Source organism: Erigeron canadensis, chromosome 1 (assembly GCF_010389155.1).
Source record: "Erigeron canadensis isolate Cc75 chromosome 1, C_canadensis_v1, whole genome shotgun sequence".
Lineage (NCBI taxonomy): Eukaryota > Viridiplantae > Streptophyta > Magnoliopsida > Asterales > Asteraceae > Erigeron > Erigeron canadensis.
In genome coordinates, this window is record NC_057761.1 from 37760447 (window position 1) to 37832535 (window position 72089).

At 34.4% G+C, this 72089-nt stretch overlaps 5 protein-coding genes across 5 annotated transcripts; all 5 read right to left on the reverse strand.

The window, feature by feature from the left end:
* Positions 1-16457: 16457 nt before the first annotated feature.
* LOC122591703 lies at positions 16458-19833 on the reverse strand. Its single transcript, XM_043763953.1, has 4 exons — positions 19549-19833; positions 19235-19472; positions 16533-18942; positions 16458-16464 (listed from the first exon to the last, which is right to left on the reverse strand). The coding sequence occupies exons 1-4, from the start codon at positions 19831-19833 to the stop codon at positions 16458-16460; spliced, it is 2940 nt and encodes a 979-aa protein (XP_043619888.1).
* A 348-nt stretch (positions 19834-20181) lies between these two features.
* On the reverse strand, positions 20182-26416 carry LOC122591713. Its single transcript, XM_043763964.1, has 10 exons — positions 26306-26416; positions 24983-25522; positions 23713-24891; positions 23425-23632; positions 22880-23135; positions 22560-22776; positions 22117-22469; positions 21230-21730; positions 20328-21150; positions 20182-20196 (listed from the first exon to the last, which is right to left on the reverse strand). The coding sequence occupies exons 1-10, from the start codon at positions 26414-26416 to the stop codon at positions 20182-20184; spliced, it is 4203 nt and encodes a 1400-aa protein (XP_043619899.1).
* Positions 26417-29788: 3372 nt separating this feature from the next.
* LOC122591722 lies at positions 29789-39183 on the reverse strand. The gene is made up of 12 exons (XM_043763973.1): positions 38404-39183; positions 37992-38319; positions 37397-37652; positions 37076-37292; positions 36635-36987; positions 35698-36207; positions 34443-35619; positions 33732-34085; positions 33424-33661; positions 30504-33121; positions 30314-30432; positions 29789-30215 (listed from the first exon to the last, which is right to left on the reverse strand). The coding sequence occupies exons 1-12, from the start codon at positions 39181-39183 to the stop codon at positions 29864-29866; spliced, it is 7302 nt and encodes a 2433-aa protein (XP_043619908.1). The 3' UTR covers positions 29789-29863.
* A 17106-nt stretch (positions 39184-56289) lies between these two features.
* On the reverse strand, positions 56290-58356 carry LOC122597537. The gene is made up of 3 exons (XM_043770122.1): positions 57072-58356; positions 56865-56995; positions 56290-56684 (listed from the first exon to the last, which is right to left on the reverse strand). The coding sequence occupies exons 1-3, from the start codon at positions 58317-58319 to the stop codon at positions 56486-56488; spliced, it is 1578 nt and encodes a 525-aa protein (XP_043626057.1). The 5' UTR covers positions 58320-58356; the 3' UTR covers positions 56290-56485.
* LOC122591730 lies at positions 58319-67069 on the reverse strand. The gene is made up of 13 exons (XM_043763979.1): positions 67037-67069; positions 65724-66263; positions 64459-65643; positions 64050-64377; positions 63657-63912; positions 63343-63559; positions 62904-63256; positions 62134-62634; positions 60873-62049; positions 60448-60801; positions 60134-60371; positions 58367-59836; positions 58319-58323 (listed from the first exon to the last, which is right to left on the reverse strand). Exons 1-13 carry the CDS (start codon positions 67067-67069, stop codon positions 58319-58321), a joined length of 6657 nt encoding a protein of 2218 aa, XP_043619914.1.
* Positions 67070-72089: the final 5020 nt, after the last annotated feature.

Consider the following 72089-nt stretch of genomic DNA (forward strand, 5'->3'; position numbering starts at 1 on the left):
AAGTACAACTTTTTTAAAGCATTTTAGTGTTTAAAATTTCTAGGCTTTTTCCTTCGCGAGACAACCACCACCAGCCACCATCATCTCCGACCACCCAGCGAAGGCGCCTGCGCCGGCAGCAAGGGCGGAGCCCGTATCGTAGCACACCGCCACCATCTCTTGGATCATTGTCCATCAAATCCATACGATTCCCATATGCGTCCCTTGACGGTTAAGTTTAGAACGGATAAGGGCCTCTGGCTCGTACCGTAAACACCCGAAAACGAACCTGATTCTCGTCGGAAAGTTAACTTACACATGTGTAAGTTTTGCCGGAGATGGTCGCCGTCGCCGGAGTATCATGATGGTGGTCGTAGATGATCATGGTGGTGGTCGGAGATGGAAGGAAAAAGGAAGAAGAAGTGTGTAAGTTAAGTTACACATGTTACACATGTACTATAAAAAGTACATGTACTACAAATAACCCACCCCTATATATATATATATATAGATGGGATAATATTCCGGTAAGAACACTTTTAAAATAAAAACGGTGAGAATACTTAAAAACATCATTTTGATGCATTAAAAGTCCATAAAACTAAGATAGTGCTTAACTAATTATCATTATATGCATCAAAATGTAGTTTTTAAGTGTTTTCATTTGTTCTCAATTTAATTTGGTTATCATTTGATAGCCACCCTATATATGTGTATATATATGGGACCCTTATTTTGAGAACCTATTTTTTTGTAAAAACTTCTAAATTTTATATTGGATCATATGTATTTTTGGTTTATTCACCTGTGAAACGCTATAAAAGTATATGTTGCATAATAATTTTTTTTTTATGAAAACCTTATATATAGCCGTTTGTCACATGTGAACAACAAACGTGAACAAATTCATTTACAAACTCACAAAAGGCTATTTTTAAGATTTCTTAAAAAAGTTTCTTTTACAACCTACATTTTTATATCATTTCATATGTGAATGAACAAAAAAAACATGTGAACAAATATATTATTTATGAGTTCTCATGGTTATTACAAAAAAGTTGTTATCAAAATAAGGAAACTAGTGCTCAATGATGAGGTGATTTACTTGACGGGCTTCTTTATAGACTAAGAGGTTTCGCATATATAGCTTATGGTTTACGTCATTTGAAAAGAAAATATGTTTTTAATATTATTTTTTTGAATTAATTAGTTAAAGAGGTAATGAAAAAAATAGAAAAAAAACAAAAAAAAAAAAAAACTAAAAGAAATTGAAAACGAAACTTCCTCTCATTTTTTTTTATCTCTATCTTATATATATAATATATATCATTAAGAGTAAATCTTATGAACATTGTTACTTATCATCAAGGGTGAAATATTATGAACACTGTCATTGTCACGTGGCATTGTTGAATTGATCCCGTTTAGGTTTTCTTTCCGGCTTATATTGGTTTCTTGCATAAAAGTTTTGCTTTTGTGTTTAAATCTATTGATTAATCTCATATTCCGCATCACTATTTAGATTTTGCCATATCGGATCTAATTTGGGGTTTTTCTTTCAGATTTTTTTTGGTTTTTTCATTATTTTTTTGCTTTTATGTTCTTAAATAATATATTGAAACTTTTACTCTACATTTGTTTGTCTTCCATTCTTATTTTCGGTTTTATTGCACAAATTAAATGTATGAATTCTATATTGCAAACTTTTTGATGCGGTTTCATATTTTTATCCCTCAAACATTTTCGGTTTTCTTCAATTTATTACTTGGTTTATCATGTTTTTTTTTCTTCTGAATTTTTAAGTAAATCCAACACAAGTAGACTATCATAACAAAACCGTATCAATACGACAATTGAAGCCCCACCTCACTAGCTAAATATGAAAATACAACCCTACAAACGGACCAAATACAAAAGTATTGTTATGATCACTTGCATCAAACTAAGACTAAGTTGCCCAGCAACACGTGCAACTAAGATAATACGGAGCGAGTATCATCCTGTGATACTTATTTAATATGAAGTGTTCCTTGTGCTAGTTATAATACTTATTTAATATGAAGTGTTCCTTGTGCTAGTTATAATAAGCGTCAAAAACTTTATTAAAGAAAGGTGTTGAGGCATAATAGTTGTGTGAAACCTAATGAATATAAAGTGATAAAAAAAAAAAAAAAAATTTTAAGGGCAAAGAAGTCAAAACAAAATATGAAGTAATTTGGGTAGTAGAAAAATCAGTTCCTTCTAGAAAGTTACATAGTCATAAAGCACGTTTTTTTAATTAGATAAGTTTTTAATTCATATATTTATTTATGTCTCGGGGATATAAAAACGAAGCCCACAAAGTGGTTGCTAATCAGCCTTATCTTGACGATATAATCAGGTGGAATTTATCTATGATTTAGCCTAGGTGAAATTTAGCTTTGATCTGCCTCTATAGTCATATGATTGGCTAATTTCTTTAACGTTTTTTAGTTAGATTGTTTGATATGCATGTTTTAGTACCCCATACTTCACAATTAGAGTCGAGTTCAATCTTAAGGGCCGCTGGACCTGGTCACTTGGTGACAGCAAAATGTTAACCATGTAACTTCAAATAAAAGTTTGAATCGAGATTGATATGAGACCCGTCATCATAAGGTTTACTGGATATTTTTATTACATATAACCATCCATCAGTACACGAAAACGTGGTATTCTTTCCTGCAAGACTCACACAAGAAAAACAAACCATACAAAACAGACACCACTGCATATACAAAACAAACCATCATTTCATTTTACCCTTCATTTCATCACATGTATCCTCATCATGATTCGTATCCTCATCTATTACAGTTTCCTTAACCTCAGTGGTCTAACATTGTATTTTCCCAGCAGCTGCTTCAGACCTTCTGGATTTTCCTCTGTTCCACTGAAAATGATAAGGCAACCAAAAAAAAATCTTTAAATAGTGTCTAAATGTACGTAGTTTAGGTAGATAAACAAATCGTATCACCAGAAGGAAATGGTTTCTCAATACGGATTTCAGTATAGATTTAAAACATAAAAAAGCCACTTCATGATATATAGCAAAGTCTAACCTCAATTTCACCATGAATTTCTTTACATTTTTAAGATACTGCGGTTGCAATGCCAGCGCCTTCGGGGTAATTGTTTCAACATCAACATTGTTTGAGGAAGTCTGGCCACTATGCATATTTCTTTTACCCTTCTTCCCATTTCTTTTACCATTCCCTTTCTTGTCTTTCACATCCAGAGCGTTACCACCACCATCGCCAATTTCCTTTACATATTTGTTCACCTGATGAGCCTCAGTTGTGTTGCTGCTCTCTGACACGGTATTCATCACATTCCGGTTAGCTTCTGAAGAAGCGTTAGAAGCCAGAGACAACGGATCCTCGGGAATTGGCCCACTAGGGGAAGTACTTTTGACACCAGGCATGGTTTTCTTACCGAGCAATAAGTTCATTATCTCCTCCTTAGATTCTCTAAGATCTACAAATATAGCACAAGGAGCATCAATTTTTGGCTTCTTGTCTCTTGAACTAACAACCACGAGAGGATCCTCTATGGTTAGAAAAGCTTCTGCAACCACATCTGAAGATGCGTTCCAATAACAATATCCTTTTTCCTCCCTGGCCTTTAGAAAACAATTCTTAAACTTTTGTGGAAGCAGTTGAAACATATCACTCTCCAGCAGCATATTACCAGGGATTTCCCAATCTGCTGCTTGCAGATGAAATAAAATTGTTATCATATTCAGCTTCAAAGCTAAGATGGGGTGGTAATAAGTGGGGTCAATCTCTGTTCTTTGCATCCAAAATGCTGTAATTTCACTTCTGAAAAGTTTTATGAGTATTGTATATAAATAAACAGTATAGTCGGCAATACCCTCAGGAATGCGATTGGACGCTGATAAATGTGCATATGGAGTAGCAGCCGAGGGAAATTGTTTAAGCCATCCAACAAGAGAAGACCTTGTCGTTAAAAAAACCCCTGGAGAGAGAAATGTGTGGAAAATAATATTGTCCAAGAAATACACAATACTGTGAATAGATATGTAGCCAGGAGCAGGACGCCTCCAGTCGCCTTTACGAGTATCATCCATAACATATGCGAGAATCTTCTCAACAAATGACTTCCATGCGGATAATGGTTGCCCCTTCACAACCATATGATCGCTTCCTAGCTGCTTTCCATAAGAGAGACATATCATCATTATCCTCCCAATTTTCCAATCGGTGATGTCACTCTTGGTGTTAAAACTTTGAAGAATAATCTCATCGAGCAATTTGAGTGATAGATCAGTCTCACTCAAGGAAACCATGTTCTCAGAGACTGATCTTCGCCAGTCTAACGGAAACACAAGATCAAAGTATTTTGCAGAGATATCAAGGAAACTTTGCAGCTTCTTTTTGTCAGGTGAAGTAAGGGTAAGACACTGGCAGTCTGAAAGAAACTTGGAAACCTCAAAAATGTGTACGAGGGACGTGCTTTGATGAAATGGTGAACCATTTGACTTTGACTTATCTACCTTCTAGCTTTAAAAGTACTTTCATACCCACAGAAAGTAATTCTGACTGCCAATAAGACCTAATAGCAAACGCCAACTGCTTTATATTCATACATAGAAGCTTCCCTCTCTTATGAAGACCCTTCTTACCCGCGGATTTTATCCACTCACTATCCTTGTTGATTAACAGGTAAAACATGTTTCCATTTACACACTGTTTTCTCACTCCAAAAAAACTTGTACTAAATTCAGCAAGTGCCTCGTGTTCATTTGGCTCTTCATTTTCAAGATATTCGATGCTCTGAAAGATGTTCATGACATTCTGCTTCCACTGGTTCCAATAAAAAACTAGAGTTCTAACAGAAACACAGCTTTCAAAGATTTTGTTTTCACAATACTGGGTAATATCAGAAGGTAATTCATCCTCCCAAAAGTACTTCGAGAAATTTATTAGAAAATGAGAATCCAAGATTTTCCTTATGGATAAGATTGCTCCTCTTAGACTCTTATGTTTCTGAGAAGTGAGTAAAACATTCTTGAGCTCGGGCAAACTACTGTGCTGGTCAGAGAGTACCTCAAGTTCGTTACAAACAAAATCATAGAAATGATCAGAGGTCATTTTTGCAAGCGACCTTGCTTTCTCACAAAGATCTTCCTTCTTACTAAACTGCTTCAATGGCCAACCTCTACCTCCATTTCCCCATAACGAGCTAAAAAACATATACCAAAGTAAGAGAACTGCAGCCTCCCTGCAATGTCCAGCTTTCTCCAAAAGATCAGCCTCTTTTTGAACATAACCCAAAGACCTAGCCAGCTCAACAGCATCAAGAAAATGGCCTGATTCTTCTTCTAAAAATAAGAGGTCATCAAGGCAGCCTAAAGACCTCAAGAATACACGCTTAGAGTCCATAGAGCAAAAAGCTCTGACAAATTTCATCATGGATTTAATATCTTTATGTTCATGGCAGTCAAGAGCACAACTCTCCAAAAATCTTTGCTCAGTTTCTTCTATTTCTTTAGTTCTAAAATTTAAGTGCTCTTTCCAGTACTCTATATACTGCAAACCCTTGTCATAAAGTTTCCCTTTTTTGCAAACTGACAAACAATTGGAGACCTGATCTCCTTTGGCATAAGCTTCGGCGGCATCGCTATAGCATCCTGCTAGAGTAAAACACTCTGCTGCTCTACTAATATTTCGGCACTTAAATAAGTAAGCTTTTCCTACACGTATAAAAGCATTCAAATGATATTTAAATTCAAATATTAATAAAACCAAGCCAAGCGGTTAACCTACAGGTGATCATTAAAAATCGATTGTTTGGGTCGAACTTATATTTGGGGTAGTCTTAGGAGTAGATATAGATATGGTGTAATAATTAACTGTTAAAAAAAAAATAATAATAAAAAAGTGTCAGCCAAAAGGTTTAGCTAAACCTCCAGGTGGTCTTTATAAATCGATTGTTTGGGCTGAACCTATATTTGGGGCAGTCTTAGGAGTAGATATAGATATGGTGTAATATTTAGCTGTTCAAAAAATAAAAAGTGTCAGCCAAAAGGTTTAGCTAAATTCGCAAACTCTATTTTAAATGCATACAACCTAGTAAATGTGCAAGATGCTTTTTCACAGATCAAGTGGTCATTTAAAAAAAAAAAAGAAGAAGAAGTTACCAGCTTTTTCATACTCCTCCAAATCACAATAACATGAAGCGGCAGACTCGAATTTCCCAATTGACTCGAACAGTTCCACTGATTCTCTGAGAGAGCCCAAATAAGCTTCGGGATTCTTTCCCCTCATTTGATCAGCAGATATTCTGAGACCAGAAGCCTTCATCAGAATCAGATCATCAAGTTGCTCTACCTCTTTCTTTGTACTTAAAACAGTCATATTCAAGCATTCATCAGAATCAGCATCAAACAAACAATGGCGATTTCTTGCATCAACAACTAGTTCTTTCCATACAGATTCACTGTTAGTCAGGGTTCTTTCGTTTCCCAAAATCCATAGACAATGTCTGGAAAAAATTGAAGACAAAGCATACACAATGTCAGAAATAATTTTTTAACAGAAAGCAATGTGTAGACACTGAGGATTTCTTGCATCATATATATATATATATTCCATACCTTGCTCTGGTGAGGGCAAAATTAGTCCTTTGTGGACTAGACATGAATTCAACAGACCCACGGCTATTAGATATGACTGTCGATAAAATAATAACATCTGCTTCTCCACCGTGAAACTCGTCAATCGATATTACCTTTACTGAAAAACCATCAAGTTTCTCATAGTTGTGAGCAAGTTTTTCTTGAATTGTAGCTACTTGGGCAGCATAAGGAGATACAACACCTATAGTAAGCTTCTTCTTCAAGTCTTTCCATGCTATAAATGTCAAAGAAGAGAGATTATATGTATACTGAGATACATCCAACTGAAAAAGGTATATCTAATTTTTAATGATATGAAAATGTAACTTATGCTTCTAGTGTTACAGCAATATCACTCTGCCTTTGTATGTTCTGGTATAAAAATATGACCGATATGCGTACCTTTAAAGAGATTTTTTACAATCTTAATCACAATAGCCACCTCAACCATATTTCTTTTGCTCTGCCCATCATCATCCTTTTCTTCCCTTCCTCCAACAATATTTATAAATGAATATGAACCAAACATTGGTCCCGAAAGATATTGCTTTTCAAAACTTTCACATAACACATTTTCTGCATCAAGGATCTGATTTTGATAGAACCTCCAATTAGGGAAGAAACTAATGGAAGGATGCATTCGATACTGAACGTTTAGTAGGTGCCGAGAATGGCCTACAGAACTCAGTCTGTCAAATAGGCTCCGTCCAAAGCCAGATTCAAAACATACCTGTCCACAACCATTCAATAAGATTACACGAAGAAGACAAACTATAACAATAGTTGGTAGAAAATCGTTAAAGACATACATTGCTTGTAACCATTGCAGGTAACTGCCACTCATCTCCAACGAGAATAGCATGCTTAATCCCAGGAAGCTGAAGAGGAATAGTGGACTCAGCCTCTTTTAACTGTGCAGCATCATCTATCACCAAAATGTTCAAAGGCTTCATTGGAACCATATGCAACTTGTAAGAACTTGATGTTGTGCAAAATATGAGAGAAGCTTTTTCGAAACAGAACTCCACTATTACATGTCTTTTTACAACATCTGGAAGACCTAGTACTTCAAGAGATATCTGCAAACCTCGTAAAGTTGATATTAACTTGGCTCTAACAGAATTAATCAACGACATATTCTCCAACTCATCAGGCAACGGTTTAGATGAGAAAAGGTGCTCAAGTTCTTTTGAAACCAATTTCTCCCCGAACAACAACGATTCAAATGAACTTAAGTTATCCAAAAGATGTATCAGACTATGAAAATTGTATTTTTTCATGAAACTTCTTGGGACATGAGTCAATAATGTAAATATGCATCTTCTTAGTGGCATTACAGAAGAACCAAATCGATCTTGCATAAACTCAAGGAATGATTTGACTTGCAACTTGTTCGTTTTACTTTCAAGTTCATTTGCAAGTTGGTTTTCCTTGAACAACTCAGTTTCTAGAAAGATGTAATACTGAGATACACAATTTTCAAGTAAATCATTCATAGACCTCATGCAATGCTTCCAACCAGTCAAAGACCCGAGGCACTCTGTAAGCCTTTCGACCCGATGCTCCAAATATATGTCTTCCATCTCTGCATCAACTTTTAACAGTTCCTTGTTGCCAAACAAAAGGATGTCTCCGAAAGAACAAAATGAATCACCATTAGCAGTTTTAGTTTTAGATGATTCCTTAACCAAACTTAGCATTCGTGAAGCTAGTTGTAACAGAGCAATGTTTGTTGGTGCACAAGTAAGAGTCCTATGGTTCATTTGCAAGAGAACATATAGCAAAACACTAAGTGTTGTTGTTTTTCCTGTACCGGGTGGTCCCCATATTTGTTCCACATATGAATTGTGACAACATTCCGTTTTAACAAGGGACGCCATAACTGCTGCTCTTTGTGACTCGTTCAGCTTATTCAACGGATTTCTATCTAGAGAACATACACTATCGAAATCAAAAGAACATGTATCGCAATTCTCCTTAACCTGTAGACAACATATAAATATATAAATAATGATATTATCACTTTACGAAGCAAATATTTGCACTGAACAACTTACCATAGAATTAGGATCAAGAACCGCTTTAATGATATTCAGATTTCCATTCATGTGCAATGAATCCCAAATCCTTGTCTGGATTTTAATATTTTTTAAGAAAACGACAAACATCCCATCTTGGAACTTAACAGGTTGTGAGGCTTTAACTGTAAATCGTGCTGGTGTAGCTTCAAAATCGTTTTCATTATCATTTTCTTTGATTTTGCTAACTAACGAAAAAGCCCATGTTCTTCCCATGCGTTGCAAATCAAAAACAGACTCTGCTTTTCCATCCATGAAAATGAGAAGATCACCAGGTAATGTCTGGTAAGGCAGCTTGCCACGTTCAAAAGATGTGTTTCTCCAGGGACCAACTTTAACATCATACACAGCTTCTCCGTCGCCTCTGGCCTCGTGAATAGCGAGAATGTGAGCAGATGGATATCTATGCATGATTTCCATACAGCAAGCGAGTTCAGCACGTGTTTCCTCAAGCAAAGGATAAACAAAAGACCTGAAATACCGTTGTTCCGAATCAAAAGTAAGGGGGATCTTGTCCACCTGCCAATCATCAGAAAGTGTCATTCTACTGGAGATAAAGTAGTGATAAAGCGTATACAATTTGATGATACAAACACACACTAGATACTGTGTATGTACTAGCTACTCTAAAACAGAATTATGGTTTCCACATACTCATCAAAAACATCCCCGTCCAAATTATATAAAGCAGCAATGTTGACTTTGAGGTCAAAAACAGTTAATACTTTGCACCAAAAATATTTAAAACAACAGAATTAAGACCTGTCCCTTTACAAAGTTATTTTGCTATACATGTTTAGTCCTCCACACCCTTGCGGCCTTGCCTCTATATCTCACCAACAGAATTGAACTTGTTGATTCATTTGTGTACTAATATCAACTCAGCAACAACGAAATTTACCAATACCACAAAATTGAATTGTCCATCGAATAACCCACATTGGTATTGCGTTTTAGAACAAAAGTAAACGAGTATGTAAGTTGTGTTTCTCGCTCAAACTCAATATTAAATAAATGCCCCAAAACACACACACACACACATATAGTAAAACTAAAAGAGATTTGAGTAAACCTCACAAATTCAAAACAAAAACTGCAAATCAAATTTTGCACTAACAAAATTAGCTACAATGATTACCCTGTTCTATAATCTCTTTCTTTCATTTCCCCCCAAATAATTAAACACACAATATTTACAACAAAATTTTGTACTAAGCACTAACTAATAAGCTACGACTATATTTTTGTTTTTATGAATGGCAAATTTGGGCTTGGCGGCGCCTCTTCATATACCCAACTCCGAAAAATATAGTTATGGTCATGTCTTATTCTTCTATCATTTTCCACATATATTTACAACAAAATATTCATAACACAAACCTTATGAAAATAAGTAAATAATAATAACCCCAACAAAAACCTTATAAAAGATTAATGGGACAAAAATAAACCCAACAAATAACCCACAAACTATAAACATGTACGGAAAACCTCCATTATTTATATATGAAAAAAAAAAAAAAAAAAGAGAAGAAGAAGAGGAGATGATAATCTCACACACATACCTGGGATTTGTAAAGATCTTGGTTGAGAATGTCATCAAGAGACCATGAAAATATTATATCTAAAAACTCTTCTTTTTTCTTCTTAACCTTATTTACTGCTTCTTCAGCTTCCGTCATCATCATATATTATTTTATTTATTATTTCAGCAAAATGTATGTAAGTAAGAAAAATGGGGATTTCTTTTCTTTTGTTTTATGAGATGAAAAAACTTTTTAAAAAAACAAATTTTCAAGGGTTTTGTTTTGTTTTCAGAGAAAAAGTTGATGGAAAACAGTAGTGAGAGAGTGAGAAAGAGGGAGCTGACAGTATCATATGAGTAGGCAACACGCTATACATACACGCTATAACTAGAAAATTTATGTTAATAAATTAATTTTTTTAATTGTATATAGATTCTATTTTTTTATTAGACTTATTGTTACACTTTAACTCTTGGCTTATTAGACAAAAAAGACATTATAATCTTATTTGATTGATTGTTTCTCATTAATAAATTGTCTCTTTTTTTCCCCTCAATTCTTCAACTTCTATTACTAATAATTACAAGGTTATTTGTCGTCATCCACTATGCTTACAAGTTTCGATTTTGATGTGATTCTAAAAATTTAAGGTAAATCCAAAATTCTAATTAAACATAAATTATATCTATCATTACTATTTATTATAATTTATCTTATAATCGATTTATTTTAACCACAATTTATTTCATACTCACGAATCATGTATAAGGCATATTCGAGTTTCTTTATGATAAAATTTATATAGCTACCGTATATCGTACGAGTATTAAAACTAGTTAATAGGAATAAAAGAAATACGTTTTTAGGTCCAAAATCGAGCCTTAACAATAGAATAAACGTTCATTACATATTTATATAAAACTTGTATAAAATGGAAGACAAAATTATACGGATGGCACATTTTACTAGTTTTATTATTACTAGAAATTTACCTGATAGTTCTTAGAATATTTAAGTTTTAATTTTAACTCGATTTATAATTTTAAAAATAATTTTTAAAAGTTTTGTTATCGGCTAAGTATGACGACAACCAATTTCATTGATTATTCAGTGGTGCAGTGGTTGTATAATAAAAAAAAGTTTTCGGTTATTTTCAAAAATTATATTTTTGAAAATCCGAAAACCCATGTATCCATTCTTGTATATATTTTTGCTTACACCAAAATTTCAACTCAAGATCTTAAAACAAGTTCCATCATATACCAATCCTATTGATGATTGATTTATTAAGAAGTCATTGTTAATTATTTGTTAATATAAGTTGTTCTATTAACTTTGGATTAAAATTTTTTGTTAGTAATATATTATTTAGCAAAGCTGTTTAATGAAAGTTAGCTAAGTAAATTGGGTTATAAAATAAAACAGTTTAAAATAAAAAGCTTTTTAGTTAAAATGATTAAAAAACGGTTAAAAGACATAGTCAGGTATATAAATTTGTCAAGAAAATTCTAAATTGTGTCTTTCCATCAGCCCCTATAACTATTAAGGGAAAAAAAAATGCTAAGAAGCGATAACACAAATTAAGAAAACAAATATATAAAAGTCGAGTTACTTGTTCTTTCGGAGTAATGACATTAAATATCATCAATAAAATTCTCTTAAATTTTTTAACTATAACAAAAATAATAAGTTGTATAGATAACTGTATACTAGCACGGTATCTGCGTAATGCGATGGTGGTTGTGACAATGACGATGTGATGGCGAGGGCAATTGTTGGTGGTGGAGGTAGAGATATCGAGTGGTGTAAATAATTGATGTAAAAGTAATTAATTTAATGAAAGTATATTAAAAGATAAAAGATTGATTAAGTAATTTAACTATTAATGTTGAAGGGTAATATAAGTAAAAATATTTTAAAGGATGTTATGTGATATATGATACATTTTCAACATTTCTAAAAATAAAATGACATTTTTTTCATAATATCGTATAAATATTTGATACTTTAACCATCCATAATGACAAGCTATAAAAAAAATGGTGTAGTATCTTACTTTCATCAAAAAAGCAAAAAGGAACCCTTAACATTTTCCCAAAAAAGAACCACATTTGTACCATATATTTTTATTAATATATTATTTTGTATAACTTAAATAGTAAGAAGTATAAAAATGATATACATAAAATTGATAGATTAATTAAAAGTTATAGTACCATTATCAATTTTTTTTCCAATTTATTATCTATACTCTATATATAAAGCATATTAATTATCTTTCATCTCTATATATTTTAAGATTTTCAATTTTAAGTTAAGACACAATATTAGTCATTTATCTTTAGCATGATAGATTAAGGTCATCGATTCTCATTTTGTAGAGAGACAATATGATCATTTGACACACTTTTAAAATATAACAAAAGAACAACATGGTCAAGAACATGACAAATGGTCCCTTCACATTTTTGGTTCATTCAATGACAATATGTTCCTACCAAGAAATGACAGTATGGTCTCTTCATATTTCGCTCTCTCTTATTCATTTTTCTTTATCTCCTGGATTTCAAGAACTCGGCAGAATTGAACACTCTCGAGAGTTAATCGCACATCTCAAATCCAAAGTCAAGAATATGAGTAAAAACATGAACTATCGTCTCCCTCACTATGTATAGGTAATTTTCTTGTTAAACTAAATAATGCTTGTATGCTGTCCAACTATCTTATTTGAAAGAGAGAATCGACTTAATGTTGGCAAACTATTAAAAGAAAGGGTGGTGACGTGAGTACCAGGAAGCTAATTTACTTATATCCATCTTAGCACCATTTTAAGTAACTATGGTCATTCACCAACAAAATGTCATTCACATAATCACATGCTCCTCTCGAACATCATGACTCAGAACAAATAAGAGATGTTTTTCATCTAACTTGGTAGTTGTTCATCTTAAAGAATCTAACAATTTCTAGTATCGAAATTATAACGTTAAAATATCGGTATGTGAATACACGGGCCGGCTCGACTATTTATTGGGGTCAAGCATGGGTTTTAGGCCCCCAAAAACAAAAGGTCCCCAATTTTGTAGCTATCTGTTTGTATACATCAAAATTTCCAGGCAGCTATAAAAATACTCGAGTAAATTGAAGAAAAAGAAGAGGGAATAGGGTAAGTCAAACGCCTCATATCTCGAAGTCTTCATCTCCTTGAAAACTGAAAAACATATGAGAAGAATAAAAAGCTTATTACCTAATTATTTTGGTAAAGGAAACACATTTATTCCTTTGTCTTGCAACTCCCTCTCCTTCGTATTTCGTAAGTTTTTTTTTTATGTTTTAAAACACAATTTCAGTATATTATATATTAGTTCTAACTAAATAAGGGTGAAAGTAGATTTTTAGGAATGTTACATGTTGTTCATCTCCTTGAAAACCGATAAAGGAGAAGGATTTTTATTAATCTTATTTTAATTCTGGTGATGATGAGACATATACACAACTAAGGTTTATAAATTTGGGTCTTTTGTTATCATCATAATAGTTTGACCAGCAAAAATTAGGATTATGTGATAACTAGTTTATTAATGTTAAGGGTTTTAAAACTGGCAGTGATACGCTTAATAATGTTAGATTGTTAGACTTGCTAAATGTTGTAATTATTGAGCCGAGTGTGATTGTCAAAACGAGTCAACAAAACAGGGTACAACTTGGGTAAAGAAGACAATTACATGCTAACTTTTTATCAACCCTGAATATTGTTTCTTTAAACGGCAAGTTAAAACCAGAAGCAACCCAGTAGCAGCTCAACATCAGGTGACATCAAGTGACTAGCAGCAGCAACATCAATAGACAGCAGGTACACTTTTTTTGTGTTAATAAAATAGGCCCCCACATTTGATGTCGTTTAAGGCTACCAAAAACCTTGAGCCGACACTGTGTGAATATACACATCAACAATCTTGGTGTATAAAACACATCTCAAATATAAAGTAAAAAACTGAAAGTTTTTTGAAAACCTGTTGATATCCTTAAGATTTTCTAAGCCCCAACTAAAATTGCACTATTACCCGTTATAACAGCTTAATTCATTGAAGCATAAGTGCATAACCCGTTCAAATGTTTTTTCGGTAAGCATGTTGGTTACACTCTAAGTTAAGGGTGTTAGAAGATTAGAAACTGTCAAAACGGTTAATGAAAAAAAATGAGAAATTATTTGATATGCTAGTAGTAATATATACATGTTCAAAAAAAAATAGTAATATATGCAGTAGATAATTTACTATTCCAGTTGATTTTTTAATGAGACCAATTTTGACTACAACGTTGACCAAATTTACTATGCAATTTCAAGTCTTGGGTAATACTAAAGAATTACATTAAATGAGCCTGGTACTCGCGCGTTGCGACGGATATTATAGACGACGGTGGCTGATGATGGACGAAGGCGGTGGTTATTCACGAAAATAAATAAATAAATAAATATATAACCCAGTTATTATCTCGACAGCTCTATAACACTTAGGTGGATCAACCCATTTAAAAAAAACCACAATTCATTACCTTGTTGGAACAGACATTAAACTTTCTACCTGGGTTCAGAGGAGTCCATGATGTTCGAAGTATAAGTGGATTTCTACACGAACAATAAAGCATGTTGATCGATTGAGTGGGTGTTTGTAGACCAGGGAGGAAGAAGAAAGAGAAATTAGGGTTTTTAATTTTTGATTTGATTTGATTGAGTGGGTGTTTGTAGATCAAGCATGTTGATTGATTAAATATGGTGGTTGTGAAAGTTTTTTGAACAAAAATACCCTCTTCAAACGGAGATTTTGGACGGAAGTTTGTGCCAGGGGCTTCTGGCAATGAAAACGAAAAAGACAAGGACCCGTAGCAACGAAAAAAAAGCACATGGGACAAACGCTAATGTGACAAACCACATGGACCATTTGTGACATTCTCTACTTTTATTGACGTTAGAAAAAAAGTATTTACTTTTCACAATTAGAGTCGAGTACTATCTAAAATAACAGTTTACTGAACTTCTATACATATAAGTATATAACAATCTAAAATAACAGTTGAGACTAAAATGTTAGATTGTTAACCATGTAACTTCAAATAACAGTTTATATGGATCCTTGATTTTTCTAACAGAGTAGTTCTGAAAATGACTCGAGATTGATATCGGAACCACCGTCACAAGTAGTTTACTGAACTTCTATACATATAAGCATCTATCAGTGCACGAACAAACGTGTTATTATTTCCTGCAAGACGTACACAATGAAAAACCAGCCATACAAAGCAGACTGCCTATTTAACAAATTGCCATCATTTCTTTTTACCCTTCTTTCCTTTCCCTTTCTTGGTTTTCTGCGCATTTTGGTCTCCTGTTTGTGTTTCTTTAACCTCAGTGGTGGTGATGCTGCTCCCTGAAACTGCCATTTGCCCACCCTTTGATTCCTGAGTCGTGGGATCTAGCTTTATCAAACCATTTTCCAGCAGCTTCTCCAGGATCAGTTGCAGATACTCCTCTTTTATGCTGAAAAGGATCAAGACAACCAAAAAACAAAAGAATTTAAATAGTTCCTAAACGTATATAGTTTAGGAAATTAAACACATCACATCACCCTAAGGTAATGTTTCTCAATAAGGACTTCAGTTTAGATTAGTTTTAAGACATACTAAGCTACTTCATGATATATAGCAAAGCCTAACCTCATTTTAGCATCACAACGAAGCACCTCGCACAACTTCAAGTTTACATGTTTCGTTTTACTTTCCTTTGCATGCAATTTAAAATCCTCAATACAAGCCTCCACTCCTTGCAAATTCATTTCGGATTTTTTCTGAAAACAGAACGTAATATACTGATATCAAAAGCTATCAAAGAAAAGAACCATTGATGATATATAGAGCTACAAACACCGTAATGTACTTACTTTTATCAAGGCTATAGCAGATGATGAACTTAATGACTCTCCTTTGTTCTCATTTACAAATTCAGCTATGGTTTTAAGATAAGCCGGTAGCAATTCGGGTGCCATCATGGTAAGTGGATGAAGATCACCACCATGTGTATTTCTTTTACCCTTCTTCCCATTTCTTTTACCTTTCCCTTTCTTGTTTTTCACATCCTGAGTGCAACCAACACCATCACTACGTTCATCGTCTATTTCCTTCAAATGATTCCTCAACTGATGAGCCTCAGTTGTGTTGCTACTCTCTAATACATAATTCATCACGTTCAGGTTAGCTTCTGATGAAGTGTTAGAAGCCGGAGACAACAAATACTCGGGAATTGGCCCACTAGGTAAAGGAAATTCGACACCAAAGTTCTGAGGAAGTTGATACTCAGGAGGCATGGTTTTCTTAGCGAGCACTATGTTCAGTATCTCCTCTTTAGATTTTGTAAAATCCACAAATATAGCACAAGTATCATCCGTCCGAATCTCACCTTTTGAACTAACAATCACGAGAGGATCCTCAACATATAGAAAAGCTTGTGCAACCGCATCTACAGATAAGTTCAAATCATGATCCTTCCTGGTCCTTAGAAGACAATATACAAACTTCGGTGGAAGCAAATGAGCAATATTCTTACTCCCAAGCAGCATGAAAAAGAGAAGTCCAGAATTATAATTTGCTTGCAGGTCAAATAAACTTGTTAACATCACCAGCTTCAAAGCTAAAATTGGATGGTAATAAGTGGGATCAATCTTTGATTTTTGAATCCAAGATAATGTACAGTCTTTACTCAAAAGAATTTGTTGAACTAAATCAAAAATAAAGCTTACAAAATCCTCTTGCATCTTATTCACCGCTGATAAATCTTTACTTAGAGTAGCAGTTGAGGGAAATTGTTCAAGCCATCCAACAAGAGAAGATCTTGTCGTCAGAAAAATCTCGGAAGAGATAAACGCATGGAAAATAATACTGTCCAAGAAATAAACAATGCTGTGAATAGATATGGAGCCACTGTGAATATATATGGGGCCAGGACGCCTCCACTCGCCTTCAAGAGTATCTTCCAAAACAGACTGGAGTTGTAGAGCAACATGGGCATGTTTCAAGCGACCAGACAAATATTTCACAACAAATGACTTCCATGCGGGAAACGACTGAAGCCCCTTCACAATCATATGATCGATTCCTAGCTGTTTTCCATAAGTAAGACATATCATCATTACCCTCCCGATTGTCCAATAGGTGATGTCACCCTTGGTGTCAAAACTTTGAAGGATAATATCAACAAGCAAGTTCGCTGAAAGATCAGTCTCTCTTAGAGAAATCAATTCCTTGGATACTGATTTCCGCCAGTCTAATGGAAACACAAGATCAAAATAAGTTGCAGAGATCCCAGAGAATATATGAAGTTTCTTTCTACAAGGAGAAGTGAGGCTAAGATGTTGGCAATTCAAAAGAAACTTGGAAAGTTCAAACATGTGTAGGAGACATGTGCTTTGATGAAATGTTGAACCATTTATCTTTGACTTACGGAGTGTAACAAGAGTTTCAAGTACCCTTATACCCACAGAAACTAATTCTGACTGCCAATAAGACCGGATAACAAAAACCAACTGTCTGATGTCTATAGTTAGATGCTTCCCGTAGCTGTGAAGCCCATTCTCACCATTGGTTCGTACCCAATCAGCATCCTTGTTGACTAACAAGTAAACCATCTTGCCTTCCACACACTGTTTCCTCACCCCAAAATAGTTCAAACTGAACTCAATTTGATCTTTGTGTATATTTAATTCCTCGTTTTCAAGACTTCCAAGACTTTGGAATATATCCACAACATTCTGCTTATACATATTCCAATAAAAAACCAGAGTTCTAACAGAAACTCGGTTCTCAGAAATCTTCTCATCACAGTGCTTGTTAATATCAATAGGTAGTTCATCTTCCCAGTCGAAACTTGAAGAATTCAAATGCAAATGAGAGTCCATGATCTTTCTAAGCGCCAAGATTTCTCCCCTAAGACTATTATTGTTCTGGGAATTGTGTAAATGCTTGTACATCTCTGTCAAGTTACTGTGTCGATCAGAAAGCACTTCAATTTCATTACATGTAAAATCATAAAAAGAATCTGAGTCCATTTTAGCAAGTGACTTTGCTTTTCTACAAAGTTCTTCCTTCTGCGAGAACTGCGTTAACGGCCAACCTCTGTTTCCATCACCCCATAACGAGCCAAAAAACATATACCAAAGTAACAATAACGTTGCTTCCTTAAACTGTCCAGCCTTCTCAAAGAGATCAGCCTCTTTTATAACATCTCCCCTCGACCTCGCTAGTTCAACAGCATCAAGAAAAAGACCCGTTTCTTCTTCCAGCAACAAAAGGTCATCAAGACAGCCTAAGGACCTTAAGAACCCACGCTTCGACTCCATAGAACAAAAAGCTTTAACAAATTTCATCATGGATTTGGGATCATTCTGTTCATGGTAATCAAAAGCACAACTCTCCAAGAATTCTTGCTCAATTTGTTCTAGTTCTTTACTTTTAACATCCACATGCTCTTTCCAGTATTCTATATATTGCATGCCTTTATCAAATAGTTTTCCTTTCTTGCAAGCTGACAGACAATTGTAGAACTGATCTCCTTTAGCATAGGCTTCAGCTGCATCGCTATAGCATCCTGCCAAAGTGAAACACTCTGCTGCTGCATCAATTTTTCCACAATTGTACATATAAATTTTTCCTGCAGAAACAAAAGAGTTCACCTGATCTTTGTAAGAACAAAATTTAGAGGTGGCACCTATAAATGTATTCATTTGGGTTGTATTTTATCTTAAAGGGTCATTTGAAAACGTTTAACTACAGCAAGAATGGGGTCAAATGGGTTGAAAGTCATGCAAAGTCTATTTTAAGTACACAAGATGGTGGGTTATGTTGGGATTTATTACCAGTACACAAAATAGAACCAATTCGACCTGATCTATCTTAGAACTTCTATTCAAACAAACAGTTATGTTGGGAAATAAAGAAGTTACCGGCTCTTTCATACTCCCCGAGATCACAATAACAAGAAGCAGCAGACTCGAATTTCTCAATCGACTCAAACATTCCCGCTGCTTCTCTAAGAAAACCTAGATAAGCTTCAGGATTTGTTACCCGCATTTGATCAGCAGATGCTCTGAGACCAGAAGCCTTTGCCAATTTCTCCCACACAGTCTTACCAGCTCTTTCAAAGCACATAGTTGCCATCACATAATTGTTTTCATAAAAAAGCTGAAAACATCAAGAAAGCATGTGAGAGAAGTTGATAAAAAGACACAAAAAGTAGCGATAAGATATCTATACTAACCTTTTTACCACGCTCCCACCACTCCTGAGGGCTGCTTGACACCTGCATAGCTTGTGCCACCGACGAATCCAGCTTTCTTATCTGAACGAGGCCCTTTCTTTTCCAGTAATCAAACATTGGCTTGGAGAGCTCCTCTTTGTTCTCACATATCCACAGTCTTTGCCTCGTCCGAGTTATAGCCACATATAAATGTTTTAATTCAGAGCACAAGACATTATGTCTTGACTCACTGAACGTAGGGAAAGATTGAGGAAGTTTCTCATCAAGCCAGTCTCGTTCCTTCATGTATCCATATATTACTCTCCACTGATTTTTCAAAGGGGATGTCCCAAAAAAGTTGTAGAGCAAGACATCCTAAAAATCACGAAAAATATTAATAATCTTTAAGACAAAACTTTGATAAAAGAAATGATCAAGTCACTCACCTGAAACTCAAGGCCTTTACACTCCAATATAGTCAGAACAAGCGCATGCTTTCCAACATATTTACAAACCTCAATCTTCTCACATTCATCACGTACCAATATCACTTGTTCTGCTCCAAAGCCGACTATCTCTCCACCACTTCCATTGCCCCCAAATATTGTCACGATTGCATTTTCATCATTGCCAGACTCGAGCAAAACAGGAGGATCACCGGATATAAGACTAGTCTCGGGTTCCAAGAGATCAATTGAGTGAACAAAGTAGCGATAAAGAACATCAATGACACTCTGAGCTAAGTCAAGCACACCGGCATGAGTTCTAAAGTTCTGTTTTAGTTGGAAAACCTCAGATACCAGAGCTTTTTCTTGTTTTCCAGTTATCCTGGCGGTTAAAAACTCTTTATAAAATAGAGATCGAATATCCTGAAATCTAAATTCAATCCCTCTGGCAATGGTTTGTGCAGTGTCGCCCGCAAAAATAAAGCCCTCATCGACATTTTGGCATATATATTTGAAAAGGGAAATCTGCCTCATACTAAGATCTTGAACTTCATCAATATACACAAAATCAATAATATCTCCTTCATAGCGTCCATTTTTAAGTCGGTGATGGAGGTCACTCACTAAATCACCCAAATCAAATTCACCTCGCTCATTTTTCATCCTTTCATATGCTTGAAAGAGGTAGTAAATGGTTTCTCTTTTCTCTATTGTTAAATTGGACGAACGACTTTCAGCTAATAAACAGTAACACTCATAATTTAGCTTTCCGTCACTGGAATCCCCTGCATGCAAGCCTCCTTTTATGTGTGATATAATTTCCGTGAACACTCTGGAGGGATCAAGTTTCTTGGTAAGACTTGAGTTAAAATGAGGCCAGTAAAGTGTACAAAATCTGTCATATGTAACCTCTCTTAGTCTTAAAAAAGTTTGCAATGCAACGGATCTTGAACTTGTATGGTTACCATGAGAAGCTTCTCTTGCCTTTGGAAACCTTTCAAAGAAAGAATTCCCCAAAGTGCCATCCAACATCATAAGAAACTTATGAAATGTTATAAAAAGGGGGTATTTTTTCACTGGAATGTCAATAAATGTGTCTGCGATATCACTGAATTCTGATATCAAGTCGGGATCATCAAGATTGACCTCTAATGATGTATTCCCATTACATGAAATGCTGTCAAACACAGCAAAAGCTTAAATTCAGAAAACAGAACGATGCAACAAAAAGAGAGAAAAAACAAGTATGTGCGCACCTTGTGAGGTGGGAAACATGTTGCTTCACAACATGACACAAATTTGGGCTGACAGTCACAAAAAGTTGGCGGAGAACACTTGGTTTTCGGTCTTTAGATTCATCAACACCTTTTGAACCACTGATACTGTTCCTATCCCCTTCATAAATCCCTTCAGAAGCAAAATAAAAAGACTGTTCATTTTGGAACAGCTTCATAGTCAATATAGTGGTTTTTCCGGTTCCCGAACGCCCAATTATGAAAGAGCTTTTCGAAAATAGAATGATCTCCATTTGTTCATCACTGACTTGCATGGGTAGATCGAGTTGTTCTTTATCAGAAAGCAAATGTTTCACAACCCCATCTGACAAGGGGTAGAACTTTATAAGCAACAAGCTTTCATTCACCTTTGAGTTTTCAACATGAATTTCACTATCACCAGAGCTCAGTTCAGTATTCCTTACAAAACAAAATCTTGTAATTTCTTCGGATGCCATCCAACTCTTAGGAACATCCAAATTCCTGAACAACATAAATACAGTTCAAAAAAACATTAAATTTGCATGTATGGTCTGAAGTAGTTTAGACGTGGGAAAATAAATGGCCAAAGCAGGTTCGGGTTGAGATAGGCCAGTTTTTAGTTGGGCTAAAACATTCACGGACAGGTTTGGTGACCCATAAACCAGTTTTTGTCTAACTTAGAATTGATAACAAAAACAAGGTACTCATATTACTATTCTAATACATGAATTGTTGAATAGAAAACTTCAGAAAGTTGTTTCCATCATAAAGATTTGGGGCGACCTACAGACTATTCAACCGATTCGACTAGTTTCCCTTTGAACTAGTTTCTTTTGCATGACCAGTTAGAGATATAACCATATTGACCTATCCAAAAATGAGCTTACCTCTCCACACATTTTTCAGTACAACGATTAATATAATCATCCGTGTATGCAGAAAATATATTCTCAAGACGCTTTGTGAGTTTTGGAATCTCTTCAAAAGGTAATAAATCCCAAACCTTCAAAACTTGTACATAATCGAATTCCTTGATGATGTCAATTGTGCATATAGCATATAACCCTGCAACCTTAAACTGTTTCAGAATATGCGAGGATTTTTCACAGTGCAAGTCTACACTTCTTTTTTTAGGCCGCCAGCCACCAGAGAGTCTCAACAAAAGATTTAAAACAAGCTTCTTTAATCTAGTAGTAGTCAGTTTTCCAAATGATCTTCTGAAGTCATCGCTAAACAGGACCTAATGGCACGACGATGCAACAAATATGAAAAGTAATAGTAGAATATTTTGTATTCACATGTTTTGGTGAACTGTTATATTAAGAATTACCTTCCATTTTGCATGTTTAAAAAGGATACTATTTTCGTTAACCAGATCATCAAGTTGCTCTAGCTCTTTCTTTGTATTTATAACAGTCATATTCAAGCATTCATCAGAATCAGCATCAAACAAACAATGGCGATTTCTTGCATCTTGAACTAGTTCTTCCCATACAGATTCACTATTAGTCAGAGTTCTTTCGTTTCCCAAAATCCATAGACAATGTCTAGCAAAAATCAAGACAAAACATACACACTGTCAGACATACTTTTTAAAAAGAAAGCTCGTTGTAGACAGTGAAGATTTCTTGCATCTTATAAATTCCATACCGTGCTCTGGTGAGGGCAGCATTAGTCCTTTGTGGGCTAGACATGAATCCAACAGATCCACGGCTATTAGATCTGACTGTCGATAAAATAACTACATCTTCTTCTCTACCCTGAAACTCATCAATCGATTTCACATTTACTGAAAAACCATCAAGTTTCTCATACTTGTGTGCAAGTTTTTCTTGAATTGTAACAACTTGGGCAGCATAAGGAGATATAACACCTACAGTAAGCTTCTTCTTCGAGTCTTTCCATGCTATAAATGTCAAAGTAGAGAGGTTATATGTATATTGAGATACATAAAACAGAAAAAAAGATATCTAAAATTATAAATGATACGGAGATGTAACTTATGCTTCTAGTGTTACAACAATAATTCTCTGCTTTTGTATGTTCTGGTATAAAAATATGACCAATATGCGCACCTTTATAGAGAATTTTTACAATCTTAATTACAATAGCCACCTCAACCATATTTCTTTTGCTCTGTCCATCATCATCTTTTTCTTCTCTTCCTCCAACAATATTTATAAATGAATACGAACCAAACATTGGTCCTGAAAGATATCGCTTTTCATCACTTTCACATAATACATTTTCTGCATCAAGGATCTGATTTTGATAAAACCTCCAATTAGGGAAAAAACTGATGGAAGGATGCATTCGGTACTGAACATTTAGTAGATGCCGAGAATGGCATACATAACTCAGTCTGTCAAATAAGCTCCGTCCAAAGCCAGATTCAATACATACCTGTCCACAAACATTCAAAACGATTAAATGAAGAAGGCAAATTATAACAATAGGAGGCAGAAAAATCACTAAAGACATACATTGCTTGTCACCATTGCAGGTAATTGGCACTCATCTCCAATGAGAATAGCATGCTTCATCCCAGGAAGCTGAAGAGGAATAGTGGACTCGGCCTCTTTTAACTGTGCAGCTTCATCTATGACCAAAATGTTCAAAGGCTTCATTGGAACCACATGCAACTTGTAGGAACTCGATGTTGTGCAAAATATAAGAGAAGCTCTTTTGAAACAGAACTCTACTATTACATGTCTGTTTACAACATCTGGAAGACCTAGTGTTTCAAGAGATATTTGCAGTCCTCTTATAATTGATATCGACATGGCTCTAACAGAATTAATCAACGACATATTCTCCAACTCATCAGGCAACGGTTTAGATGAGAAAAGGTGCTCAAGTTCTTTTGAAACCAATTTCTCCCCGAACAACAACGATTCAAATGAACTTAAGTTATCCAAAAGATGTATCAGACTATGAAAATTGTATTCCTTCATGAAGCTTCTTGGGACATGAGTCAAGAATGTAAAAATGCATCTTCTAAGTGGCATTACAGAAGAAACAAATTGATCTTGCACAAACTCAAGGAATGATTTGACTTGCAATTTGCTGGTTTTACTTTCATTTTTATTTTTATTTGCAAGTTGGTTTTCATTGAACAACTCATTTTCTAGAGAGACGTAATACTGAGATACACAGTTTTCAAGTAAATCATTCATAGACCTCATCCAATGCTTCCAACCAGTCAAAGACCCGAGGCACTCTGTAAGCCTTTCAATCCGATGCTCCAAATATATGTCTTCCATCTCTGCACCAACTTTTAACCGTTCTTTGTTGCCAAACAAAAGGATATCTCCAAAAGCACAAAAGGAATCACCATTAGCTGTTGTAGTTTTAGATGATTCCTTAACCAAACTTAGCATGCGTGAAGCTAGTTGTAACAGAGCAACGTTTGTTGGTGCACAAGTAAGAGTCCTACGGTTCATTTGCAAGAGAAAATATAGCAAAACACTAACTGTTGTAGTTTTTCCTGTACCTGGTGGTCCCCATATTTGTTCCACATATGAATTGTGACAACATTCCGTTTTAACAAGGGACGCCATAACTGCTGCTCTTTGTGACTCGTTCAGCTTATCCAACAGATTTCTATCTTGAGGATATACACTATCGAAGTCAAAAGAACAGGTATTGCAATTCTCCTTAACCTGTAGACAACATATAAATAAATAAATAAATAAATAAATATATAATGATATTATCACTTTATGAAACAAAAACTTGCATTTAACAACTTACCATAGAATGAGGATCAAGAACCGCTTTAATGATGTTCTGATTTCCATTTATATGCAATGAATCCCAAATCCTTGTATGGATTTTAATATTTTTTAAGAAAACAACAAACAACCCATCTTGGAATTTAAGAGGTTGTGAAGCTTTAACTGTAAATCGTGATGCTGTAGCTTCAAAATCGTCTTCATGATCATTCTCTGTAATTTTGCTTACTAACAAAAAAGCCCATGTACTTCCCATGTGTTGCAAATCAGAAACTGACTCTGCTTTCCCATGCATGAAAATGAGAAGATCACCAGGTAATGTCTGGTAAGGCGGTTTGCCACGTTCAAAAGTTTTATTTTTCCATGGACCAACTTCAACATCATACACAGCTTTTCCATCGCGTGGGGCCTCGTGAATAGAGAGAATGTGAGCAGATGGATATCTATGTATGATCTCCAAAGAGCAAGCTAGTTCAGCACGTGTCTCCTCAAGCAAAGGATAAACAAAAGAAGTGAAATACTGTTGTTCCGAATCAAAAGTAAGGGGTATCTTGTCCACCTGCGAATCATCAAAAAGATTCATGTAATGGAGATAGATAAAACATCCCAGTTCAAATACCAGATACAAACACCAGATACTGCCAATCAAAAGTAGTGATTAAGCTTATTCAATTTGATGATACAAACACCAGATACTGATTACTAGCTAAAATAAAACATCCCAGTTCAAATATAAAGCAACAAGATTGACTTTGAGGTCATATAGTTTATACTTTGACCCCAAAAATATTTACTGCACAACAATAAGCTAACCCGTCCCTTTAAAACGTTAGTATTTTGTGTTACATGTTTAGTGCTTATAGCTCCACCTCTGCCTCTATATCTCAACAAACCCATAAAGATAACAATGCAGTCCTCCTACTACATTGAGCTTAGCAACAACTAAACTTACCCATACTCGGTCCACTACGTAAATCAAAACAGAATTAAAAAACTCCGTCGAGCACTTAAACCGTGTTTTTAATTAAATGTCCCAAACAACATATATACAGTGCACAAAAGAGATTTAAGTAACCCTCATAAATTCAAACAAAAACTACATAATCAAATTTTGTACCATTTAAGTACTAACTAATAAGCAGGACTCCGAAAAATCCAGGTCTGGTCATGTGTTCCTCGTCTTTTTTCATTTTTTTGCCCCAGATAAATAACCCAACAAACCAACCTTATGACACACACAAAAAAAAAAAAAAAGGAACCCACAAACTATAAACACGTACGGAAAACATTATTTTTTTTTATATAGAAAAACAAAATAGAAGAAGAGATGATAAACACACACCTGGTTTTTGTAAAGGTCTTGATTAAGAATGTCATTAAGAGACCATGAAAATATTATATCTGCAAACTCTTCTTTTTTCTTCTTAACCTTTCCTCCTTCTTCAGCTTCCATCATCATCAATATATATTATTATTTTTATTATTATATCATCAAAATATGTATGTATGTAAGAAAAATAATGGGGTTTAGTTTTATGAGATGGAAACTAATAAATTAAAGGGGTTTTTGTTGGTAGAGGGTAGTAGGGGTGAAAAAGGAAAATAAAAAAAAAAAGTTGATGGATGAGTAGCAGAGAGTGACTGTAGCAGTAGAGGTGTATACATGTACGGACTACTACTACTTTCATTTTTATTAAGAAATTTTAATTTCGTTAATCTTTCGGTAACATATGATATAGGGTTTTTGGTTATGTTAAAATACAAAATTTTATTTATTAATTTTCAAGAATTTAATTTGTTGTATGTTAATTAAGTTGGTAAATAATTAGTTATAGAAATTCATCAGAATACATTTGTTGTACCGTATGTTTTGACGTAACAAAACATTTGTCGTATGTTGAATTTTAATCAATATGAATCAATTAATCACAATACAATCCTTTCTAGAAGATTTCGATTTTGGTTGTGGCGCATTGATCAAAGTGAGTTATATGCCCGCATAATGTTGTAGCAATGGTGGTACCGACACTGGGTGGCAGCGGCAGAGACGAGTGGTGGCGGTAACGGGTAGTTGAGGTGGAAATGATACTGGATGTAAAATTAATTGATGTTAACGGAGATAGTGTAGTAGGTTGTAAATTATTTCATTAAGGGTATTATCGGTATTAACTGAAGATATTTTAAATTAATGAATAAAAAAGAATGATGTTTTAGATAGTTAAATTCTTTATTTGAGATTTTTTAAGGATATGTTCTCTTTTAGAAGGTATTATAGATATGTAATCATAATACGTTTAAATTTTCTACATTACTAAGGTCATTAATAACTCATATACAAAGCTATACATTTTATATCAAAAGTTTACCTCTTACACTTTATAATAAAATTACAAATATTTTATTCAAAATAATTACAATCCATACAAAATAAAAGAATTGTAACACACTATAGTCTCCTCCTCCAAGTTAGTTTTCTACTTTTTCTCATTAAAACTTATATTTTTTTTATTCACTTAATTATATATATATATATATAGAGTTTCCTTATTTTGAGAACCATTTTTTTTGTAAGAACCATGAGAACTCTTGGATAATATACTTGTTCACATGTTTTTTTTGCTCATTCACATGTGAAATGATATAAAAAGGTATGTTGTAGAAGAAACTTTTTTATGAAACCTTCAAAGTAGCTTTTTATGAACTTATGAATGAATTTGTTAACATTTTCTGTTCACATGTGACAAACGACTATATGTAAGGTTTTGAAAAAAAATTTCTTCTGCAACATATTTTTTTATAACGTTTCACATGTGAATGAACAAAAAAAACATGTGATCCAATAAAAATATTAGGAGTTCTTACGGTTCTTACAAAAAAATGGGTTCTCAAAATAAGGTTCCCCTATATATATATATATATATATAAACATTGAAAACCAAAAAAATGATGCCAATTTCCCAACTTCTCCTAGTAAAACTACCCCAATAATGTAGACGTCGGGTTCTTTCATTCTACGTAGTTCAAATTATCTCCATTATGACCCCTCAAAAAGCATACAATTTATCCAATTTCACATTTTTATTTGTTAATCATAAATTCTTTAAATTCCGAAATAAACACATTGCTCAATTTTTACATTAATTATATCACATTAATAAACAAACCGTCACTGTCACCATTAACATTTGACATGTGTCCTAAATGAAGTTTATGAATAAATCATCCACTTGCGAATGCACTTCTAATATATATGGATTCGAATAAATCAAAACGTACACAACTAGAAGTTTGATAAAGTACTTTTTGAACAGAGAGTTGTTCGAATTAGTCTTGATCCTTGCGTTAAAGCATCGGTCAATAAATATACACATCAACAAGTTTGTTGTATAAAACACATCTCAGATATATAAAAAAAATATTTGAAAAGTTTTGAAGACCTATTAATATCCTTAAAAAAGAACATGAGCTTGGATTTTGTTGCACTTTAATACCCAACTAAAGTTGCACAGCTAGCAGGAACCATGTTAATTCATTCAAACATAACCTAATTTGGAAAATGTTTCTTCAATAACCATGTTGGTTCTTCGTTGTTTTTCAGTCGACAACTAAAAATTTTTCTTTTGTTAATCACAAGCACTATCTAAAGGTGTTAAAACAAAAAATTCTCAAAACCGTAAAAATAAAAAAAGAAAATGCGAGAATTATCTCAGTGTACTACTATACATAATTTACTATTCCATTTGTCTTTTAGTGAGACCAATTTTTTGACTCAAAAAGTTAGCCAAATTTTATTATGTAATCTCAAGTCTTGGGTAATACTAAAAGTCATCATTATTTCTATACACTAACCATCTTTTAAGGTGGCTTAATCCTAAAACATCCTAAAACTCATGGAAGACCCGACAATCGGACTAACATCTCCAAAAGCCAAGAGGAAAATAATAACAAACGATCACGAAATATACCCCTTTATTTCGTTTTACTATCATTAACAAGTTGGGCCGGCTTTGCCTACCACTTTTATTCCGTAGCCCAAACAAAATTTTATATCAAAGTTATTATTCTAAATTTTTAATAAGAAACATTAAAAAAAACCCTAATAAAAACATGACCGTTGTGGATCAAAAATTTGTGCCTCATAGCGAGTGCTATACCAATTCAACAACAACAAGGTACTTAATCCCGACATAAGCCGGGCTATAGGGGAGGTATGATGTAGACAGACCTTACCCCTACTCAAAGGTAGAGAGGCTGTTTCTAGATCCACTAAAGTGGAAGGGACCTCGGGCCCAAAAGTGTAAAATAGAGTTAGATACACCGGGGTGGAAGCCTTAACCGGATAGGAATAAACTCGATCTCAAACTCTCAATCTCAATCCCACTCTTCGGATCACAAATTTAGATCTCAGATCTAAAAATTTGTTACCGTTAGGGAGAGGTTAGAGAGAGAGGAGAGAACCCAAAAAGATCTCTCTGTTGATAAATAGCAACAGATGGATATAGTGCTATACCAATTCATCAAACTAAAACTACAAATGATAATTCTTTTGATTTTGTTGGACATGTGTTATTGGTTGCCAACAAAAATGAGGCTTCAAACTTACAATAAAAGTAGACGAAAGCTTTTCTTGTTTAGGTTATCCGTGTTATTCCTAACCCATTCCAAAACTTTTTCTAGCTCATCCGCGGGCAAAGGCTTATAACTTACAATGTGATAAGTCTTTATTAATCTTTCGACCATGGAGTTATTTGTATGCATCTATTTATCTTTTTTTTTTTTTTTTGATTGGTTCTGGAAACTTCTATATATAGTTGTGGAGACAAAATGACAGCCATGTAACTTCATAAAGTGGTTCAAAGATGGTTACTTAAAAGTGTTGTCTTAAATATTCTACAAATGATTAAGCACGCCTTCTAAAAAAAGTGGGATGAGGTTGATCAGGTTGATTTGAACAACCACACTTTCTGTGCTTACACTTCTTTTTCTTTACCTTCACTTTGTTATTTTTCGCATCTTGGGCGTCACCACCAGAGCTTGGTTTCTCTAACACGAGTGAACGATCTGTTTCCTCCTCTTCCTCGCCCGCTTCTTTAATCGTACTTGTGCTACTAATACCTGCTTCTTCATGAATAGTGACAGAATGATTCGGGGAATCATCTCCGTTTGGACTACCACTACCACTACTACTCTGCAGCCGCTCCCTAAGCCCTTGTATACATTTCAAGAAAACTAAATCCTCCGCTGTTTTTCCACTGAAAAGGATCAAGACGCCAAAAAAAAATGTTAATATGGATTTCAGTTAAAGTAATGAAATAAACAACTTCAAGATTTATGACTTTGCAAGTCTAACCCCATATTAGATGCAACAGCAGAAGCAATCACATCCAGTTGATTTAATGCAGCAAGTACATAGGTCGTATCTTGTCCAGCAAAGGTATTAAGAAATGTGTCCATACTTTCGTCCACTTCCTGAATACAAAACATTATGTCAGGATGCATCAATGTTTGGACTAAAACTGCAAAAACCACAATGCACTTACCTTTACCATAGCCGGGACAGATGAGCTCAGTGACTTGCTAATATTCTTCCCACTTACAACTTCAGACATTTCTTCAAGAAGTTTCCAACCTGTTTGCTTTTCCCTTTCACATTCATTCTTTGAAGAAGTCTGGCCAATATCTGTATTTTTCTTTACCTTCTTTCCCTTGCTACTTCTTTTCGCTTTCCTGTTATTCACATGATGAGGGTTACCACCACCACTTTGATTATCACTGCTCTTCTCTACCACTGCCTCAGGAGTTATCCCACAACCATCATTGCATAAAGGACTTTGACTACATGGCATAGCTTTCTTAGTGAACACTATGTTCATTATGTCCTCTTTAGATTTCCTTAGGTCCACAAATATAGCACATGGAGCATCTATCTGTGGATTCTTAGATTCTGAACTCACAATCAGGAGAGGATCCTCTATGCTTGTAAAAGCTTCAGCAACTATTTGTGGACTCAAGTGTAAGTGATCACCCTTCCTATTCCTCAAAAGATTAAACACAAATTTCTTTGGAAGCAAATACTCGATATTATTCTTTCCCATCAGCAAATCAAGTAATACTTGATAAAAATCTGATACTTGCAGACAAATTAAAGATAACATCATTATCAACTTCAATGCTAAGAGTGGATGGTAATAAGAGACATTAATCTTTGATCTTCGAATCCAAGATTCAGTATCTTCCTTGTTGTAGAGAATCCGTTGGACTATGCTAACAAAAAAGGTGAAGTCAGTTTTTATATAGATCTGTTTAAGTGCTGACAAAGCTGTATCACTAGGATGAAGCTCTGTAAACCATCCAACAAAAGAAGTCTTTGTTGTGAAAAGTAGTCCTGAAGAAAAAGACTCCATGAAAAGAAGACGATCCAAAAGATGCACAAAACTGTGAGGTGATATATAGCCAGGATTACTCCAGTTTTCGGACAAAGTATCACCTAAAGCAACCCGGAGTAACGGAACAACACAAATACCTATATAGCCAACATTCCATAGTTCCACAAGTGACCGCCATCCAAGACTCCACTGGACTCCAGCAACAATCTTTTCGTTAAGTGCAGCAGGTTTTCTTGAACTAAACCATAGCATCATCACAATTCCGATTGTCCAATAGGTGATATCACCATTGATGTCAACATTTTGAAGAATAATCTCATCAAACAAGTGAAGTGATATATCAGTCTTCCTCAAGGATACCAAGTCTTCAGAGACTGATCTTCGCCAGTCTAACGGAAACACAAGATCAAAGTAATGTGCAGAGATTCCAAGGAAACTTTGCAGTTTCTTTTTATAATGAAAAGTGAGGTTAACACATTGGCAGTCCAAAAGAAACTTGGAAACCTCAAAAATGTGTAGAAGAGTAGTGCTTTGATGAAATGTTGAACCGTTTGACTTTGACTTATGAAGACCTTCTAGTTTTTCAAGTACTTTTATACCCACGGAGAGTAATTCTGACTGCCAATAAGACGTCATAGCAAGCACCAACTGATTTGTATTCATAATTAGAAGCTTCCCTTCCTTGTGTAGACCTACGTTACCAATGTTTCTTATCCAATCACCATCCTTGTTGACTAACATGTAAACCATGTTTCCATTGACACACTGTTTCCTCACTCCAAAGTAACTTATACTAAAATCAACAAGACCATCGCTTATATTTGGCTGTTCATTTTCAAGACATTTGATGCTCTGAAAGATATTCATGACATTCTCCTTCCACTGGTTCCAATAAAAAACCAGAGTTCTAACAGAAACACAGCTCTGAAAGATCTGGTCTTCACAATGCTTAGTAATATCAGACGGTAATTCATCCTCCCAAAAGTACTTTGAGAAATTAATATGAAAATGAGAATCCAAGATTTTCCTTATGGATAATATTTCCCCTCTTAAACTCTTATATTTCTGGGAAGCAAGTAAATTTTTCTTGAGCTCGGGCAAACTACTGTGCTTATCAGAGAGTACCTTAAGCTCATTACAAACAAAATCATAGAATTTATCAGAGGTCATTTTTGCAACCGACCTTGCTTTCTCACAAAGGTCTTCCTTCATGGCAAACTGCTTCAATGGCCAACCTCTATTTCCCTTTCCCCATAGTGAGGTAAAAAGTATGTACCAAAGTAAGAGATCTGCAGCTTCCATAAAATCGCCAGCCTTCTCCAAAAGATCAGCCTCTTTTAGAACATAACCTAATGACCTCGCCAGCTCAGCAGCATTGACAAATTGACCCCATTCTTCTTCCAGCAATAAAAGTTCATCATTGCAGCCTAAAGACCTCAGGAATACACGCTTAGATTCCACAGTAAAAAAGGCTCTGACAAATTTCATCATGAATTTAAGATCTTTATGTTTATAGTAATGAAGGGCACAACTCTCCAAAAATTCTTGCTCAAGTTGTTCTAGTTCTTTGCTTTTAACATCCACATGCTCTTTCCAGTATTCGATATACTGCATGCCTTTGTCAAATAGTTTCCCCTTTTTGCAAACTGATAGACAATTGGAGAACTGATCTCCTTTGGCATAGGCTTCAGCTGCTTCACCATAGCATCCGGCTAAAATAAAACACTCTGCCGCAACATCAATTTTTTTGCACTTGTATAAGTAAATTTTTCCTGCACAAACACAATTAGAATGGCATTAAAATCGGAATATCTGGTGCAAGCAACTACAGGTGGAACTTAGAAATGCGTCAATTTAAGTTGTATTTTATTTTGAAATGGTTTAAATGTAAATATTGCCGAAAGTCACCAAAATCAATTTCAAATGCATACAACCTCCTAAACGTATACAAAAGGTATGCGGGTGAAAGAGTTATAATGGGAATATTACCTAATACCTATTTTAACCCAAGCCATCTTGACACCTCTAACTTAATTTATAAACAAGCGGTTATAATTTGGAAAAAGAAAGTTACCTGCTATTTCATAGTCCCCCACATCACAGTAACAAGAAGCAGCAGACTCAAGTTTCCCAATAGACTCAAACATTTCTGCAGCTTCTCTTAAATGACTTAGATAAGCTTCGGGCTTCTTTCCCCTCATTTGATCAGCAGATGCTCTGAGACCAGAAGCCTTTGCCAATTTCTCCAACATAGTGTCACCGGATTTTTCAAAGCACATTGTTGCCATCACGAAGTTGTTATCATACAACAGCTGAAAATCATCACAAGCCTGTCAAATAATGCATTAAAGATGACCATAGAAGTAAGAGATTATAACTAACCTTTTTACCACGCTCCCGCCACTCTTGAGGGCTGCTAGCGACTCCCATGGCTTGTGCCACTGAATCATCGATCTTTCTTGTCTGTACGAGTCCCCTTCTTTTCCAGTACTCGAACATTGGCTTCGAGAGCTCCTCTATACTCTCACATACCCATAGTCTTTGCTTTGTACGAGTTATAGCCACATATAACTGTTTCAGTTCAGAACACAGTAAACTATGTCTCGCCTCACTGAATCTTGGGAAAGATTGAGGGAGTTTCTCATCGATCCAATCCCGCTCCTTCATGTATCCGTATATTACTCTCCATTGGTCTTTCAAAGGGGATGTCCCGAAAAAGTTATACAGCAACACATCCTGTTATATGGCAATCAAACATAACTAATCACAAGCAATTTACAATCACAAAAAAACTCGGTGGCCATTTTGACCCATACATTGATCTGATAAATTGGCTGATTTGGTCATACTTTATAAAGTTTATGTTGGACGCATCAAAGGTAAATTCAAAAAATTCGGCTAAATACAAGTATTTAACTAATTATTTCAAAAAACTTGGTGGAAAGGATCCCAAAGTGGCGAATTGTACTTAAATGCTTACATCCTCTTCAATTGCTTTTATGTAAGTATATAACTAATTATTTCATTGCAAACACACCCATTTTGACCCTTTGATCAACCCACCAATTTGGCACCTACATAAAGAAGGCCTACCTGGAATTCAAGACCTTTACATTCTACTATAGTGAGAACAAGCGCATGCTTTCCAACATATTCGCAAATCTCAATCTTAGTGCAATCATCACGAACCAATATCACTTGTTCCGCACCAAATCCGACAATTTTTCCACCATTTCCATTGCCACCAAAGATTGTTGCGATTGCATTTTCATCATCGGCCGACTCAAGCAGTACAGGAGTTTCACCGCATATTTGACTAGTCTCAGGCTCCAAAACATCAATTGAGTGAACAAAGTAGTGGTAAATAATATCAATGACACTCTGAGCTAGGTCAAGCACACCGGAGTGAGTTCGGAAGTTCTGTTTCAGTTGAAAAATCTCAGTGACAAGACCTTTCCCTTGTTTCCCAGTTATTCTGGTGGGTAGAAACTCTTTATAGAACAGAGATCGTATATCTTGAAATCTAAAATCAACCCCCCTGGCAATGGTTTGTGCGGTGTCACCAGCAAAAAGAAAACCCTCATCGACATTTGGACATATATATTTGAAAAGAGAGATCTGCCTCATACTAAGATCTTGAACTTCATCAATATACACAAAATCCATCTTGTCACCTTCATAATGTCCACTTTTAAGCCGATGATGGAGGTCATTTACTAAATCACCCAAATCGAATTCTCCTCGTTCAGTTTTCATCTTTTCATAGGCTTGAAAGAGGTTGTAAACAGTCTTTCTTTTTTGTTTCGTCAAAATGGATGAACGACATTTGGCCAATAAAGAGTAACCCTCAAAATTCAGCTTCCCATCACTGCATTCCCCTGCTTGCAGACCCCCTTTTATATGAGAAATAATTTCTGTAAAGACTCTGGAGGGATCAAGTTTCTTTGTTAGACTTGAATCAAAGTGGGGCCAGTATAGTGAACAAAACCTATCAAAAGTGACCTCCCGTAGTCTTATAAATGTTTGCAGTGCTACAGATCTTGAACCCAGAAGGTTGAGATGAAAATCTTCTCTTTTTTTCAGAAATCTTCCGAAGAAAGAGTTGCCCAACGTACCATCCAACATCAATAGAAACTTATGAAAAGTTATAACCAAAGGGTAGTCTTTCACGGGGATGTTTGTAAATGTATCTGGGATAACTTTGAATTCCGATGTTACTTCGTCATCATCAAGATTAATTTCAGTTGATGAACTCTCATTGCATGATATGCTGTCAAATGTATCAAATCTTTTAGTCAGAAATTGTAATTAATGCAAAAAAGAGATAAGAATATTAGTATATGTGCACCTTGTAAGGTGAGAAACATGTTGCTTCACAACATGGCATAATTTTGGGCTGACAGTCACAAAAAGCTGACGAAGAACCAATGGTTTTCTATCTTCTGAATCTTCGACAGCCTTGGAATCCCCAATACTGCTACTGTCTGTTTCGTAAATCGCTTCAGAAACAGCACGGAAAGATTGTTCATTTTGGAATAACTTCATTGTCAGTATAGTGGTTTTCCCGGTTCCTGAACGCCCAATTATAAAAGAACTTCTGGAAAATAGGATAATGTCCATTTGTTCATCACTGACTTGCATGGGTAGAACAAGTTCATTATCAGAAAGCAAATGTTTCACCACCACATCTGACAGGGAGTAGAACTTCATAAGCAACAAGCTTTCATTCACTTTTGAGTTTTCCACATAACTTATCCCGTCACAAGGATTCTCCCTCATTTCACGGCCAGTTTCATTATTATAACGAAATTTTATAATTTCTTTGTATGACAGCCAACTCTTAGGAACTTCTAAATTCCTGAACAATATATATACATTAATACATATATAAACAAAAAACAAGAACTTAAGCATGTATAATCACTGCTTTAACATTCAGAGGTGGAGAAATGAGTATATTGGATAATAGGTCAAAACGAGTTTGAGCTGTAACAGTTAACTTCTAATATGGGTTGAATGGGTCAGGTCAGGTATTGCTATTTGTTGTCCAATTCTCAAGCAATTTAATGTATTGATTCTGATACTAAATTAGTATTACTATGATAATCTGAACATTTTACACAAACTATTAGGTGACTTTCATCCTGTTTGACACGTTTTGCTCTAAACTAGATTCTTTTATATGATCAGTTTGAGATAAAATACAACCCAATTTGACCCATTCAAATGTAAACATATCGAAGTTGCCACCGCTATTAAAATTCAGTAAACGAAAATGAGCTTACCCATCCATGCATTTTGTTGTGCAACGACTAATATAATCATCCGTGTATGCAGCAAATATGCTCTCAAGACGTTTTGTGAGTTTTGGTATCTCTTCAAAAGGTAATACATCCCAAACCTTCAAAACTTGTACATAACTAGATTCCTTGATGATGTCAATCGTACATATAACATATAACCCTGCAACCTTAAATTGTCTGAGAATGTGTGAAGATTTTTCACAATGAAAGTCTACACTTTGGTTCTTGGGTCGCCAACCACCAGCGAGTCTCAATAAAAGATTTAAAACCAGCTTCTTCAAGCGAGCAGAAGTCAGCTTTCTAAATGACTTTCTGAAGTTGTCACTGAACAGAACCTAAGGACATAACGAGCACCAAACATGAAGAACAAAAGTAGAAATTTGCACATCTTAGTATTATGGTAAAGAAGTAAACAGTTGATACCTTCCATTTGGCATGTTTAAAAAGTACACTGGTCTCTTTAAACAGATCATCAAGTTGTGCTAGCTCTTTCTTTGTATTTATAATTGCCGTCTTCAAGCATTTATCAGAATCAGCATCAAACAAACAATGGCGATTTCTTGCATCATAGACTAAATCTTTCCATATAGATTCACTATTAGTCAGGGTTCTTTCATGTCCTAAAATCCACAGACAATGTCTAGACAAAACATACAGAAAGTCAGACATAGATTTTAGATACCCATGGCAGTTGCATCAAACATTAGTCCTTAGAGGACTAAACAATGAAGATTTCTTGCTTACCGTGCTCTGGTGAGGGCAACATTAGTCCTTTGTGGACTAGACATGAAGCCAACAGATCCACGCCTGTTAGATCTAACTGTCGATAAAATAATAACATCTTCTTCTCCACCCTGAAACTCGTCAATTGATTTCACCTTTATTGAAAATCCATCAAGTTTCTCATACTTGTGACCAAGTTTTTCTTGAATCATAACAACTTGGGCAGCATAAGGAGATACGATGCCTATAGTAAGCTTCTTATTCGAGTCTTTCCACGCTATAATTATCAAAGAAAGGATAAACTTAAACTGAGATAATAACAACAGAAAAACAAAAGTATAGATAACTTGAAACGATATCACACACGAATTTGTGAGAATTGGGAAATTTATCAAATCAAACTTATATGATTCAACTACACACTTCAAGTATTTATACATGAATTCAAACCTAACGGCTATAAAAACTCAACAAACCTAATTACAAAAGTAGCTAAACATTATTCTTGATGTAACACTAGTGTTGCAATATAATCACTCTGTTCTTTTTGTATGTTCCATGTTCTTCTACACGAAAATAATATGAACAATGTATGTAATATGATCAATATTCATACCTCTATGCAGATTTTGTACAATCTTAATCACAATAGCCACCTCAACCATATTTCGTTTGCTCCTTCCGTCGTCATCCTTTTCTTCTATTCCTTCAACAACATTTATAAATGAGTAAGGACCAAACATTGGTCCTAAAAGATATTGCTTTTCATAACTTTCACATAAAACATTTTCTGCATCAAGGATCTGATTCTGATAAAATCTCCAATTAGGGAAGAAACTGATGGAAGGACTCATTCGATACTGAACATTTAGTAGATGTCGATAATGACCTAAAGAACTCAGTCGTTCAAACAAGCTTCGTCCAAAGCCAGATTCAATACATACCTGTCCACAAAAATTCAGTAAGATTAAATCAAGAAGAATGGAAAGTTTTAAATAGTAGGTAGAAAAACAGTTGAGGTGACCAACATTGCTTGTAAGCACTGCAGGTAATTGGCACTCATCTCCAATAAGGATAGCATGCTTCATCCCAGGAAGCTGAAGAGGAATAGTGGAGTCAGCCTCTTTTAATTGTGCAGCTTCATCTATGACCAAAATGTTCAAAGGCTTCACTGGAACCATATGCAACTTGTAGGAACTAGATGTTGTGCAAAATATAAGAGAAGCTCTTTCAAAACAAAAGTCCTCTATTTTTTGTCTTTTTATAATATATGGAAGACCTAATACTTCAAGAGATATCAGCAGACCTCTTAGAACCAATATAGACATGGCTCTTATGGAATTAATCGACGACATATCCTCCAACTGATTAGGAAATGGTTGAGATGTGAAAAGGTGCTCGAGTTCTTGTGAAACCAAGTTCTCTTGAAACAACAGCAATTCAAATGAACTTAAGTTATCCAAAAGATATATCATACTATGGAAATTGTATTCTTTCATGAAACTTCTTGGGACATGAGTCAAGAATGTAAGGATGCATCTTCTAAGTGGCATTACAGAAGAACGAAATCGATCTTGCACAAACTCAAGGAATGATTTGACTTGCAACTTGTTGGTTTTAGTGTTGCTTTGATTTCCATTTGCAAGTTGTTTTTCTTTCCACAACTCATTTTCTACAAAAATATGATATTGAGATACACAATTTTCAAGTAAATCATTCATAGACCTTATGCAATGCTTCCAACCAGTCAAAGGCCCAAAGCACTCTATAAGCCTTTCAACTCGATGCTCCAAGTATATTTCTTCCATCTCTGCACCAATTTTTAACCGCTCCTTGTTTCCAAATAAAAGCACATCTCCAAAAGAACAAAAGGAATGACCACTTGAGATTGTCCTTTTAAAGGATTTCCTAACCAAACTTAGTACACATGAAGCTAATTGCAATAGAGCAATGTTTGTCGGTGCACAAGTAAGTGTCCCACGATTCATTTGCAACAGAACAAAAAGCAAGATACTAACTGTTGTTGTCTTCCCCGTACCTGGTGGTCCCCAAATTTGTTCCACACATGAATTGTGACTACATTCTGTTTTGTTAAGGGATGCCATAACTGCTTCTCTTTGTGATTCATTCAGTTTATCAAACAGATCTGGATTTTGAGAATGAAGAGCATCGAAATCAAAAGAACATGTACTGCAAATCTCCTTGACCTGTGGACAAAAGATCACTATTAAAAATGATATTATCACTTCACAATAAGAAATTTTTTATTCAACAAACTTCTTACCATAGAATCAGGATTAAGAACCACTTTAATGATACTCAGATTCCTGTTCATGTGCAATGAATTCCAAATCCTTATCGGGCTTGTAATATTTTTTAGGAAAACGACAAACATCCCATCTTGAAATTTAAGAGGTCGTGAAGCTTTAATTGTGAATCGTGATGGTGTACTCACAAATTCATCTTCACTATCATTCTCTGAGATTTTGTTGACCAATGAAAGAGCCCATGACCTACCCGCCTGTTGCAAATCAGACACGGATTTTGCTTTGCCATCCATCAAAATGAGAAGATCACCAGGTAATGTCTGGTAAGGTTGTTTGCCATGTTCAGAAAATCTGTTTCTCCACGGACCAACTTTAGTATCATACACAATTTTCTTATCACATCTGGTCTCACGGATAGATAAAATGTCGGCAGATGGATATCTGTACATGATCTCCATACAGCAAGCGAGTTCAGCACGTGTTTCCTCCAGCAAAGGAAAAACAAAAGAACTGAAGTACTGTTGCTCGGAATCAAACGTACATGGTATCTTTTCCACCTGCAAATAATACATCAACTCATCAGAAAAATTCATATACGGGGCTGTTTATTTAAATAAGTCTTAACTACACTGTTTGGCACAAACAACCTGACAAGTTACTTTTGAACTGATGATCCCATACCAATTATTTCACTCAATCTTGATCATTAACTATTCTAAAAACAACTAATCAGTTTACAGATAACGCAACAACTATAATCATGCTAGTCCAAAGATAAAGCAAAGGCGTTGCCTACGAGTCCAAATAGGGTATACTTTTAGCTTCCAAAATCTTTACACAATATTTACAGATTTTCAACGCAATGTTGAACTTTTGCGCCTCTTGTGTGTAGCCTAGTTTGTTTGAAGTCAAGGTAGAACCTGATTTCCAACAATACGGGCTTGAGGCGGTCTAAGCTAGACACGTTACGCTAACCAGAATATCAACCATTTTAGAACATCAGATTTTTATAACCTTTCCGTAATGCACATCCAACGCTTTAACCCTTTGATATATCCCAAAATAGTGAAAACTGATTAACTTTTGCAAATTACCCCCAAACTGTAAAAACTGTCATTTGTGTAATAATATATAATAAAATAAGTAATAATATATGATAAAATAATAATAATAATAATAAAATTACAATAATTACCCTTTTCTTAGACAAGCATCCTAATGCCATCATATGAGGTTCAAAAGGGCTAAAAAACAATATTACCCTGGTTTAGCTGCGTACATTTCAGTAAAAAAAATCACCCTCATTTATTTACCGTTTACATTATTTTTGGTTGCAAACTAACACACATTTTTGTTACAAAATGCACAGATTATGTAAATGTTGGCATAAATAATAAAGCTAAAAACAGCTAAAATAAAATATAATAGTATGTATATATGAAGTCGAAAAAAAAAAAAACTGAAAAAAAGTAAAGAAGAGACATCACCTGGGTTTTGTAGAGGTCCTGATTAAGAATGTCATCTAACGACCACGAAAATATGATGTCTGTAAATTCGTCGCTTCTTGATTCCATCGGATTTTTGGGGTTTTTTTCTACTTTAGGAAAATAATTATAAAGTGGGTTTTTGTTTCTTACAAAAGGCAATGAAGCTGGTGAGTAGTGGGGTAGTAGCAATATACTGCTTGCCTTTTTGTATACACAAGAAAAATATGGGCTAAAATTTAAAAATGCCGATAAAAAGTTTTTAGAAATAAATGTAAACCAGGATTTAGGTCCCCACATAAAACGTGTTTTACAAGTTTAAAAATAAAAATTGTCTCTTAAAGTCGGTTTAACTTTATTTTTTTAGTGGTGAATTTAGCTTGAATTTCATGTCGTGATTCGACAATGGTAAGTCTAGCATACGTTGTGTTAACTGGGTCCGCGTTATAAAGTTTTCCCGAAAAAAATGTAATCCGTCCGAAAGCACGACGATTAATAGAAGTAAACTCTGTCTCCTCAAACTTGAACCTGGGTATACCAAATCAAGGGACTTTCTATGTTCCCCCAATGTTTGAATACAAAACCTCTTGAATAGGGGATGACCTTTCAACCAATGAGTTAAAACTCAAGGACTTAAAATCAATTTAACTAGTAAATGTAGATGTGGTTTCTTCACAAATTTTTATTTTTTTTTCACAATTCTTGGTTAGGACTTTTTGGAGAAACAAGTCTGTGAGATTTTCTCTTAAATAACCCTTTAACGGACATGACCAGCATCTCGTAGTTTACAATATGTATAGGGTTTCATCTTTATATGGTGTCCCCTTAATCAAATATCGATTAACTAATCAAAATAAAAATTTATATTTAAGTCGTGGATAATGATAAATCAATCTAACTCATGTGTCTAACAATCAATCGATGATATTTGAAAAAATCAAGAGATAAGAAAATAATGAAAGCTACATGAGATTTTTTTAAAATTTTAAGCTAATTTTACACATGTTTGGTAGGTAATTTATCATTTTTTTTCTTAAATTATATTAAAGTGAAAATTGATATTTTGGTTTGAAATTTCAATCTTCTTTTTTGGAAAAGGATTAATCCTCAAATTTTCTTTTTAATGGAAAATCATTTTAAAGCCATTGAAACATGACATATAAATTTTATTAAAAGAAAATCTCATTTTTTAACTTTGCCATTTTGACTTATAATTAAAAAGATTTTTTAAAAGAATTAATTAGTATAATATATTATTTCTTTCTCGTTGATTTTTTTATATATATATATCTTTGGGTAGAGTACTACCTCCAAACTATTTTGATGTACTTAAAGTCTTGAACGGTAGTCGTGCATTGTGACGGTAGTGGTCATGTAATGATGGCGGCGGTGGTAGCAGTGACGGGTGGTAGTGGCAAGCAGCGGTAGCGGCAATGGTGGCGACGGTGAAGATTGGTGGTGGTGGTGGTGACGTCGGTGTAACGACAAGTAGTGTAGATTATTAATGTAATTTTGTTTTGATTAAAAGTTGAAAATTAAAATGTTAAACAAAAGCTATTTGCCTAACAATATATATACAATTTAAATGCACAAAAACACAATATAACAATTTTAATTAGGCGATGTACAACTTTACATAGCCAGCTTTAATTACCTTACTTTTATACAAAAATGTTTGATTGAGACATGTAACAGAATTCGAAGGGATGTCATAGCTTATATTGCGTCATCTAACGCAACTATGGACAATTTTTTATTTTTCAATGAAAATTTTTTATTCTATTGAAAGAAATAACCTTATCCTTTTAATAATTCGATCATGTTACGTATATAAGACCGTCCGGAGTAGCCCATTACTTTTCGTAATAAACGTCCAGAACGCCCCCGTAACGCCTGACATCGGTCCCGGGGGACGTTCCCTAGGCGTTCCACCCGTTAGAATTTGAAGCCTTCCGAAAAGGAACGGGCTGATTTTTTTGTTTTTATCCTCTTTTCACCAAGCCCAAAGCCACTTTTTTTTAAACCCTAATTTAAACACTATATATACATACACATTACAACTTAACAAATCAATTCTCATTTTATCTCCAAAATCTTCTTACTTTTTTCATTCTTCTTCTAATATTTATACACTCAAACAACAAATGGCTAGACCTTGGACACCAGATGAGACTATGAATTTAGCGAGAGCTTAGCTTGACGTAGCCGAAGATCCAAACGTAGAGACTTTCCAACAACAAAGAACTTTGATACGAACATAATTAGATCATTAAATGATCATATAACCTTGAACCTTGATTTGGATCGATAAATGATCACACAACCTTGAAACCTTGATTGGGTCATTAAATGATCTCATTAAATGGGATCGTTAAACGATCACCAAGCCTTGAAACCTTGATTGGATCATATACAACCACATAACCTTGATTCACAATTCAAAAGAGTACATAACCTTGATAAACTAGCCAAACAATCATACGACCTTGATTCATAATTCAAACGATCACATAACCTTGATAAACTAGCCAAACAATCATACAACCTTGATTCACAATTCAAACGATCACATAACCTTGATAAACTAGCCAAACAATCATACAACCTTGATTCACAATTCAAACGATCACATAACCTTGATAAACTAGCCAAACAATCATACAACCTTGATTCATAATTCAAACGATCACATAACCTTGATTATTTACATAAACGAACAAATAACGATCAAACGAAACCATGAAATACGATGTACACTTTTCACCCCAAATCGTGTAAAGAAAGGGGCTACGAACTCACCTTAAGCAGCTACAACAAGTTTAGATTAATCTACAAGCGAGCAATATTCGTCACACGATCACAACCTATAGTTACACATGCATACACATCAATATACGCCCATACGTTCCAAATTTCGGGACATGATTGATCATAAGAGTCAAAAATAATGTTGTTGGATTGATTAGTGTTCAGGAGGATGTTAAGAAATGATTTGATAAAGTTTAAACGAGTCAAAAACGAAAAAAAAAACTGAAACTGATAGTGTTGCCCCGCAACACAGCTAGTTGCGCCGCAGCTAGATTTTCTGAAATTTTTGTTGCCCCGCAACTACTTGTTGCCCCGCAATGAGTCCCAGTTCAGCACAAACCAGCAGCAGCTCCAGAGTGAAGAACACGACCCATTTCATCTTAAATCATAATTTTTGACTCAAGAATCGACCAAGGAAGTTTCAAGACTCATTTTGAAGCTTAAACAAACATATTTCAACATGAATAAACATAACCCATATCATAGATTCGATCCAAACATCAAAACTATAATTCAAAATCCATGAAATCAAACAAAAACCTAATTTGAAACCCTAGCTAGACCCCAAATCCGGTTTTGACTTGAAATTAGACCCAAGTACACTTGAATATGACTAGAAACATGATTATAAACATGAAATGATGAATATGAAATAGTTTTAACTTACCAAATCTGCAGTAGAAATGAAACGGTATGATACTACAAAAAAATTGTTTTAACTTTTTTCTTCAAACTAGTTGCATTTTTGGTCCCTGTGTTATCATATTTTTTGCATGTTTGGTCCAAACTTTTCATTTGTTGCAATTTTGGTGCCAAAACTGTGCATTTTTCGCAAGAATGGTCCAGTTTAACAATTCCGTCAATTAGCCATCGTGAATGGGATCATGTGCACCTCATGTAAGGGGCAATATCGTCTTTTTACATCAAGGAGACCATTCTTACAACAAGTCAATATCCACTTCCACACCACATTCTTCTCTATATTTCTTCTTTCTCATCTGAAATCTGCATCTATCAATATCCACATATCATCATCATCAATCTGAAATTCATTTCAATATTCATATTATCATCTATTTAAAATTCATATCATATATATACAGCACATATCATATATGTACATTTATCATCGTCATCAATCAGAAATTTAGATCTACACCAATCCTTGAACTTCATGTACCAACTTTTTAAACCCCAATTTTCAAAATTTAATGAAAAAAGGTAAGATTTAAAGACTTTGCCAAGATCCATCGATCAATCTAAAAGGAAATTTAAAGCATGTCTAGTCTCAGATCGTTGTAATGGCAATGGCCTCATCACGCAATGGGAATGGCAATGGAAAAGACCCCCCTCCTCTCTTGTAGAACTACAACAGCTTCATGACCTCATGGCCTAGATTATACGGGTATCCCTCTCCAACGCAGAAGACTCATGAAAATGGTTGCATGACCCGTCTGGCAAGTTCACAACTAAATCTATAAGACTGCAGCTACAGAAAGCCCATCTCGGTCCTCACTTCTGGATCTTCCTATGGAATAATCTTGCACCATTAAATCTTCCCATGGAATAATCTTGCACCATTAAAAGTGAATGTTCTTGGATGGAGACTCGACCTAAACCGACTACCCACAACCGATCTTCTGATGCAAAGACATATCCCACATATCCAACCCACTTGCTCCCTTTGTCTTTCACACGATGAATCTGCAAGCCATCTCTTCATCCACTGTTCGTTCATGGATTCTCTTTGGTCGCACATCCTCTCCTGGTGTAAATTACCCCTGGTCAAACCCTCCAACTGCCGAGACCTTTTTGAACTTCATAAGCTTCCCTCAATTGCCCCAAAAAAAAGGAAATTCTTCAATGTGATTATATTAGCGTTCTGCTGGATTATCTGGAAATCTAGGAATGACATGATCTTCTCCAATAAAGTTCCCTCGTTACGCTTTGCTTTCAAGGAAATAAAGTCGCTCAGTTTCCTTTAGATCACTCAAAGATCACTACGGCCCTGCTTAGACTGGTCCAAATGGAATAGTTTTAACTTAGATTAATCCGTGTAACTCACGCACTAAATCTACCTAATATGTCACTAAAATATTTTACACTCATATTTATTAAAACTATCTATCTCCTTTATTAATTAATTTAAATAGTTCCATCTAATATCTCTATAATATTTTTAATAAAGTAATTTACAAACTATAGATACATTTCTTAACCATAAAATAACTACACTACCATTTATGTCAATTAGTTTTAGATTAATAACCACATCGTTATCACCATTACCACTAGCATCACCCGTTGCCACCACTGTCGCCATATTGCGCTGGTGCCCATCTCGTGGTAACGTACGCATATCATGATTTTCATTTGTAATGATATGAAGAAGTATAAATTTAGCTTAGATCTCATATTTGATTGGCAAGAAAGGTGATTCAGTTCTGATTTTTTTTTTTTATAGTTTGGAAAAAGATGAATAAGATATTAGTGTTGTTTTTTACTTTTATTTCATTGTGTTTTTCTAATACCCAAATGTGAGAGTTTTAATGTGGGATTTCTAATCTAATACCAAAAAAAAAAGTAAGAAATAAAGAAAAATATATATTAGAAATAAGTTGCAAAATTGGTCCAGATCTCTGTAAAAAGATGATATTGCCCCTCACATGAGGTGCACATGATCCACTTAACGGTTGATAATTGACGAAATCGTTAAACTGGACCATTTTTTGCAAAATATGGACACTTTTGGCACAAAAAATGCAACAAATTAAAAGTTCGGACCAAACGTGTGAAAAGTGTGATAACACAGGGACCAAAAATGCAATTAGTTCTTTTTCTTACGTGTTATAACTTTTAACCCGTTTCACACTAAACACTTTAAAAAATATAAGGCTTTAACTTTTCGGATACTAGATGTAGTGTTTAGATTTTAAGCTATCATTATATTTTGCATTGCAATAACATCCTTATTAGTTTTTACATCAACCCTCTAAATCTTTTTTTTTTTAATAAGTTAATAAACTATGTCCCTAAATTTGATCTCATTTAAGACCATCAAAAACCTTAAGTCGATATTGTCTTCACCCAATATCTAGTAGGAGGAAAAACCTTTAATAATCCGTTTAAAAGCACGACAACATAGTAAAGCCTTGCCCTCTAAACTTGCACCTCAGCTTCCCAAATCCAAGACTTACTTACCAATAGACGATTAACAATAATGTTGTTTTAACGTATGTTTATGTTAATCAAAAAATATATTATTTTTTAACAGCGAGTTAGTAGTTAATACTTAGCACCCGAAACATCCTAGTGAGATCTAATTGGGTTATATGCAGAGCTCGGGCTATGCATGTCTGGGATGAAACCATGAATCTTGGAGACCCCCAAATAATCTAATTATACAAATGTAAGAAGTGAGATTCTAACTCTTCTGAATTTCCTTCGTTAATTATATTTCGAACCCTGGTTGACCTTCAAAGTACTTTTAAAATTAGTTCTTTTTAACAATAGTGTAATTATAATATCGAAACCTATGGCAAAGCGTTATTAAGTTATTGCTAGTATAAATTAGATTACAAGGATAGATTCGATATTTTTCATTTAACAGTAAAAAACCTATCATGGTTTCAAGAGATCTCACATCACTGTCATGAGTTTACAACCTGAAGTATGGCATGTCATGTAGTTATACTTAGTTTAACAAAATTAATTTCATCTTTTTTCAGTATTTGAGCCATACAATTGTTAAAAAGAAGAGATATTATAAAAGTTCGTTGGCTAATTTATGGTTAAAAAACAAATAATAATGCTAGTTGTTATTTTAGATCATTATTGCGAAAAGAAATTAAGTATGTTACAAAGTTTACGAGTTATGCTTATAACTTTATTTTTTTCTTACTAAAATAAGAAAAATAGTCTGAGTTTATAGAAAACTAAACATCATTTCCCTAGTTAAATTTCATCAAATGAAATTAATTTGTTGTCCTTTTATGTTAAACTATAATACTACAAACTAGAAGCTTTAGTCCAAACAATTATTTATTGGATAACAATCCAACTAAAACCGTACCAACAACGAACGACGTTTGATCAAAATTTGAACAAATGTTGATTAAACTACATAAAAACAAAGGCTAAACATTAATATAACAATATTCAATTATATTACAAATGAAATACGAAAGATACAAAAAGGAAAAAAAAGGTTTTTCAAGTAACAATTTTAGGGAAAAATAACATGTGTGATTAATTTCATACACTTGAAAAGATACTAAACATTTAGTTCCGCTCATTATTTTTCCAAATCTTAGCTTTTGACCTGTTATATATCAGCTTTGGATTGTTAGACATGTTTAGAGACATATCAAATTAATCATATTTATTATTTTTTATTAAAAAACAAAGTCAATTATAACAACAGATAACTTTATAATGATTATGTTATGATATAATATTAATAGTAATAATAATAACAAATGATCTAGTTCAATGATTATGTTATGACAATATGAATAATAATACGGGATTCATATCCCAACCACACATTTTTGGTATCTAGACCATACATACTATTTGCAGTGATAGTCGCTGAAAATAGTGCGGGCCTCCCTGTCTGTAATGGCAAATCTGGCAAAAAATAGCGGACCCTCTGTCAGTAATCGCTGCAAATAGTTGGATATGGACAAAAACATCACTACTTGCAGCGATAATCGCTGCAAATAGTCAGGTTTAATTACCAAAAAAGTGGTCGGGATACCAGCCGCCTAATAATATTATCAAGAGTTAATTACTAAAATGGTCCATAACGTTTGTGCCATATTACTGGTTGCATATCTTTCCTTTCGAAATTACGTTGATCATACCTAACGTATGCGAATCTCCACTCAGACCATACTAGAGGCTAACGCCGTCACGTATCCGTTAAAAACCCCTCCATGTGACTTACACGTGAGGGGTAAATATGTAATATCGTGTTTAAGTTTAAAATTATACACTTATAATCTACTCAAAATTGTAACACCCCACCGTTGGCGGAAACATGAGGTGTCATGAAAAGTACAGCACGACATGGAATTACATAGATTCTGCTAAATGAAATAGAATACAATAAATACATTCCCAAAAACATGAGTTCAAAGTCATAACAGTGCTAAAATAGCTTATTACAACCAAGTCCATAAAGAAATAATCCAAGGCATGCAGCCTTAAAGTCTGACAATTAATAAGGAGTACTAATCTCCGAAGTCTAGCCTAGCATAGCAGTCTTTACCCCTGATTAACCTGAGCACCTGAAAAGTATACTAAAACGTGTCAACACAAAGGTTGGTGAGTTCGTAGGTTTTATGTCAAAAGTCTAATAAAAGAAATAAGTCTTTTGTCGATTCTTTTAAGCCTAAACAAGTAATAGTTCAATATATAACGAGCAGAGTTACGCCATAATAAGTCCAAATGCCTCAATATCTCAAAGTCCGGCCTTACGGTACCTGCCTTAGTCCAAAGTCTCAAGTCTCAACTCATACAATAAGTACGTCCAAAGCACAACAAACAACCACATAATCACACACATACAACAAGATCAAAGCACGTCTAATGGCACAAGTAACTCTATACTGTAACAACCGTGGTTCCTGACCTTTTGACCATATGTACAATTTAACTAACTATCGAGTTGGTTAATATAGTTCAAGTGCAATTTGAAGTTCATTAAGTGCAATGTGTACATATAGATCAATTTGTCGTGCAATTTGGGACGTATGTGTTAGTCGAGGTCATTAAGTTAAGTTATGTTGTGGGTTCGTTTTGGCATTTGAAGGATTGACGATTTGCTATTCGTTGAATTTGGCGGAGCGGGAGCCTACCCTTTTTGGAACTTAGGACGGCCTCCCCCCTTCCATTTCCTCCTCCACCCATTTCATTTCTTATCATTTCTCTCTTTCTTTTCTCTTGCAAGAAAAACACACACAAACAAACACATATATCTCTCTCTAAAATTCTTGCATCCAAACATTGTTATTAGTGAAAGTGTTAGTAGATTCAAGGGTTATTATCATTATCATTATCATCTAGCAAAGATTTGGGTTATCAAAGTGCAAGAAACTTCTCTTTTAGCTCAAAATTCGAATTTATCACTTAGTGAAAGTTTTGGTAAGTTAAACTTGACTCAAAATCATCATTTTATGTTTATTAACTTGTTCTAGTTGATTTCAAGTAAATTCGGGTCACAAATCGGGTCAAAACGAATTAGGGTTCAATTAGGGTTTTGACATGGGTCAAAATGGATTTGAGCAAGGATTTGATGTTAAAATATGGTGATTTATGCATAAAAATGTGTCTTGGAGCTTCCTTAGTCGATCTTGAAGTCAAGAATCTGCCCAGTCGGAGCACGATCGCTCAGATAGACGCACCGTGCTTGTGGTCGTGCTATGTGCCCAGTTCTTCCCGTACTGCAGACGCTCACACGGCCGACCTTGCGAGCGGCCGCAGTATTTCTGTTCCTTCCTCAACTTTTTTGTTCGGTTATCGGTCGACTTTTAATGATCCAAAACTTGTTTATTGGTCTTATATTAACATACTAAGGTTAACAAAATTGGTTAAACACATTTCTAAACACTTTGATTTTCAAGTGGAATTTTGGTGCTAAGTCATTGAACCTTGTCTAACCAAAACTCTTCATTTGTCATTTAAACGTTCTCGAATGACTTATAAAACATCTTTAGGGGAAATTGTGGTATGGTATAACTAGTATTGACCATGTCTTGTATTGTGACATATATTGTTAGGTTGTGGACTTTGGACGACCATTGGGCATTCGTAGCTTGATATTAACTTGCCATTGCCGATCAAGGTGAGTTCGTAGCTCCCTACTCGTTTGAGATTCGGGCTGAAAAGTGTACAACCTTTGTGTGTTAACTTGTTGTTCGTGCAATTATGTCTTGCCTTGATTGATGACATAGTTCAATTGAGCATACGTTTGATTTCCTTGATGATGACATGACTTGATTGTGCATATGTTGAGTGTCTTAAGTGATGACATTGTTTGATTGATGGAATTGTTAACGTGTAAATACGTGGTTGTTATATGATTATTGTATGTGCGTGTTTAGTTGACTTTTAGGTTAGTTGTGTATATATGGAAGACGATAATACCTTCGAAAGGTTGGAGATGTGGTGGGAAGGCTGCGGGTGACCCTATATATAAGCATCAAAGGCCTTTCAAAAGTAGTATCATACGAAGTATATACACATAGTGTTTGTTTCTGGGTGGACATTGATGGTCATGGTGCAATTGAGTACAATGAAGTACATTACGCGCAATTGAGTACAATGAGGTACATTACGTGTAATTGAGTGCAATTGAGGGACATTGATAGACATGTTGGGCATTATAGAACTTGTTAGATACTTCTTGATATCATTATTGCTTGTTCTTGTTTACTATGCGTATTCTAAATACCTTGTGTAGTTCATTATGTGAGTACATATGTGAGGGTCATTGATGGACATTGATTGATTATGTATTGTTTGAGTATGATTGATTTATTTATGATTAGGGTAGTTGTACATACATGGAAGACGATGATACATTTAATGAGTTGGAGATGTGGTGGGAAGGTTGCGGGTGACCCTGTATACAAACATCTAAGATTCCTTAAATGTAAAGTCGTATGAAATGTATGTGCATTGTGCATGGTTGAGTTGATGGACATGATAGACATGATGACATTAAACGGGTACTTATGTACTTGATGACATTAAACGGGTACTTATGTACTTGATGACAATATCGATGACAATAGAGGGACAATGTGTGCATGTACAAATAAACGGGTACTTACGTACTTGATGACATTAAACGGGTACTTATGTACTTGATGACAATAACGATGACATTAGAGGGACAATGTGTGCATGTACAAATAAACGGGTACTTACGTACTTGATGACATTAAACGGGTACTTATGTACTTGATGACAATAACGATGACATTAGAGGGACAATGTGTGCATGTACAAATAAATGGGTACTTACGTACTTGATGACATTAAACGGGTACTTATGTACTTGATGACATTAAACGGGTACTTATGTACTTGATGACAATATCGATGACAATAGAGGGACAATGTGTGCATATGCAATAAACGGGTGCTATACGTACTTGATGACAATTGGATGACATGAGAACAATTGAGGGACATTGATGGACATGTCTGGCTTTTTAGAACTTGATGGATATTTGTTGATGTCGACATTCTGTGTTCTTGTGCATTATGTGTGTTCTAGTTATGGTATGATTGTGCAATGGATACATGTGGGTCCAGGTTGCGCTACGAGCCAACCTATATTGAGTACTTGCGCCTTTTAAGGACTTACTTTAAATGTGTTCCTTGTTCATTAGCTTAGTTCATATTGTGAATGGCTTTGGCATTAGATCCTCGTCATTTGCCCCTACGAACTCACCAACCTAGTGTTGACCTTGTGTAGTACACTTTTCAGGTAACCTTGTGAATCCAAGACGTGATGCTTGATGGATGCTTGCGCTAGAGTTTGGGCTTGGTCTTACATGGATCAAGGATTCATTTGCCCTTATCTGCATTATGCTTTATGTACTTGTTTGTTGATGATGGATTCACCGAATCCCTTTAATTTTCATATAGTTCACGTTCTACGATAATCCCATGCATACGCTATATCTTTTCGGTAGTATTTCGAGCCTAGCTCGGGGTGTTACATATACACACAGGCTCAATATTGAACATAAAACAGAAATCGACAAACTGTTTGAAAATAAGTATACTTTCCACCCCAAAACTTGTAAAAAGAAGGGCTACGAAACTCACCTGAAAGCAGCACAAGTATAAATACGCTAGGTCAACGAACAAGAACAACGAACAATCAGATACACTCGAAACAAGCTCACTATCTGCCCAACAGTCCTACATTGTTCACAATTCACTCCATAAGAACTTAATTAATTGCACAAGTCCATGTTTTATACTAGTGTCTTAGGAAATGCCATTTTGTCTCGTCATATGTCATAATATTTGTAATAGCCTTATTGTACTTATAAATTGTCCACGTGAAAAGCTTCTTTTAAGAATGACACCTTCTTAATGTTTATATCTCGTCATATATTTATATGGAAAGTTATTATAAAATATGTTAAGTCTGAAAAGTCGTATGATTTGTATCGTCTTTATAAAGTCCTTGGACATATATATACATATAGTCATAAGTCCATATTAAATAAATCCTTGTATGTATATACACATATGTCCATAACAATTTAGTATTTGTATATATATAACTAATTAATTTAGTCTTTATATATTTATATATACATATTTCCATATTAATTTCATTGTTTATAAAAATTTGGATTTAACTTTAAACAAGCATCACTTTAATTAAAATATATAATTTACCTTTATTTAAAAAAAACTTAACTTTTGAACTAATTTACCAAAATTTTATACAAACCCAGATTTTGACTTTATCAAAATGATCAATTTAAACAAAAATGCTAATCTGCCCTTTGACCAAGTTTGACCGGCGTTGACCGGCCGTTTGACCGATTTTGACCGGACCATAAATCAAGTTTCCGGGTAGATCTATGAACAATAATCAATTTCCAAGACAAAAACGCAATTAACCTTTGTATTTATTCAAGTTCTAACCGAAATCATCCAAAACAACACATATAAACTCGGATTAAACAAGATTTCGATTTGTATAATTAAGTATGAGCCGCCAATACAAGGAAACAAACCAACTCTAAACAAGAATATGATTTCGGGTCTTTTCTTTTAAGACCTTGAAGGATTTCGGGTATAAGTTTCCGGATCTAAGGGTTTTCGGATCCATGGTTACACATAAACACTTAGACAACCGAAATACATCTATATTTATGAAGAGATTTCGGATCTCAAAGGTATTTGGCTCAAATATCTCGGATTTAAAGGATTTCGCATATATATACATATACATATACTCATATACAACCGAAATCATATATCTTTTGTCAAAGAAATCGGATTTGAAGTTATAAATACTCAAACACAATCCGAAAAATATATATATATATGAGCAAATCTCAAGAAAAACGGTTTTAAATACATATATTTGTAAGATTTTCGGATTTTAAGGGAAAAGAAATATAACCGATTTACATATATATACATTCAAAGATCGATTTGTGGCTATAGATGTGAAGATTTTTCGGATATATATATATATGCATCCATAGCCGATTCATACATAAAGGGTATGAAATTCATGATTCTCGAGATGATCAAACATCACAGTGCATCGATTTAACCAAAACTTACCCAAATCTAAAAGAAAAGTGAAGGAGAGATGAAGATTTAATGGTGGTGCGTGGTGGTCGGCTGCAAAAGAGAGAGGGAGAAGAGAAGGGGGGGGGCGGCTGAGAATAGAGAGAGAGAAGAGAGGGAGAAAGGTTTGTGAGAATGAGAGAGGGGGGGGGGAGGGGTGTGTAGGCTAGGGTTAGGGTTTTGTTAGGTCTTAGACTCCCTTGCCTCACCCCTTTGACTTTCTAATAAGTCGTTTGACCCGACAATTTAAGAAAACCCGAGACCCGTCAATTCATTTTGTCGACATATTTGATTGTAACTTTTCAATAGCTTTCTAACGGATATAAACATGTCTATTTTTACTTATTAAATCTTTAATTGATTTAATTTTAAGTATTTTACTTAATTTGACTTTTCCACAAGACAACTAGTATTCCTCCTGTTCTCGAGTCCACGTACAATCTTTCTAAAGTCTAAGTGCTCACAAAATCCGAAATAAACACAAATCCATTTATTCCATGATAAAATCTTAAAGTTTAACGACGTACATAAACAAAACAACTAAAAGTGACCAGAAAAGTAATTCAGGAAAGTACGCTCAGATGACGGTTGTCATAAAAATTCACTTATAAGCAATGTTTCGGTAAATATTAGCCGATATTTCTAGTATTCCTAGATATTTCTGGTATTACCGTTGCGGTATTCCCAATATTTTCAAAGAAGAAAATCTGAATTTTTTTAAAAATTATTTTTATGATACTATATTGTTATTTTTGGTTATTTGTGAATTTTAAACTTATATTTTGTTATGAAAGACCTATTTGGTATTATTTTTCAGTGGATTATAAGTACAGTTTGACTATTTTCGTTAAATTGTAACAATTTTTGAAAAATTTTCATAAAAGAAAAATAAAACAAATTAAAAATAGTCGTATCGGCCGGTATTTTCGGTAATACCGATAATACCATAAATTTTTCCACACCAGTATGACTAAAATACCAATTTTTAATACATTGGCTTAAAGCGGAATTCACCTTTCAAAATAAAAAACAAAAAAAAAATTAATAACCAAATATTAGGTTCCATTTAAGTAATTAAGAAACATTAGGTATGAAACCAGCAATATCGTGCAAACGTTAGGTACCATTTAAGTAATTAAGAAACGCGATATTACATATTTACCCCTCACGTGCAAATCACGTGGGGGAGGTTTTAACAACCACTTGACGGCGTTGGCCTCCAGTATGGTCCGAGTGGAGATTTGCTTACGTTGGGTATGATCAGCGTAAATTCGAAAGGAAATGTATAAAACCAATAATATAACGCAAACGTTAGGTACCATTTCAATAATTAACTCTATTATCAAATAAGATACAACATATTCCTTAAAACAAACTTTATCAACATAACTAATTAAAGGGTGGTATGTTGGCATACAACTTTTAAAATAATTAAAATAAGTACCACTAGTGCTATTTGAAAAAGTATAAGCATATTATATTATTATTGTGTAATATACAACTTTTTAAAACAAAAGTTATTAACTCGAGAAGTAGTTTTAATTTGTAATTTTTCTAATCATTGTATGCTTCAATAATACATGTTAAATAAAGAAAGCAGACACATCAAAATCAAAGTTTTTGAAAAATAACTTGCATCTTTTGAGCCACCAAATGACCAAATATAAAAAGTACAACCCAGAGTCAACAAGCGTGTGAAGCCAGAAGACCTTTTCAAATTTCTAGCTTCCAAAATCCAAATATTCCTCCCAACCCACCTGCATACAGAAATCTATCACATTTCATTTTATAGACTCTCTCTCTCTCTCTCTCTCTATATATATATATATATATAAAGCATAACGTACACATATATACCGACTTCCTGTAGTGATTAACTGAAGCATATATACACACACACCTTATACCATTTAAGGCGAGCATTACACTCCCTTATATATACCCCATTGTCGACCACCTTTTCCACTTCATTTTAATTGAGTAGTATTTTCGTTGCAACAAAAAAACAAACAAAAGAAAAGCCAAAAGGGACAGTGATATATCATCAAAGTAGCTAGCTACCATTGAAAATGTCCCGGAATAATTCACTGCATCTATATGGTAACAATTCTGCCCCTCCGTTGATACCGAAAAGAGGACTAGTGCTCAGAAACAGTTTGAAAGCAGTTTCCATTACATATTACAAAGCAGAATAAACAAGCCATACAAACCCGTCATATCTTTTTACCCTTCTTTCCCTTCCCTTTCTTGGTCTTCAGGTCTTCTGTTTGTGTTTCTATAACCTCAGTGGTACTGCTGCTCCCTGAAACTGCCATTTGCCCACCCTTTGATTCCTGAGTCGTGGGATCTAGCTTTATCAAACCATTTTCCAGCAGCTTCTCCAAGATCAGTTGCAGATACTCCTCTTTTATGCTGAAAAGGATTAAGACAACCAACAAAAAAAAAAAAAGAATTTACATAGTTTCTAAACGTATATAGTTTAGGTAATTAAATACATCAGATCCATATGGTAATGGTTTCTCAATAAGGACTTCAGTTTAGATTAGTTTTAAGACATAATGAGCTACTTCTTGATATATAGCAAAGCCTAACCTCATTTTAACATCACAACGAAGCACCTCACAAATCTTTAAGTTTACATGCTTCGTTCTACATTCTTTCGCGCGGAATTTATAATCCTCAATACTAGCCTCCATTCCGTGCAAAATCATTTCAGATTTTTTCTGAAAACAGAACGTAAAATACTAATATCAAAAGGTATCATATATATATAGAGCTACAAACACCGTAAGTACTTACATTTATCAAGGCTATAGCAGATGATGAACTCAATGACTCTCCTTTGTTCTCATTTATGAAATTAGCAATGTTTTTAAGATAAGCTGGTAGCAATTCGGGTGCCATCATGGTAAGTGGATGAAGATCACCATTGTTTGAGGAAGTCTGGCCATTTCTTTTACCCTTCTTCCCATTTTTACCTTTCCCCTTCTTGTTATTCACATCCCGAGTGTTACCACCTCCATCGCTAACTTCAGCACCTAATTCCTTTAAATAATTCCTCAACTGATGAGCCTCAGTTGTGTTGCTGCTCTCTGATACATAATTCATCATGTTCGGGTTATCTTCTGATGAAGTGTTAGAAGCCGGAGACAACAGATACTCGGGAATTGGCCCACTAGGTAAAGGAAATTCGACACCAAAGTTCTCAAGAAGTTGATAGTCACGAGGCATGGTTTTCTTAGCCAACACTATGTTCAGTATCTCCTCTTTAGATTTTGTAAAGTCCACAAATATAGCACAAGTATCATCAGTCTCAATCTTACCTTTGGAACTAACAATCAGGAGAGGATCCTCTACATATAGAAAAGCTTGTGCAACCGCATCTACAGATAAGTTCAAATTACGATCCTTCCTGGTCCTTAGAAGACAATATACAAACTTCGGTGGAAGCAAATGAGCAATATTCTCACTCCCAAGCAACATACTAGCAAGGAGTCTAGAATTATCTTCTGCTTGCAGCTCAAATAAACTTATTAACATCGCCAGCTTCAAAGCTAAAATTGGATGGTAATAAGAGGGATCAATCTTTGATTTTTGAATCCAAGATAATGAGCAGTCTTTACTGAAAAGAATTTCTTGAACTAAATCAACAATAAAGTATACAACATTATCATTAAGGTGATTGAGCGCTTCTGTACTTGGAGTAGCAGTTGAGGGAAATTGTGCAAGCCATCCGACAAGAGAAGATCTTGTCGTTAAAAAAATCCCTGAAGAGATAAACATGTGGAAAACAATACTGTCCAAGAAATAAACAATACTGTGAATAGATATGGAGCCACTGTTTATATATATGGGGCCAGGACGCCTCCACTCGCGGTCAAGAGTATCTTCCAAAACAGACTGGAGTTGTAGAGCAACATGGGCATGTTTCAAACGACCAGAAAAAAATTTCATAGCAAATGACTTCCATGCGGGAAATGACTGAAACCCCTTCACAACCATATGGTCGATTCCTAGCTGTTTTCCATAAGTAAGACATATCATCATTATCCTCCCAATTGTCCAATAGGTAATGTCACCCTTGGTGTCAAAACTTTGTAGGATAATATCAACAAGCAAGTTTGCTGAAAGATTAGTGTCTCTTAGAGAAATCAATTCCTTAGATACTGATTTCCGCCAGTCTAATGGAAACACAAGATCAAAATAAGTAGCAGAGATCCCAAGGAATATATGAAGTTTCTTTTTACAAGGAGAAGTGAGGCTAAGATGTTGGCAATTTAAAAGAAACTTGGAAACTTCAAACATGTGTAGGAGAGACGTGCTTTGATGAAATGCTGAACCATTTAATCTTGACTTACGGAGTGTAACAAGAGTTTCAAGTACCTTCATACCCACGGAAACTAATTCTGACTGCCAATAAGACCGAATAACACAAACCAACTGTCTGATGTCTATAGTTAGATACTTTCCGTCGCTGTGAAGCCCATTTTCACCATTGTTTCTTACCCAATCAGCATCCTTGTTGACTAACAAGTAAACCATTTTGCCTTCCAAGCACTGTTTCCGCACCCCAAAGTAGTTCAAACTGAACTCAATTTGATCTTTGTGTTTATATAATTCTTCGTTTTCAAGACTTCCAAGACTTAAAAATATATCCACAACATTCTGCTTCCACACATTCCAATAAAAAACCAGAGTTCTAACAGAAACTCGGTTCTCAGAAATCTTCTCATCACAGTGCTTATTAATATCAATAGGTAGTTCATCTTCCCAGACGAAACTTGAAGAATTCAAATGCAAATGAGAGTCCAAGATCTTTCTAATCGCCAAGATTTCTCCCCGAAGACTATTATTGTTCTGGGAATTGTGTAAATGCTTATTCATCTCTGTCAAGTTACTGTGCCGATCAGAAAGCACTTCAATTTCATTACATGTCAAATCATAAAAAGAATCTGAGTCCATTTTAGCAAGTGACTTTGCTTTTCTACAAAGTTCTTCCTTCTGCGAGAACTGCTTTAACGGCCAACCTCTGTTTCCATCACCCCATAACGAGCCAAAAAACATATACCAAAGTAACAATACCGTTGCTTCCTTAAACTGTCCAGCCTTCTCAAAGAGATCAGCCTCTTTTATAACATCCCCCCTTGACCTCGCTAGTTCAACAGCATCAAGAAAAAGACTGGATTCTTCTTCCAGCAACAAAAGGTCATCAAGGCAGCCTAAGGACCTCAAGAACACACGCTTTGACTCCATAGAACAAAAAGCTCTAACAAATTTCATCATGGATTTGGGATCATTCTGTTCATGGTACTCCAAAGCACAACTCTCCAAGAATTCTTGCTCAATTTGTTCTAGTTCTTTACTTTTAACATCCACATGCTCTTTCCAGTATTCTATATACTGCATGCCTTTATCAAACAGTTTTCCTTTCTTGCAAGCTGACAGACAATTCGAGAATTGATCTCCTTTAGCATAGGCTTCAGCTGCATCGCTATAACATCCTGCTGAAGTGAAACACTCTACTGCTGCATCAATCTTTCCACACTTGTACAAATAAATTTTTCCTGCACATAGAAAAGAGTTCAACTGATCTTTATAACCCAGAGGCTGATTCAACAACTGTTCAACTGATCTTGTAAGAACAAAATTTATAGGTAGCAATTATAAATATATTGATTTGGGTTGTATTTTATCTTAAAAGGGCATTTGAAAACGTTTAGCTAAAGCAGGAATGGGGTCAAACGGGTTGAAAGTCATGCAAAGTAGACAATAGAACGAGTACACAAAATAGAACCAATTAAACCTGATCCATCTTAGAGCCTCTATTCAAACAAATAGTTATGGGGAAAAAAAGAAGTTACCCGCTCTTTCATACTCCCCGAGATCACAATAACAAGAAGCAGCTGACTCGAATTTCTCAATCGACTCAAACATTCCCGCTGCTTCTCTAAGATAACCTAGATAAGCTTCAGGATTTGTTACCCGCATTTGATCAGCAGATGCTCTGAGGCCAGAAGCCTTTGCCAATTTCTCCCACACAGTCTTACCGGCTCTTTCAAAGCACATTGTTGCCATCACAAAATTCTTTTCATAAAAAAGCTGAAAACATCACGAAAGCATGTTAGAGAAGTTGATAAAAAGACACGAAAAGTAGCTACAAAATATTTATACTAACCTTTTTACCACGCTCCCACCACTCCTGAGGGCTGCTTGACACCTGCATAGCTTGTGCAACTGAAGAATCCAGCTGTCTTATCTGAACGAGGCCCTTTCTTTTCCAGTAATCAAACATTGGCTTGGAGAGCTCCTCTTTATTCTCACATAACCACAGTCTTTGCCTCGTTCGAGTTATAGCCACATATAACTGTTTTAATTCAGAGCACAAGACACTATGTCTTGCCTCACTGAATGTAGGGAAAGATTGAGGAAGTTTCTCATCAAGCCAATCCCGTTCCTTCATGTATCCGTATATTACTCTCCACTGGTCTTTCAAAGGGGATGTCCCGAAAAAGTTGTAGAGCAATACATCCTAAAAATCACGAAAAATATTAATAATCTTTGAGACAAAACTTCAATAAAGGAAATGATTTCGTCACTCACCTGAAATTCAAGGCCTTTACACTCCAGTATGGAGAGAACAAGTGCATTCTTTCCAACATATTCTGAAATCTCAATCTTAGCACAATCATCACGCACCAATATCACTTGATCGGCCCCAAAGCTGACTATTTCTCCACCACTTCCACTACCCCCAAAGATCGTCACAATTGCATTTTCATTATCACTAGACTCAAGCAAAACAGGTGCTTCACCAGATATAAGACAAGTCTCGGGCTCCAAGATATCAATTGAGTGAACAAAGTAACAGTAAAGAATGTCAATAACACTCTGGGCTAACTCAAGGACACCGGCATGAGTTCGAAAGTTCTGTTTGAGTTGGAAAACCTCAGATACAAGAGCTTTTTCTTGTTTTCCAGTTACTCTCCCAGTTAAAAACTCTTTATAGAACAGAGACCGTATATCCTGGAATCTAAAATCAATCCCTCTGGCAATGGTTTGTGCAGTGTCACCCGCAAAGATAAAGCCCTCATCGACATTTTGGCATATATATTTGAAAAGGGAAATCTGCCTCATACTAAGATCTTGAACTTCATCAATATACACAAAATCAATAATGTCACCTTCATAACGCCCATTTCTAAGTCGTTGATGGAGGTCACTCACTAAATCACCCAAATCAAATTCACCTCGCTCACTTTTCATCTTCTCATATGCTTGAAAAAGGTAGTAAATACTTTCTCTTTTCTGTTTTGTTAAAGTGGAAGAACGACTTTCAGCCAATAAACAGTAACCCTCATAAGTTAGTTTTCCGTCACTGCATTCCCCTGCATGCAAGCCTCCTTTTATGTGCGATATAATTTCTGTGAACACTCTAGAGGGATCAAGTTTCTTCGTTAGACTTGTGTTAAAGTGAGGCCAGTAAAGTGTACAAAATCTCTCATATGTAACCTCGCTTAGTCTTAAAATTTTTTGCAATGCGACGGATCTTGAACTTGTATGGTTACCATGATAAGCTTCTCTTGCCTTTGAAAACCTTTCAAAGAAAGAATTTCCCAATGTGCCATCCAACATCATTAGAAATTTATGAAATGTTATAAAAAGGGGGTAATTTTTCACTGGAATGTCAATAAATGTGTCTGCGATATCACTGAATTCTGATATCAAGTCGGGATCATCAAGATTGACCTCTAATGATGTATTCCCATTACATGATATACTGTCAAACACAACAAAAGCTTAAAGTCAGAAAATGGAACGAATGCAATAAAAAAAAGGGATAAAGAAACAAGTATGTGCACACCTTGTAAGGTGGGAAACATGTTGCTTCACAACATGACACAAATTTGGGCTGACCGTCACAAAGAGTTGGCGGAGAACACTTGGTTTTCTACCTTTAGATTCATCAACAACTTTTGAATCACTGATACTATTCCTCTCCCTTTCATAAATCCCTTCAGAAGCAACATAAAAAGACTGTTCATTTTGGAACAACTTCATAGTCAATATAGTGGTTTTTCCGGTTCCTGAACGCCCAATTATGAAAGAACTTTTGGAAAATAGTATAATCTCCATTTGTTCATCACTGACTTGCATGGGTAGATCAAGTTGTTCTTTATCTGACAGCAAATGTTTCACCACCCCATCTGACAAGGGGTAGAACTTCATAAGCAACAAGCTTTCATTCACTTTTGAGTTTTCAACATGACTTTTACCATCACGAGAGCTTGGTTCAGTATTCCTTACAAAACAAAATCGTATAATTTCTTCAGATGCTATCCAGCTCTTAGGAACTTCCAAATTCCTGAACAACATAAATAAAAACATTAAATTTCTGTCTGAGTTAAAATTCAGATATCAAAAACAAGGTACTCGTATTATTATTGTAATAAATGAATTGTTGAATAGAAAACTTAAGAAAGTTGTTTTCATCATTAAATAAAACTTTGGGAGACTTCCAACCCATTCAACCCATTCGACAAGTTTCCCTTCGGACTAGTTTCTTTTAATGTTTTACATGACCAGTTTGAGATAAAAGGTAAACCATATTGACCCATTCGAAAATGAGCTTACCCCTCCACACATTTTTCAGTACAGCGATCAATATAATCATCCGTGTATGCAGAAAATATGTTCTCAAGACGCTTTGTGAGTTTTGGAATCTCTTCAAAAGGTAATATATCCCAAACCTTCAAAACTTGTACATAATTGAATTCCATAATGACGTCAATTGTGCACATAACATATAACCCTGCAACTTTAAATTGTTTCAAAATATGTGAGGATTTTTCACAATGCAAGTCTACGCTCCGGTTTTTGGGCCGCCAGCCACTAGAGAGTCTCAATAAAAGATTTAAAACAAGCTTCTTTGATCGAGCAGTAGTCAGCTTTCCAAATGATCTTCTGAAGTCGTCGCTGAACAGGACCTAATAGCATGACGAGCAACAAAACGATGAGCAATAGTAGAATATTGCATATTAACATATTTCGGTGAAGTATTTATCAACAATACCTTCCATTTTGCATGTTTAAAAAGGATACTATTCTCGTTAAGTAGATCATCGAGTTGCTCTAGCTCTTTCTTTGTATTTATAACTGTCATCTTCAAGCATTCATCAGAATCAACATCAAAAAAACAATGGCGATTTCTTGCATCATAAACCAATTCTTCCCATACAGATACACTCTTAGTCAGAGTTCTTTCATTTCCCAATATCCATAGACAATGTCTGGACAAATATTGAAGACATAACATACACATTCTCAGGCATAGCTTTTAAACTGATAGAAAATGAATATTTTCGGCATCTTAGATAATTTCCATACCTTGCTCTGGTGAGGGCAACATTAGCCATTTGCGGACAATACATGACTCCAACAGATCCACGGCTATTAGATCTGACTGTCGATAAAATAATAATATCTTCTTCCCCACCCTGAAAGTCGTCAATTGATTTCACCTTTACTGAAAATCCATCAAGTTTCTCATACTTGTGAGCAAGTTTTTCTTGAATCATAACAACTTGGGCAGCATAAGGAGATACAACACCTATAGTAAGATTCTTCTTCAAGTCTTTCCATGCTATAAATATCAAAGAAGAGAGATTATATGTATGCCGGAAAACAAAGAATAGAAAAAGGTGTATATAATATTAAATTATATCAAGAGGTAACTTATGCTTCTAGTGTTCCTACAAAGAATATGACTAATTTCCACACCTTTATAGAGATTTTGTAGTATCTTAATCACGACAGCCACCTCAACCATATTTCTTTTGCTCTGTCCATTATCATCCTTTTCTTCTTTTCCTCCAACAATATTTATAAATGAATATGAACCAAACATTGGTCCTGAGAGATATTGCTTTTCATAACTTTCACTTAACACATTTTCGGCATCAAGGATCTGATTTTGATAGAACCTCCAATTAGGGAAGAAACTGATCGAAGGATGCATTCTATACTGAACATTTAGTAGATGCCGAGAATGGCCTAAAGAACTCAGTCTCTCAAATAAGCTCCGTCCAAATCCAGATTCAAAACATACCTGTCCACAACCATTCAATAAGATTAAATGAAGAAGACAAAGAATAACAATAGTTGGTAGAAAAAATCGTTAAAAACATACATTGCTTGTAACCATTGCAGGTAATTGGCACTCATCTCCAATGAGAATAGCATGCTTCATCCCAGGAAGTTGAAGAGGAATAGTGGACTCCGCCTCCTTTAACTGTGCAGCTTCATCTATGACCAAAATGTTCAAAGGCTTCATTGGAACCATATGCAACTTGTAGGAACTCAATGTCGTGCAAAATACTAGAGAAGCTCTTTCGAAACAAAAGTCCACTAGTACATGTCTTTTTGCATCATCTGGAAGACCTAGTGCTTCAAGAGATATCTGCAAATCTCTTAGAACGAATATAGACACAGCTCTTACATAATTAATCGCCGACATATCCTCCGACTCATTAGGAAACGGTTTAGATGTGAAGAGGTGCTCGAGTTCTTCTGAAACCAAGTTTTCTTCAAACAACAATGATTCAAATGAACTTAAGTTATCCAAAAGATGTATCATGCTATACAAAATGTATTCCTTCATGAAACTTATTGGGACATGAGTCAACAATGTAAGAATGCATCTTCTAAGTGTCGTTACAGAAGAACTGAATCGATCTTGCATAAACTCAAGGAATGATTTTACTTGCAACTTGTTAGTTTTACATTCATTTTGATTTTGATTTTCATTTGCCATTTGGGTTTCTTTGAACAACTCGTTATCTAGAAAGACATAATACTGAGATACACAATTTTCAAGTAAATCATTCATAGACCTGATGCAATGCTTCCAACCGGTAGAAGACCCAAGGCACTCTGTAAGCCTTTCGACCCGATGCTCCAAATATATATCTTCCATCTCTGCACCAACTTTTAACTGCTCCTCGCTGCCAAATAAAAGAATGTCTCCGAAAGAACAAAAGGAATCACCATTTGCAGTTGTAGTTTTAAATGATTCCTTAACCAAATTTAGCACTCTTGAAGCTAATTGCAATAGAGCAACATTTGTAGGTGCACAAGTAAGAGTCCTACGGTTCATTTGCATGAGAATGAATAGCAAAACACTAACTGTTGTTGTTTTTCCTGTTCCAGGTGGTCCCCGTATTTGTTCCACATATGAATGGTGACAACATTCTGTTTTAACAAGGGACACCATAACTGCTGCTCTTTGTGATTCGTTTAGCTTATCCAACACATTTCTATTTTGAGAATAAAGACTATTGAAATCAAAAGAACAAGTATTGCAATTCTCCTTAACCTGTAGACAACATATAAGTTATTAATAGATAAAAATTATATTATTACTAGCCGAAACGAATTTTCGATGCAGCAACTTACCATAGAATCAGGGCCAAGAACCGCTTTAATGATATTTAGATTTCCATTCATGTGCAATGAATCCCAAATCCTGGTCTGGATTTTGATATTATTTAGGAAAACGACAAACATCCCATCTTGGAATTTAAGAGGTTGTGAAGTTTTAACTGTAAATCGTGATGGTGTAGCTTCAAAATCATCTTCATTATCATTTGCTGTGATTTTGCTAACTAATGAAAAAGCCCATGTTCTTCCTATTCGTTGCAAATCAGAAACAGTTTCTGCTTTTCCATTCATGAAAATGAGAAGATCACCAGGTAATGTCTGGTAAGGCAGCTTGCCACGTTCAAAAGATCTGTTTCTCCAGGGACCAACTTTAACATCATACACAGCTTTTCCATCGTGCCTGGCCTCGTGAATAGAGAGAACGTGAGCAGATGGATATCTATGTATGATCTCCATAGAGCAAGCTAGTTCAGCACGTGTTTCCTCAAGCAAAGGATTAACAAAAGAAGTGAAATACTGTTGTTCCGAATCATATATAAGTGGTATCTTGTCCACCTGCCAATAATGCATATATCCATCAGAAAAATTCATGTACTGGAGATAAAGTCTCGAGCAGGCCAAGTAACGATTATGCTTATACAATTTGATTACTAGCAAAAGAAAACAGAATTATCGATTTCCACATAATCATAAACATCCCTGTTCAAATATAAATCAGCAATGTTGACTTTGACGTCAAATAGTTAATACGTTGACCCCAAAAATATTTGCACTAGTTTTACAGCAATAAGATTAAGACCTGTCCCTTTAAAAGGTTTCTTTGTTTTACATGTTTAGTGCTTCAAGTTTGTCCCTCTAATGATAATTTTATAGCTTCACCCCTGCCTCTATATATCAAGTTCTCGACAAATTCATAAATACCAATGTAGTCCTACGTTGTACTTGCTGACCTTTCTGTGTACTAATATCAACTTAGCAACAACCAAATTTTCCGATACTCGGTTACCACAATGACTACGAACATCAAAAAAAAATTGAAAAGTCTGTCGAATAAACCACATTGGTAGTAGTTTTTAATACATAACTAACCAAGTGTACGTTGTATTTTGCTCTCAGGCCTTAAAAGATATAAAAGATATTTCATTGACCGCCATGTATTTTAATTTCCCTCCAAAAAAGGGTGTGTGAGGGGTTAAGAAAAAAGATGGCGGAGATAGGTCATAGTGTGATATGTCATAGAGAATGATAGGTCATAGGGGGTGACTGTTGATGGGTGATCTATCTAACGGGCTCCGCCCTTAGCCGTTATGGCTCCGTCATGGACTGACAGGCTCCGCACTTAGCCACCATGGCTCCGCCATGGATTGACGGGCTTCTCCCTTAACCTTCATTGTTGTGTACATATGTTCATTACTAATTTACATGTGAAAACAATGATCCTACACATGTGTAGGTACACAAGTACAAGAAGAAAAAAAATGAAAATTAAAAAGTCGTCAAAAGTATATCGAATTGGATCTCTAATGAAAGATGACGAAATTTTAAGACTATCCATGTTTTTTGTTTCGTCTAACGATTTACGGTTTGTGAGATAAAACATTTTGAATGATTTGGGTGAATTTTAGTTATTTAATTAAAGGGGGAAATAAATGTGTGGTTCAGAATGGTTCTTGAGTTCTTTTTTATTTGTGGGTTCTTAAATAACCTTTCTTCATGTTCCTCTTATCTTTTTAATATTTACCTAAAATGTCAACCACTCATAATTTTTTCTCTCATCCATAAATCATTTTATTATTCTAATTAATTCAAAATCTTTTAATCTCAAAAAATGTACATCGATAAATTATAATAATTATATGGATGTTCTTAAAATTTCATGCTCTTTCATTAGAGATGTCATTCGATATACTTTCGACGAATTTTTAAATCCGAAGACGGAGCCCGTCAGGTAGATCACCCCATCATCGCCACCGCCATTACATCACCACCCCGCCATCACCTCCATCACCGCCACAACGCGCAACTATCTTTGTCTCGTCTTCTATAATACACACGAAAAAATTTAGAAAATATTTAATTTGATAAACCAAAAAATATTTAAATATGTTACGTAATCCGGTAATAAAAGGTCTATGATAAAATAAAACACAAAAATACTAGGCATTATTTTCTTATTTGTTTTTATTTAATTAAACTTTAATTTTTTATTACTCCATTAAGAAGTATTTTCAGGTTTTAAAAATTTTAATGTTATGACATCATAATTAAATAAATGAATAGCGAATAATCCGAATACTTGTAACGACCCATGTTCAACATCTCGTTGTCTAGGGTACGTGCAAAGCTTCACCATTATACGGTGAGGTTTCCCTGATGTCGTATACCGACTGAATGTATAGACATAGGGATTATAAAACATTTACCTCTAACATTTTATAAAAAAAAAAAATTGATCTACTAAATATGCCCATCTATATATGGTTACCCCTGACAACTAAAATTTGGGTATCCTATAATACCCTTTTAATGGAATTATTTTACAACATCTACCTACAAACTTAAAAAATGACTACAATACTCTATTTTACATTAAAAACATGTACATCAATAACATACATTAGTCGCCCCGCTACTACCACCACCACTCTCCGCCGCCACTACAACATCTTCGCTGCCACCGGAATACGGGGTATATTCTTAGTCACTCAATGTGCATGTAAAAGGTATTAGCCACTCAATTTTTAATAAGAACTTAAAGAACAAATTTAGTATCAAATCCAATCCCAAACAATAGTAAAAAAGAAAAACTCGGGACTAGGAAAGAAAAGCAAAGATATGGAAAGCTAGGGTGCCTTATTGAGGGATGCATAAAAAGTCTTTGCAGTTTGAGCAAAAGTTGTTTTTCTAATAAAAACGTTTATAGAAGTGTTATGAGAATTCTACAGAATAATAGATAAATGATGCAATATAATAGTAACGAGATACGTTATTCGGGCGCTGCCCCGGGAGACATTATATTTATTGTGTTCCGTACTATGTAAAAACTATTACATGCTTTTAGAAACATTATATTATTATGGTTAGGTGTATATATTCAAAACATGCACCCTATTGTTATGTGTATACATAGTATGTAATAATTCACTTGTAATAAGATGAGATAATCTTAAAAATGTTACAAACTTAAAAAATAATAATATGCAATTAAAATAAGTGATCTTTGTAAATAAATTAGAAGCAATTTAAAAGATCAAAACATAATTTGTCAAGCCCAAAATTTAGAATATAAGATAGGTCCAAAATAAAATGAAGTTAGCCCATTAAAAAAATGAAAACGGACCCAAAGAAATAAAATGACCCGTTACTATTCTTTACACGCATTTCCGTACATTTGTTCTTAATATATATATTAATATATAAGAGACTAGTAAAGTAATATATAAGAGAGGAATTTTAGTCATTTATAATTCGTAAAACTTAGAGCGAGGAAGAGGGGTTGGGTAGAATTCTACTCGCCCAATATACAATAACTAGATTAAACCCGCACGTTGTGCGAGAATAACTTAGAAAATTAATAAAAATAAAATAACTTATAACTACGCATGATAATATTAATATCTATCAGATTAAAACTGATTCAAACAATAAAATTATATTTTATGAATTTATGATATACGTCAAATATGTTAAAACATGACTCATAAGCATAAATATTTATAAATCATAAAAATGTTTTATATAACATAAATTCATTAAATTATTAATAATAATAATAATAATAATAATAATAATAATAAAGGTTTAAAAGAGATATTTTAACCACAATATTATATATAGGAAAAAAGTTTACTTGTCATTACAAAAAAAAATAATCGTATAAGCATTTAGCTAGTTATATAAAGATGAAAAAAAACCAACATATTGATATAAAAAACAGATAAAAATCAAAAAGATATAAATATAATATAATGAATAAGAGGACGGAGAAACCAAAACTTGAAGATTGAGTTAAGCGAATTATAATGACATTAAATAAACTAAAGGTTATCACAAATTCACAATATGTAAATATATAGTAGACGTGTACTACTATTTTAATATGTAAATTATTTATTTATTTAAATTTGTCAATTAAGTATTTCATGTAAGATTAAATGAGATAAATATACATATTTAAATAATGTCTATTTATTTAATAATGGACAAATAAGCAAAAATCCTAATTGTAAGCTAGATAAGGGTGCCATATAAGATTTTTTCTATCCTTTCTTAATTATATATGGCAATAGTGATAGATAATTTTTAAATATAAAAATATATAAATATCAATTAGCTCTCTTATAAGAGATGATGACAAATACAAGTAGTTTTTTAGTTGCTAATTTTGATTTTGACTTGTCTAAACACGTGCATATAAATGATTGTGATTTGTGAATATCCCGTTAAAAAAATTAATTGAACTTAATTGAAAAGTTTATGATATGTGTGTTCTGATTTTATTTCGAATTGTTTAAAAAACATGTTTTTTTATTTTATTTTGTGATTGACATTTAGTAGATTATAATTTATGTTAATTAATTGTATAACCTATTTAAAAACATTTTTTGGTTTAAAAACATTTGGTGTGAATAGTGAAGCAGTTTGCCTGGCTACTGGCTCAGTAGTTAGTCTGCCTGTTTTTTTTTTTTTTTTATGTATCATTTCTTATAGTTATAGCTAGTGTTATGTAGATATCACTTGCCTTCTTTGTGTTTTCATTTTTTCTTTCGATTTATATCATTACTTTTATGGTAATAAAAACATTTGGTGTGAATAGTGAAGCAGTTTGGCTGGCTGTTGACTTAGCATCTAGCCTGCCTGCTTCGATTTTTTTTTTATATCATTTCTTATATTGTTTAGTGTCACTTGTCTTCTTTGTGTTTTCATTTTTTTATTTTGATTTATATCATTACTTTTAGGGTAGTGATGTTTTACAATTTCACAATTTAACCACTAAATCTTTTTTAATACTTTTCATTTAGACCATTTAAGTTTTATTTTTGAGGATTCATGGTACTACATTTTTAGTTTAATTTTTTCACCGTTATAATTTTTATCTTCCAAGAAACTTTGCAAATTTTTTTATTTCGTCACCAAAGTTGTGTTTTAGATTTACGTTGTGTTGTTTAACGATGCATTTTTTTTTGTCCGATAATAACGGTTGACATTTAAAATTAATGACCCACATTAAAGTATATGTCTAATTGGTATCCCCGGGAAACGGCTGGGTATGACACTAGTCACTTTTTTTTTTTTTTAAAAAGTAAAACATACACTAAGTAATATATGATAAATCCTCCTAAAAATCCTCCTAATATATCCACTTGTTAACACATGAAATCCACTAATTCTCTTTCTTAATCTCACTCCCTGATTTTCCACATGTCACAATCCTATCAATTAAGAAGATTTTTAGGCTAATAATTTAGAAGGATTGATCATTACCCTTCATAAAAAGTTTTAGGAGTGCTTGGTAAATTTTTTAAAAGTTATAAAAGAGCAATAAAATAAAAAATGACCCATTATAAGCCCAGACATCCTGCTTGGAGTTAAGCCCAACTTTAAAAGCTAATTAGCCCATCAAAATGTAGCCTGGCAGAAACTGCGTATGGGTTGCTTCTTTTCGATCCAAATTCCTTAACACATAATTAAGAAATTAATCCATAAATTTCGATAACTAGTCTCATACATCAATATTGTCTCGATAATAACTCTAGAAATGGCCAAAGTGCCAAACATACAAGACTCGCAAAAGAAAGGCCAAAGCAACGATCTCTTACATTAATATTGTCTCGATAATAACTCTAGATAGAAAACTTAACCATCCTTAAAGTATAGTTAACATTGTTTGGCATGATCCGTTGTTCTCGCCTGATTCTGTTTCTTCAACCTCTGCTGCTCGATCTCTAAGCCTAACGTATCCTTAACCTTTAACTCCTGACTCACAAAATTAAGACAGATTCATTCAACTTTGTCTCAAGACATATAAAACCTTGCTTATAATAAATGGAATTAAGTCATTTTCCATTAATTATTAATATTCATATATGTGTTTGTTACTCAATAGCCGAAGCATATATGATTACTAAATTATTTTCCCGCGTAATACGCGATATAAATATATTAATTTTCTATTAAAACATAATTAATGATTATATAAAATATGTTAAAAGATGATGAAATTATTATTATTCAAAAAAATATTTTGTATCGAATACAATTAATAGGAAAAAATAAAATTAAGCATAAATAATTTCTAACTTAGATATAGATAAACTATAGTTAATAGAAAAATAGATCAATAAACAAAAAGTATAAGGGGGGAGGGAGTCGAAATATTAC

Bases quoted from the DNA above. Each gene is read 5' to 3' on its own strand.
- LOC122591703 (XM_043763953.1), bottom strand. From the start codon at position 19,833: ATGAAGGAACGAGACTGGCTTGATGAGAAACTTCCTCAATCTTTCCCT. The intron at 19,473-19,548 runs GTTAGTATAGAT...TGATGTTTTCAG, and splicing joins GGTGGGAGCGTGGTAAAAAG to CTTTTTTATGAAAACAATTA. The intron at 18,943-19,234 runs GTAACTTCTTTA...TTGTTTCTGCAG, and splicing joins CGGGGAGTATGAAAGAGCCG to GAAAAATTTATATGTACAAT.
- LOC122591713 (XM_043763964.1), bottom strand. From the start codon at position 26,416: ATGGAAGCTGAAGAAGGAGGAAAGGTTAAGAAGAAAAAAGAAGAGTTT. The intron at 23,136-23,424 runs GTTCGTATTCAT...TGACATTTATAG, and splicing joins TCTTTCAGGACCAATGTTTG to CATGGAAAGACTCGAAGAAG. The intron at 22,470-22,559 runs GTAATTCTTAAT...TCGTGCCATTAG, and splicing joins TTAAACATGCAAAATGGAAG to GTCCTGTTTAGCGATGACTT.
- LOC122591722 (XM_043763973.1), bottom strand. From the start codon at position 39,183: ATGGAAGAAATATACTTGGAGCATCGAGTTGAAAGGCTTATAGAGTGC. The intron at 37,653-37,991 runs GTATGAATATTG...TGATAATTATAG, and splicing joins TGTACAAAATCTGCATAGAG to CGTGGAAAGACTCGAATAAG. The intron at 30,433-30,503 runs GTAAGTGCATTG...TTTTGTATTCAG, and splicing joins CTGTCCCGGCTATGGTAAAG to GAAGTGGACGAAAGTATGGA.
- LOC122597537 (XM_043770122.1), bottom strand. From the start codon at position 58,319: ATGATGATATGTCTTACTTATGGAAAACAGCTAGGAATCGACCATATG. The intron at 56,996-57,071 runs GTAAGTACTTAC...TTCTGTTTTCAG, and splicing joins CTGCTATAGCCTTGATAAAT to AAAAAATCTGAAATGATTTT. The intron at 56,685-56,864 runs GTTAGGCTTTGC...AATCCTTTTCAG, and splicing joins CGTTGTGATGTTAAAATGAG to CATAAAAGAGGAGTATCTGC.
- LOC122591730 (XM_043763979.1), bottom strand. From the start codon at position 67,069: ATGGCGGAGCCATGGTGGCTAAGTGCGGAGCCT. The intron at 63,257-63,342 runs GTATTGTTGATA...TCATGCTATTAG, and splicing joins TTAAACATGCAAAATGGAAG to GTCCTGTTCAGCGACGACTT. The intron at 60,802-60,872 runs GTGAGTGACGAA...CGTGATTTTTAG, and splicing joins GTAAAGGCCTTGAATTTCAG to GATGTATTGCTCTACAACTT.